General features: G+C 38.2%; 2 protein-coding genes across 6 annotated transcripts; both read right to left on the bottom strand.

Annotated features, from left to right (window-relative positions):
* Positions 1-6,264: 6,264 nt before the first annotated feature.
* On the bottom strand, positions 6,265-11,373 carry Tmem35b (transmembrane protein 35B). Its single transcript, XM_026393464.2, has 3 exons — positions 11,240-11,373; positions 9,687-9,867; positions 6,265-8,752 (listed from the first exon to the last, which is right to left on the bottom strand). Exons 1-3 carry the CDS (start codon positions 11,342-11,344, stop codon positions 8,577-8,579), a joined length of 462 nt encoding a protein of 153 aa, XP_026249249.1. The 5' UTR covers positions 11,345-11,373; the 3' UTR covers positions 6,265-8,576.
* Positions 11,374-12,967: 1,594 nt separating this feature from the next.
* Positions 12,968-50,625, bottom strand: Zmym6 (zinc finger MYM-type containing 6). 5 transcript variants are annotated; one of them, XM_026393460.2, is made up of 17 exons: positions 50,457-50,625; positions 49,947-49,998; positions 49,246-49,411; positions 43,075-43,159; positions 42,358-42,601; positions 36,750-36,924; positions 36,432-36,623; positions 34,239-34,389; positions 33,416-33,531; positions 31,942-32,223; positions 31,616-31,766; positions 30,670-30,842; positions 28,756-28,903; positions 27,112-27,252; positions 26,529-26,566; positions 17,478-17,631; positions 12,968-14,983 (listed from the first exon to the last, which is right to left on the bottom strand). In XM_026393460.2, the coding sequence occupies exons 3-17, from the start codon at positions 49,336-49,338 to the stop codon at positions 13,113-13,115; spliced, it is 4,014 nt and encodes a 1,337-aa protein (XP_026249245.2). In that variant the 5' UTR covers positions 49,339-49,411; positions 49,947-49,998; positions 50,457-50,625; the 3' UTR covers positions 12,968-13,112. The 5 variants fall into 5 exon arrangements, with proteins under 5 accessions (XP_026249245.2, XP_026249241.2, XP_026249242.2 ...); XM_026393456.2 differs by having other exon boundaries at positions 49,947-50,041; XM_026393457.2 differs by lacking the exon at positions 50,457-50,625 and adding an exon at positions 50,240-50,375 and having other exon boundaries at positions 49,947-50,041.
* Between the last annotated feature and the right edge of the window lie 21,464 nt (positions 50,626-72,089).

A 72,089-nucleotide genomic window follows, 5' to 3' on the forward strand; every position in this document is an offset into this window, starting at 1 on the left:
CTCAGCACCACATAAAAATAAGTAAACTAAATAAAGGTATTATGTCTAACTACAACTAAAAAAATAAATATTTAAAAGAATAATAACACAAAACTGATGAACATAGGCACCAACAGAAGTCCAGATTCAAGCTGGGGCTGGGGCTCAGTGGTAGCACACTTGCCTGGCATGTGTGAAGCACTAGGTTCAATTCTCAGCACCACATATAAATACATGAAATAAAGGTCTATCAACAACTAAAAAAAATATTTAAAAAAAAGTCCTGATTCAAGAAGGTGGGGGCGGGTAATAAGACCCGGTCCTGTTCAGGGAGGATCTTCACATGCTGTTGCTGGGTGTGTACTTGGCACAGCGTTTTTGGAGGCAATTTGGTGATTATCATTAAACAATTCTAGTGTACACACATATTCTTTGACACAGCAATTTCATTGCCAGGAATTTATTCTACAGATTTACAAGTTAATGCAAAGGTTTGTGAACAAGAACATTCATTGTAGCACTGTTTATAACAATAAAATAATGGAAACAAATGTCCATCAACAGGGGGCCAATTGAGTAAAATAAGTACCACACCTAATAAAGAGAATGAGATAGAATTACATTGCTGATGTGGAAAGATGGACAAGATGAATTAAATGAAGAAGCAAATTGGCAGAAGAACCTTGTAATACTATCCCATTGGTAGGTTTTTGATGAAAATTGACTATCCATGTATTTGTACTAGAATAAAAAACATCTGGAAAGATATATACACACACACGGAACTGTGAATAGCGGCTACCACTGGGGGACCTTTACTTTCTATTTCACATTTTCTCTACTGCTTTGAATTTACTTTCAGGAACATGTATTACTTTTAAAACATAAAAGAAAAAAGTTGAAGAAGGAATAAGGGACCAATGAGAAGTAATTTGTCAAGAAGAAAAGCAGGAATTTTCCAAATTTATCATTGGAAGGCAAACTCAGTGAGCAGGTCGGGAGGCAAGTAAGACATGGGGGCTGATTGATGGACTCCTTCTCTAAGGCAGACTTGGGAATGTGAACTTGCTGTTCTTACTGGCTAAGCTCCAACTCTCGGAGACTCAAGCAGTCTTGCTGGGGGGTGGGGTGCTAATAACTTAGCTGAGGAGAGAGAATGATTCCATTCCCTCACCAGAAGCAGATTGCTGAGTTATCCAGAAAGGGGGAGAGCACCCATAGTCAGAGCTATTGGCAGGGATTTGCACCCCGTGAAAGTCAAGAGTTGAAGCTGAAGGAGGCAAGTCAGGCTAATTCCTGACTGGGCTAATGGCAAGATGGATCTCCAGTTTGGTTACCACCAAGTCTTGGCACAGTGGGAGTGATAGTAGAGTTGCAGATATCCAGCAATGGCAGAAGAAGGCAGTTATTAGGACTACACTGGAGTTAAGACAAGCTCAGAAATTTCCAGAAATGTTTGAGGAAAATTTACTAGAGATCAGGATGTCAGAGAATTTGAGAGTGTTAATGATATAAAGGTTTCATTCACTCGATACTTTGATGTGCAAGGCACAGGTCTGAGCTCAGGAGATACTGTAGTGAGCAAGGTAAATGTAGAACTTATAAGGTTAAATTAAATGAAAATAGAATCGCCAATATTTAACATTTTGGGGCCTAGAATTTCTTATGGATCATCATAAATACATTCTGGCAAGAGATAAAGAAAAAAGAACATAATGCTCAATTAATGTCTTGATTACAATTGTGAAAAGAAATATGAATGAGCCATCAGATCTGATCCAGGGGTGTGTGTTTGTGTAAGTGTGTTATGAGTGACTTTTTTGTTCTTTTTATAAATACATGACAATAAGTGTATTTTGACATATTATACATATATGGAGTATAATTTATTTTAATTAGGATCCCATTCTTGTGATTGTACATAACGTAGAGTTATACTGGGCATGTATTCATATATGAGCATAGGGAAGTTATGTCCAATTCATTCTACTGTCTTTTCTATTCCCATTCCCCCTCCCTCCCTTTTATTCCCCTTTGTCTAATCCAGTGAACTTCTCCGCCCCCCTTATTGCATATTAGCATTCACATATCAGAGAAAACATTCAACCTTTGGTTTTTGGGACTGGCTTATTTCACTTAGCATAATATTCTCCAGTTCTATCCATTATTGGCAAATGCCATAATTTTATATTTATTTATGGCTGAGTAATATTCCATTGTGTATATATATTATATTTTCTTTATCCATTCATCTGTTGAAGGGCACCTAGGTTGGTTCCATAGCTTGGCTATTGTGAATTGAGCTGCTATAAACACTGATGTGATTGTATCAGTGTTGCATGCTGATTTTAAGTCCTTTGGGTATAAATGGAGGAGTGGAATGACAAATGATGGTTCCATTACAAGTTTTCTGAGGAATCTCCATTCTGCTTTCCAGAGTGGTTGCACAAATTTGTAGTCCCACCAGCAATGTATGAAACTTTCCCCCCACATCCTTGACAACATTTACTGTTGCTTGTATTCTTGATAATCACCATTCTGACTGGAATGAAATGAAATCTCAGTGTAGTTTTAATGTGCAATTCTCTTATTGCAAGAGATGTTGATCATTTTTTCATAAATTTGGGGTTGTGTGTGTATAAGTGTGTTGCTGGAGATTTGTGCATACGAGGCAACCGCTCTACCAACAGAGCTATATCCCCAGCCTTTCATATATTTGTTGACCATTCCTATTTCTTCTTCTGTTCCTTTGCCCATTTATTGATTGGGTTGTTTGTTTTTTTGGTGGTAAGTTTTTTGAGTTCTTTATATATCCTGGAGATTAATGCTGTATCTGAGGTACAGGTAGTAAAGATTTTTTCCCATTCAGCAGGCTCTCTGTTCACATTCTTGATTGTTTCCTTTGCTGTGAAGAAGATTTTTAGTTTGATACCAGCCTGTTTATTGATTCTTGATTTTACTTCTTGTGCTTTAGGAGTTTTATTGCGGAAGTCGGTTCCTAAGCTGACATGATGGAGAGTTGGGCCTACTTTTTCTTCTAGTAGCTGCAGGGTCTCTGGTGTAATATCTAGGTCCTTGATTCACTTCGAGTTTATTTTTTGTGCAGGGTGGGAGATAGGGGTTCAATTTCATTCTACTACATATGGATTTCCAGTTTTCCCAGCACCATTTGTTGAAGAGGTTATCTTTTTAAGAGGGACTTTTGGGGAAGGAGGAAGAGGAATTAACTTAGTGAAGGAGAGAGTGGAAAATCATTCCTGGCTAAGTCAGGTGCAAAGGCTGTCATATTCCAGGGACTGAGAAGGTAAGTAAGCCCACAGAGAGAGGCAGGGGTAGTAGAGGAGCTCTAGAGGGTAGCAAGATCCAGTTGCCCACATTAAGGCTCTTAAACCTCTCACGAGTTTTAAAAAAACAATAACATATTATTTGTGTTCAGAAGCTGGCAGAGTCCGGGGACACAGGTTACAAAGAATGTTCTCCCCTTGTCACAGACTGCCATTGGTCCACGGCTCCACGGCTAGTAAGGGACTGCCATAGGATGGGAATGCAGGTCATTCCAATGAACTTTCTCCACCCTGAACCCCTCTAGGCGGGTACCAGATGGGTACAGCACACACGAAGGCCAGGGGCCTCTCTAGCAAGATGCCAAGGAGTCCCTGTGAGCCTGGCCTCCCACCTGGGTCAGAAGCTCAGCTTCCTGAAGTCCTGGAGAATGTGGGGCACTAAGAAGAAATAGATGAGCGAACCCAAGCAACTGCTGAGGCTCCACAGCACCAGGCTAAGGGTGTGCAGGACATCCAGTGTGGAGGGGGCGGCACCCATCTCGGTCCCAGGGCTCCAGGAGGCTGTGAGGCACCAGGCAGAGCGCGAAGACGAGCAAGAGCCCCGAGATCATAGTCTTGGCCATGCACCAAGGCAGGCTGGCAGAGGCAGGGCCCAGCGTGTGGGTACCGAGAGTGCCTATGCCAGGCTCCTGTCTGCCGAAAGCGCCAGCAGAAAGGCTGTGGTATAGAAGGCCAACGCAGCGCAGGCCAGGCCTGGGTGCGCCCAGCAATGCTCCAGGCAGCCAACAGGGCAGCCAGGCCCCGGGCGCAGCTCGTGCAGCAGCCCAGCGACAGCACTGCACAGACCAGACTGGGCCTGCACACTGAGCCACACCGCCACAAGATGACCAGTGCCATCAAGGCCACAGCCACACAGGTGGACACAGAGTAGGCAGCCCCCGTGGAGCAGCAGGCAGCCTCGGGAAAGGGCCAGTAGGCCAGGCCCTGGTAGTAGGTGGCTGTAGCGGCCGTGTGAGCTTGAGGCGCACGTTGGCCAGGGCCAGGTGAAGTAGGCAGAGACAAAGGGCCAGGACAGGCACCCACCACCACAGACAAACACCTCCAGCGTGGCCACATTGGGAGGCAGCCCCAGGCTCAGGGCCAAGGCATAGGCCACAGGCACCATGAAGAAGCTAGCTGGGTGGACCCGGGGGCTGCAACCGCCAACACCCAGGTTCATCTTCGACCTTGAACTGGGGAGAGGAAGAGAGGTCCCTGTGGAGGCCAGATGACAAAAATAAGTCCCCAGCCCACCCCGTCCCACACTAATCCCCTCTTCTTCAGTCCTTGCTAGAAGGGAACAGTAGAGGCAAGGGGTTCCATGAGAGGAGCTGTGGACAGAGGGGAGGGGATGGACGCCAGAGTTCTCAGTGAGGAGCTAGAGGAAATGAGGAAAGAGAGGAGTCCAAAGAGGGCTTGGAAATTTCCCACCTTGGTGACTGGGACGGGGGAGGTGCCCTTCACAGATAATCAGAATCCTGGGGGTACACCTATGTGAAGTGAGTCCAAGCAGGGCTGGGGCAATAGGGAGTCCCAGAGAAATGAGGCTGGAATATTGAGTCCTTCCCTGGGAGTGGGGGTGGGGGTGGGGGGTGGGGGGACACTCCTCCATAAAGAAGTTTCCTATGACCATAAAGAAGTTCTGGGTCAGACTGAGAACTCTGGGCAGCAAAGCAAAAAAAGCACAGGAACCTTGCACTTCTAGATACACACATTTATTTGCCATGTGACCTTGGGCCAATTACTCAGCCTCACTGAGCCTGTCTTCCCTGCTGTAAAATGGAGATTAAAATACCTACCTCATAAGGTTGTTGGGAGGATTATGAGAAAGCATAAGTAAAACTCTGGGCCCTGTGGCTGACACTGGGGAGATACATCATAACCGCTCGCTCCCTTCCCTCTAGGCAGCGCGCAGATAAATGTGTGTACTCATACAGGCACACATGCAGCCAGCAAAACAACACAAAAACATCTGGTCATGTTCCTGCCCTCTCCAAGGAGGATGAGCGCATACAATGTCCATTTTTATCGTCCATACATTACCAAAACTACTAATTTTGACACTTAAGACAACCCTATCATATCCTCAAACTTGGTCCCTCCAGTGCTAACATCTGGATTTCCACCTTTGAGTCTCTCAGGCTCCAGTCCTTTTCCAGGACCCCAAATTAGTGTATTCCACCCCCACCCCACTCCCAGTTCTGTCCACCTCAGTTCTAGTTCTCAACTCCTCCCTGTCATCCCTTCAGATTATCCCTCTTTCCTCTGGTTGTGCTGGTTGCTGGAGCTTTCTCTGGGGTCCTGGGATCCTGATAAGGAGTTGAGACAGGGAAGAATCCCCTCCTACCCACATGTCCCAGAACTTTCTTATTAATCTCTGGATGAGACATGAAGAATGGGCCCCTACAGGGAGAAGCTGGGGCCCACCTATGGCAGCTGGGAGCTGGGTTTATGGGGTACAGCAATGGCACATAGAGGAAGATAGCAGGAGGCCAGGCAAGGGAATGTAAAGGTGCTGAGCTAACCTAGACTTAGGCTGCAGTATGGGGCACACATTTCCTGGGGCCTGGCTTCTCCTTGGGCTATTGAGGAGGCCCTCAAGATTCCTGCTGCAGTCAATCCTAACTGCCCCTCCACACAAGGTGTCCATACCATTTTTTCAGCACCATGCCTGACCTGCAGCTGCTGGGCCTGTCCTATAGCCAACTTTGAGAGTCAGTGGCTACTCATCAGCCTACAGGCTGGTAAACGGGAGGCCTCAGTCCATGCCAGCTTTGAGAGGTTGTTCTACTCACAGTTCTGACTGGAGACAGGTGGGCTAAGCAGCCAGGGCTTTCCAGGCTCTACTTCTATGGGTTTCAAAAAAATTTTTTTTTCATCTTTTACTTTTTTAAAATTTTTATTTATTTATTTATTTAATTTTATTTTTTTTATTGGTTGTTCACAACATTACAAAGCTCTTGACATATCATATGGGTTTCAAAATTTTCATGCAGAGGGGTAATTCTGGAAGGCAGGGCAGATTTGATCACAGTGGACAGGTCATCCCAGGTGTCATACCAGCCTATTTTCAGTTCTGGCAGTTGGTGCAAAACAAAGGGTAGGATTTGGAATCAGTCAGGCCTTGGTTCTAGTCTCAGGTCTGACATATAAATACCTAAAACTTTCTGATCCATAGTCTCATCAGAACAAATTGATATTTAATAACAGCATTTACTGGCCTGTTATATGCCAAATTTTGAAATAATTAAGTTTTTTTAATGTTTATTTAATCCTACATCTACAGGAGGGGTGGAGGTGTGGGAATTGTGGCAAAAGTGTTGGCGAAGATCTGAAAAAAAAAACAATACCTTTATTTTATTTATTGATTTTTAATATTTATTTTTTAGTTGTAGTTGGACACAATACCTTTATTTGTTTTTATGTGGTGCTGAGGAATCGAACCCAGGGCCTTGTGCTTGCTAGGCGAGCACGCCACCACTGAGCCACAACACCAGCCCTATTTTATTTATTTTTATGTGATGCTGAGGATGGAACCCAGGGCCTTGCACGTGCTAGGCAAGCGCTGTACCGCTAAGGCAAAACCCCAACCCTAATTAGTTATTTTTCGTATTTTATAAACAAACTAGCAAGTGGCAAATACTGTCATTCCCCACCCTTTCCTCATTGACCAAATGGGTAAAAATGGGTATGAAGTCCACCATAGGAATTCCATCTTTCTTGACAGAGATTGGTTTAGGAATGGAAAATGTGGCATAATTCTGGCCAGTGAGATGTGAGGGAAAATCTAGGGACTTCTAGAAGATCCTTTCTCTTTCTTTTCACTTTTAGAAATGTGCAACTGTGCAGTCTGTAGCTGCTGCAGCTATTCTGCAACTCTGAAGGCAGCAGCCAATAAACTGAAAGCAGCATAACAGAAAGTTGAAAGAACGCTGGTCCTTTGTGTCCTCATTAAGCACAGAATTAACCAACACTGAAAATGAAGTCAAATCATCTTGGACTGCTTAAGTGAGAGAAAATTTCCTTATTGTTTTGACACTGCCACAGGTATTTATGTACTGTTATCCACTTATCTATTTATCTGTGCTATAGGTAGATTACATCATTGTGCTTTTGGACACAAGATCTCCTACCAAGATTTTCCACTTGCCTGAGGTTCATGCTAGTCAGTGACAGAGCAGGAATTGCTTTTCTGACATGAACCTGAAATGGTGTAATATACATAGACTTCTGATTGTTCCTACCCCCAAAGCAATTTATAAGCTGATATAGAATATTGGTATAAATAGACTTTTTCCTATTTTCCTTCATGGGAGGTACAGTACTTTCCAAAAGGTGAAGTGGCTGGTGACATGACATGTTGCCCACCTTCCCTTCTGATCCCCGGGATTCCTCCCAGGCTTTGGGCCCTGCTGTATCATTCAGCATTCCAGGGAGTTGGCTGTCCCCAGATCTACATAGGAGTCAAGGAGCCCTGGACTGGGCCATACGTCACCATCAAAGGCCAGTGATTTCAGGTCCTATAAAATGACTCAATGCCCATTTTTGTAAGCTCTTTAAATCTAAAGTGTAAGAGAGAAAAAAAGAATGGGAAGGAATCTTTCATGTGGCTTAGAAGGGCATAGGCAGAAACAGATACTTAAACTCTGTAACATTCAACCTATAAATTTTAAAATGTGTATTTTAATATCTCAAAAATTGCATGCCTTTTGAACCAGCACCTTCACTTCTAGGGAAAGGAAATAAGTATATGCAAAGATGATTTATTGTGAGGTTTATAATCATAAAAAATTGGGAACGTTCCTCACGGAAGGTAGACTAAATCCTTACAATGGAATACTATGCAGCCATCAAGACTAACTGAGGTAAAAGAGACACAGAATGGTGTTATAGAATACTAGGTTTAAAAAGTAGGTAATAAAATAGGATATATGATCTAATTTTCATTTAAAAAATATATAAATCTATACAAAGGCATAGAAAAAGACAAGAGACATAGTACCAAGGCATTAAAAGTGGTAATTTTGGAATATTAGAATTTTCGTGTTTTAAATTTCTTTTCTGCTTATTTTCTATTTTCACATGACATGAAGAATGTCAGTGTGTGCAACATCTACCCCTCAAAAGAGAGCAGTATGGTTACAGAGAGTAATCAGGGCTAGGTAGACAAGATGTCTCCTTCAACACTGGACGACATGGAACGTACTGGTAATGAGGTGACAGACTATTCCAGCATGTTCCTGCTGTGACAGCTGCATGGTATGAAGGGACTCTCTACATCCAGGGTTCTTTGAATGCACTTGGAGTCTTCTTCCTAGAGTGTCTGACCATCTTCTTAGTTTGGGCTAAGAACTGGCAGACGTCCAGCAGCAGCAGGAGCCCCAAGCAGACAATGGCTGGGATGGAGGTGCTCAGTGACTCTTTCAGAGATACCAAAGTGAAGATAGCCACTGGAATGGAAAACAAAATCCCTGAGGCTCCCTGGAAGCAGCCAGAAGATCCTGAGAGCTCAGGGGTTCCAGCCTAGGCTGACCCACTCCAGCCCAAGCCCTCCGATTAAACAACCTCCACATGAATCCTTCTCCTCATCTTTGGCTTCCTGCAGAAAGCAGGACCAAGAGTTAGAAGCCTCTTGGACTAATAAAGGCTCACTCGGAGGTTAAGAAAGAAATGGCAACATTCTAATCGAAGGGGGCAGGGACTATGAGGTAGGTAGACAGGGATTTGGGAACAAATTTTTCCCGATCCTTCTTCTTTCTTAATCCTACATCTACAGGAGGGGAGGAGTTGTGGGAATTGTGGCAAAAGTGTTGGCAAAGATCTGAAAACGAGGAAAGGTCTAGAAATGGAAAGAATGCTTAGGAGACAGGGTGGTAACAGTACCAATAATGGTGACACAGGCCAAGGGGATAAAGAAGAGCCTGAAGATGTCTAGTCTTTGAGGCAGAGCTGTCTCCGTACATCAGCCGTTCCTGTGGACACAGCTTCTACAAGAGGCGCCTCACAGAAACCATCTGCCTTTCTGTTCAGGGGGCCTTAGCTTCCTAGCTCTCTACTCCCATCTGCTATACACATAAGCCAAGTGGCAGCTGCTGCTCCTCCCCTCATTCCAGGAGTGGGTGTGTGGAAGGAGTAGGGGTTCTGAGGTTATAATACATCCTCATAATGGAATACTACGCAGCCACGAGGTAAAAAGTATACTTGACATGGGTTAGTATTATGGTATATCAAGTTTCAAACTGTCCTCTTCTGAAGACTATGGAAACTGCAGCAGAGCAGAAAGTGTTCTTGGTCCCAGAGAGAAAAGGTGGCAACAGTAGTGGGGGAAAGAACAGGTCTTCTATCATTCCTCCCAGAAGATCCCATTTCCCCAGGCCCCCTTACCCATCATGAGGAGGGTCAAGAGGAAGTTACTGATATCTTGTAGCACCGGTGGGCCCACGACCAACAGCAACCCAGCCAGCAGCTCCAGCCAGCCCACAGCTGTTTGGTAGTTCACAGGATCTGGCTGGTAGCCGAACAACTTCAACGGGAACACCTCAGCAAACTGCACGAACAGGGCTTTCTACAAATGGCAGGGAATGCCTATCAGCCATGCTCACCTAGGAAATACTGTCCAGATGCCCCACAGGGGCATTCTATACCTTTGTTCTCAACCCCCTTAATAAAACCATTATTTACCCTAGGTCAGAGCCTGAGGTCAGCCTGGAAAAGCCACCTTGTGGTGCTGAGTTTTGAAATCAGGATACATACATGCTCTATGCCCAAGTGAGAAGAAGTTGATTTTCTCATCAGATTACACCCTGGCCCCAAGGCTTGGGCCTTCCCCTCTAGGAATAAGGCCTTGCTTGAGGATTCCAAGATCCTTTTTGTTTTGTTATTGTTTTGTACTGGGGATTAAACCAATGGGCACTTTACTACTGAGCTACATCCCCAGCCCTTTCTATTTTGAGACAGGATCTCAGTGGCTTAGGGACTTGCTAAATTGCTGAGGCTGGCATCAAACTTGAAATCCTCTGTCTCAGCCTCTCAAGCCACTGGGATTACAGGCAAGCCCACCATGCTAGGCCTGGTTCCTCTTCAGACTACTTTTCAGGGAATGTTTGGAGGTGATGAGGTGGTGGAAGCACTCATTAAACAGACCCCATCTTCAATATCCTCAGTTGGGTTCCGGATTCCAATGTGGCGGACTCAAGGAAGAAAAGGAAGGGCTCAATAAGACCCTCTTGCTGAATTGGGCCGTTCTCTAGGCCAAATGACAGCTCACCCACAGTTGCCTTTTCCTGCTCTCCCACTTCTCCTCTACCTCTCCTACTCGGCCCTGCAAGGAAACAGTTTAAGCTGAAGGCTCTGGTGAGATTCTTCCCCCAAATAATCCACCATCCTAAATCATAAAGGGAGTACCTAGGCTTGGGAGAGAGAGGCAACTGGGGCCTCCCTCAAAGCCTGGCCTCTTGGAGGGGCTGGGGGCACTGGTAAGCTGGAGATGAAAGCTTTCCTACACTCTGGAACTAGCCAGAGAGGTAGCAGGGGCTTTCTAGGCTTGTTGGAAAAAGAAGGGATTGAATTAGGAGAGTCTGGTTTGGGTCCTGCTTCCTGCACATTAGATTATACCTCACCTTCAGGGCAGGTTTCCTACCTGCAAAGTGGGGATTACTACAGCCTGCTTCGCGACTCACCAAAAAGTAGAGGGGAAGAAGGTGGAAGGACACTCATCCTCCGCCAAAAAGGTGCCCAAGCACTCCTCTCGGGCTCTTAATTCGCTCCGCGAAGCCAGTGCTCAGCCGGAAAGGGTGGTCCCACCCGCTCCCGCCCAAGGAGCCAGAAAACTCGAGGAACTCCGGGGAGGTCCCCGGCGCGGGGCCCAGCTCCTGCGCGGCCAGGCCGAGCACTCGCCACACTCCCGGCTCCCGGCCCCCGCCCACCCACTCGCTCACCATCTGCTGCGACACGGGAGCCGAGATCTGCGAGAGCTTGGCCGCCCCCGTGAGCGCAAAGAAACCGCCCAGCAGGACGCGCAGGGCGGCGAGCACGAGCGCCATGGCCGCGCCGCTCGGGACCCAGAGGCCGCCTCGCGGGCTCGCTTTCTCCCGCCTCCGCCGGAAGGCAGCGCCCACCCTCTGGGACGTGTCCGCCAGGCCCGCGGGCTCTCCGCCCGAATCCAGGGGCGGCCCCGCCTCCCGGCCAGCACAAAGTGGAGGCAAACGTGGGCATCTGGCCGTGGCCGCGCTGGAGCCGCGTTCTGCCCCAGGGCCCGGGCTTCGGCCCTGCGACTGCCACACTAGCAGGAGGAACTGGGCTTTCGCCCGACCCCAAACGACCTCAGTGTCTGCACCCACAGGGCAATAAGGCCTTGGCTCTCCCGAGTGGCTAACAGGCCTGCAGAAAATCATTTGTAAATGAGTAACCTAAACCACCTGATACATAACCAATAATTAACTAGTCGTGCAGCGCGGTGGCGCAAGCCTGTAATCCCTTAGGAGGATCTGAGTTCAAAGCCTACCTCAGCAACTCAGTGAGACCCTGTCTATTTAGTAAGAAACAGGGCTGGGGATGTGGCTCAGTGCCCCTGAGTTCAATCCCGGTATCCCTCCCCCACTCAAAAAAAAAGGTGTTCTTGTATATCTTGCTTGAAGTATCTGCCCTCTGACGTCTCAGCTGAATTTAAAATGTGAAAGGTGTTTGAAAATTCAGATACTTGTCAGGGGAAGAGAGGCTTTCATTGAACAAAGCGCTGTAGGCCATCCCTGGCCCATCTACTCTTACCAGGATGTCTGTTTAGAGCTGGCTGGGCAAAGTGTGGGCCAAATTCTGCTAGCTGTTTGGTTTTTCTGCTCTCCTCCACACAAGATAATAATGTTTGTTTACACTTTTTAATAATTAAAAAGTGCAAGAAGTTTTCGTGACACATAAAAATTATGCGAAATTGACATCTCAGTGTTCATAAAGTTTTACTGAAATACTCATTTGTCTATGGCTGCTTTTACACTGCAACTGTGTAGGAGTGGCCACACTATGGGTGCAAAACCTAATATTTACTATATGGCCCTTTGTGAAAAAAGTTTGCCAAGCCCTGGTCTAGCGTGCCAGAGAAAGCCCCAAACAGTCTCAAACTCCCCTCTGTCCTATTCCCTGTTAACCATTACTTATTATGATCTTTGTTTTCCACCTGCCTACAATCTGCTGGGGGCAGCTGGCTGCCTGAAGACAGAAATCTCCCATGTCCAACTTCAACATTCAGATTGTGCTATCATATTAGAAACTGGGCCTTTTAGCAGGGGGAAGTAGTGGACTCCTTGTAATCCCAGCAGCTCAGGAGGCTGAGGCTGGAGGGTAACAGATTCAAGGCCAGCCTCAGCAATTTATTGCGACCCTATCTCATAAAAACAAAAAATAACATGAACTGGGAATGAGGCTTAGTTGCTGAGCACCTCAGTTCAGTCCCCCATACAAAAAAAAAAAAGGTCTTTAATTAGATGCAATATTGGTCACTAACCCAAGTTTGTCAACCAAATTCTCTATGTTGGATTATTAAAAAACTAAACATAATTATGCACAAATGTGTAATTATCAAATCCTTCCAAAAGATTAGAAAATTATTAAAACAAACACTGAAAACACAAATCCACATTAGGAAATTATATTTTAGGATAGTTACACAAAATTTAACACAAAATTAGACTTCTTTATTTATATTTTTAGTGGTAGATGGACACAATACCTTTGTTTGTTTATTTAATGTGCTGAGGATTGAACCCAGTGCTTCATACATGCCAGGCAAGTGCTCTACCACTGAGCTGCAACCCCAGCTCAAAAATTAGACTTGGATGATAAACAACATGCACACTGCTTTTCTTTCTCCTTTACTAATTTTTCTATCCTTGGAATTAATGATGTGACTGCAAGTCTCAGAGCAGAGCCAGAAACCAACAGATTTCTTTGTCTTGACACAGTCAAAGCTGAAAAGGCAGCATCACATAAATAAACAGTTGAAAAAGGTAATAAAAATTTCATTGCCTTTTCATGCAGTTCTGGGTAACTTGTCTTTGCGTTTATCCAAAACTGCGTTACAGATACTGATTTAAATAGTGACTGTAATCCTAAATCTGAAAATAACTGTTTTAATTTTTCTTTTTCAGAATTAGTAAGATTATTATTTTGGTGATTCGTAAATGGGTTAATAATCCACAAATTTCCTGGACGCAAGTCATCTTCTGGTGGGTAGCAGTCATGGAACATTTGAGAAAGTCCTTCCAGGTGCTCAAGAATAATGCTTGTGATATTTCTCACATTTAAGTCTGATGAGTTTGAGAATTCAGAAAATGAAGGGAACATATCATAATCATTCTCTTGTGTCCGCTTCAACCACATTTTTAACTTTTTCTTATAAATATCCATTTTATTATACAAATTGAAGAAAGTAGTCATGGTTCCTTGAAGACTTGAATTTAACTCATTTATAAGTGAAAATATATCCGCTAAATAGGCTAGCTTTGCAACCCATTCCTCATCATGAAAATAGGTGGCGAAATCTGAATGCTTTTGATTTAAAAATATTTCAATTTCATGTCGTAATTCAAATAACCTTGTTAAAATTCTCCCTCTTGATATCCAACATATTTCAACATGAAGTGGTAAATTCACATGCTCGGGTCCCATCTCTTCACACAAAATTGTTAACATCCGTGAACTCGATGAATTACTCTTTACAAAACTTAAAATTTGTGCTGACTGCAAAAGAACTTCATGTAAACATGGAGACAACTTTTCAGCTGCTAAGAGTTCACGGTGAATAAAACAATGTGTAAATGCCACTGTACTCATGGCAACTTCTTGAATTTTTGCCCTTAAATCAGAATACCTGCCAGTAATGCTTGCAGCCCCATCAGTACAGAGACCAACACAATGTTTCCAATTCAGAGATTTACTATCAATATACTTATTTATTAGTTCAAATATTTCAAAACCAGTGATTTGAGAAGGCATTTCAAGGCAAAATAATAATTCTTCTTTTATATCACTATACTCATAATCAATGAAACGAATATAGCACAAGAGAAGGGTGGTATTTGAGATTTCTGATGACTCATCTATCTGAAGAGCAAACCACGCTGACTCTCTGACCTTTTGGATCAGCTGATCTTCGATGTCTGCAGATAATTCATCAATTCTGTATCCAACTATATTATTAGAGAGAGGAATGGTTTTCATTTTGTCTCCAGCACTTGAACCCAAAACTTCTGAACACATTTCTACTAAATATGGTTTGATTAATTCTTCAGCAATAGAGAATGGCTTCTTGCTGGCAGCAATTTGGAAAGCAATTAAATAAGAAGCTTTCACAAGTGACTTTTCAACTAGTAAACACTTTTTTAAAGAACTGTTTTGACATTCCATTTCAAGAGATTTTTGTACAAAGAAATCTACTGGCTTGTTTTCTAATTCTGAATGTTTTGTCTTCAAATGATGAGAAAGATTTGCCGGCTTCAAACTTTCACTGGGTAAGATCTCTCCACAAACGACACACTGTGGCCTTGGTAAACTCTCTTTTGATCCAGGACACATAATACAACCAACCTTTAAATATTCCAAATCATAAGTCTGGAAAAAACCTATTCTTTTTTTCTTTGCAGGTGGAGAATCAAGTTCTGCATCATTTTTCTCATTTGGCATAGCTAAATCTGAAGGAAATATTTGAATCACTGTTAAATGTGTAAACTGTTAAGTTCAAGAATAAATAAGCATTGTTCTTTGTTTTTTCCCCACACATTTAAAATTTTTTTGTTACTATTTATATTTATGAAAATAATATCCTGATTAAAGTTTTTAAAACAGACTATAATACCTTCATGATGCCATTAAAAACTCAATTTCTCCTTTGTCCAAAGTTTGGCCACTAGATTATAATAAAATTATAAGCTGTAAAATGTGAAATTAATCTCACGTATCTAATAGTTTACTGGAATTAGTTCTGAAGTCCATGACACACACAAATTAAGAATAAATTATTTTATTTTCAAAGAGCTCAGGAAAAGAACCAAAATGTTGGAAGAAGGAAGTACTTGGTGAATCTAGATAAAGGGTATGCTGACATTAATGATACTGTTTTTCAATCTGTCTGAATTTTGATATTTTTCAAAATTAAAGTTGAGGAAAAGAAAGAAACCTAGTTAGTTAAAGACACAGGGGCAATTGTTGATTGTGATATCCAGTGTCAGAGAGGGTGAAGAGAAATTAATCCTATCCAACACTGATTTTAGAACATAAATTGTAACTTTTCAAGAAGGCAATTTAGCAACAGGTTTTAAAAGCTTTAAAAACTGACTACAGCCTTTAAATGAGTAATCCTGCTTCTTAGGATCTGTCTTAAGAACATAACTAGACAAGTGGACAAAGATCCATTAATACACTTTAACTTGACATTGTTTATAAGTATTAAAAAATCTAGGAGCTGGGGGTAGAGCTCAGTGGTGGAGCACTTGCCTAGCATACGGCATGTTTTGGGGTCAATGCCCGTACTGGAGAAGAAAGGAAGGAAGGAGATAAATAAATCTGAAGTTCTAATCTTAGGGGGTTGGTTATGTTATATACTCTGAAATTTATGTATATTAAGAATTCTGATGTATATTTAAATTTATACTGACATGGAATATTTTCAATAGTATGAAATAACAAAGCAGTTAACAGTTTACAACAGTATACAGAAAATAATCTAATATTTAGTCTAGAAATTTAAAAAAATGTATAGGTACACATATACCCCCACATACAGATGCCCACAGAGCCTTTACTAACCTCCACATGTAATCATATAAATTCATGTACATAGTGTATCATTTTAACAGGGATATAAAATAATCAAATCTCCTGAAGAAGAAAAATAGCAATTTCTTTGACTCCTACCATAAGAAAGGTACCCTGAATAAAAAACAGCTGAGTACTTTTTGACAGGTTTTTGTTTGTTTGTTTTGCTATCGTTGTTATTGGTTTTTTTTTTTTTTTTTTTTTTTTTTTTTTTTTTGAGACAGGGTCTATCTAGCTAAATTGCTGAGGCCAGCCTCTAACTTATAATTCTGCTGCCTCATCCTCCTGAGTTGCTAGGATTAGGTGTACTGTGCCCACATAGACTAAGCTTTTTAAATACAGATAATTACATAAGGAAAAATCTTTATTAAAAATAAATCAGACTGGACATGGTATGCATGGCTAAAATCCCAGCTGTTCAGTCAGCTAAGATAGGAGGATCATAAATTTGAGGCCAGACTGGGCAACTAAGCAAGGCTGTAAGCAATCTAGCAAGACCCTGTCTCAAAATAAAAAATAAAAAGTGCTGGGGAATATGGCTCAGTGGTTAAGCACCCTTGGGTTCAATCCCTAGTATCTATCAACCAATAAAGACAAATAGATAAATAAATAAATAAAGGGCTGGAGATATAGCTCAATGGAAAAAGTACTTGCCAAACATGCCCCGGGTTCAATTCCAATATCATTAAAAATAATTTTAAAAATGCTTTGGGCATAGCTGGCTACTAAAGTAATTGTAAATACAAGCACAGTGGGCTTAAAAGTAGTTAACATGGACTGGAGCAATAATTTACAGCTTTTTCAAGTATAAAGTCCAACAATTTTTCTGATCACAAACATCTTAAGATATGTCTAACAATTGAAGTCAGTGTTTAAAAAAAAGAAAAAAGAACTAAGGTTAAACCAGTAACACTTTATTAAAAATAAAATCAGACTGGACATGGTATGCCATGTCACTTAACTCAGAGGCACTTAACCACATCTCCAGCCCTTTTTATTTTGAGTCAGGGTCTCAAAGTTGCTTAAGTCCTCACTAAGTTGCTGAGGCTGGCCTTGAATTTAGGATCCTCCTGCCTCAGCCTCTTGAGGGGCTGAGATTATACACATGCACCACAACACCCAGCTAAATCAGTAATAAATTTAATCAAATCTTTCTTAGTAATTAAAATAGTTGTTTGCATATTTGGAAAATAGCAATATACACATGTAGATGTCTGTGTATATACAAGTCTGTTCACATCCATGTGTGCATGTGGATTTAGAGAGGTGATCTAGAAATTAATGTTTTTCACATTAGAGAAACTGTCAATTCTTTCTTTCCTTTCTTATAAAAACCAGTAAACACATTGGGGAAAGCACAAAGTCACGTACCTGTCTGACATTCCTTCTGTTGTGTATGTGGTTTGCAAGAGGTGGCCTTGGTCTGTGTGACAGGCTTACATAATACAGCTTTATTTTTTAAAAGCTTGGAAGACTGAGAAGACTGGGAAGATATAAGTTTCATGGCATCTGATTGTGCACTTTCCTGGTTAAATACAAAAGAGAGTTTTTAGTTCCTTATCACTAATTACTATCATTTAAAAGTGATATATGGGGGGGGCTGGGATTGTGGCTCAGCAGTAGAGGGCTCGCCTAGCACGGGCGGGACCCAGGTTTGATCCTCAGCACCACATAAAAATAGAGGCATTGTGTTGTGTCCATCTACACCTAAAAAATAAATATTAAAAATTTTAAAAAAAGGTGATATTTCAAAAGAAATATAATTTGTCTGAAAGAGCAGTTGCAAAAAAGAAGGTACTTTGGGAAACATATGTTAATTCTCAATTCTCCTAATTGGTATCAGTTCAATTTACTGACTTTTTAAAAAAGATATTCTGAGGGCTGGAAGGGTACCTCAGAAGGACAGCCCTTGCCTAGCATGTGTAAGGCCCTGGGTTTGATCCAAGCACTACAAAAAATAAGTAATAATTCTGCCTGTAGCATGATCCAAATAATGAAAACAATTTTTGCTGATTAGGACAATTGGCTACTCAGAAAAATTAGAACCAACCTCAAAACATACAGGAAAAAAAATATTCTTTCCAAATGATCAAAGTGCACAGAAAATATTCTTAAATCAAACACAAAAGAAATAACAAAATAGAAAAGACTGATATACTTGACCACCTGGAAATTTAAAACAAAGGTCTTTATAAAATAAAGTTAAGGATAAACAACAAGAGTGAGAGAATGTATTTAAATGTTTATTCATTCAGTAAATATTTACTGAATGTTTACCACAAACCAGGGACTGTTCTAAGCTCTGGGGATAGAGCAGAAAACAAATGGAGTCCTGCTCTTATGAGCCTTACCTTCTAGAGGGAGACAGAAAACAAACAAGTAGAACAAACATATAATGTATAATTCCAGGTAGTGACAACAGCAGTAAAGAAAAATAAAGCAGGGTAAGGAATGAAAAGTGACAGTGTGAAGGATACTTCTGGAGAAAACATCTGAGCAAAGATCATCTGAATTATTCAAGAGTAATGAGCCAAACAAAAGTCTGAGGTCAGAGGAGTCCAGGCAGAGGAGCTGTAGGTGCAAAAACCCTCAAGATGGAAAAGGCCTAACGTGGCTTAGGAATATCAATAAGAATGAAGCTGAAATAGTAAGCAGGGGGAGAATGGGAATATTGGGGAGGTTGGCAGAAGTCAATCTGTGTAAAACCAGAAGGTCCTAATTAAAAACAGGAGCAACAACAACAAAAAAGGGACTGTATTTTAAATATGACGGAATGCCATTGAAGGTTATATTTAAATTCATTTATTTAAAATAAGTAATGAGTTGGGCACAGTAGTACATGCCTTGTAATCCCAGAGACTCGAGAGGCTGTGATGGGAGGATTTCAAATTACAGGCCAGTCTCAGCAAATTAGTGAGACCACCCCCCTCTCAAAAAAAAAACAAACAAAAAAAAACAGGAATGTTCAATGGTAAAGCAACCCTGGGTTCAATCCCCAGTACCAAATAAGTAAATAATAAATGTACTTAGTACAAAATTAAAAACGTATAAAAGTGTACATGTTAATGCCATCTATCTAGATTCAAATTTGCATACAATCACTATTACCAGTTTCTTCTAGAGATGGTCTATATAATTAAATAATTGTTTCTGACTACAAATGGTAGCATATTAGCAAGATTGAGCACTTTGTTCTTGTCACTTAACAACCTATCTTAGAGGTATATCTACATAATTTTGTATGAAGCTGTCTAGAACAGCTTGCATAGTTGGCCATTACAGAACATACAATAATATGAAGATTCCTTGCTGACGACCATTTAGGTAGTTATAAATCTTATGCTACAGTAACTATCTTATACATAAACTGGTTCTGCATGTGTTAGTATTTCTACAGAATAAAGTCTAAAGTTGTTGGTGGGTATTAAAGTACATGTACATGATTTTAATTCTGATGATATTGCCAAATTGCTCTTCATAGAAGTTATACCATATTATATGGCCATTAGCAATATATGCAAGCCTATTACCCAACAATCTATTCAGCTGAGTACTATCATAGTTTTTGCTATTTCTAATAAGTGAAAAATTATCTTATTCCAGTGTGATGAAGCATTTCTTCATGTGTGAGCATTACTTACATTTCCTTTCCTGTGAATTGTCTATCAAACCTTTGCCTTGTTTTCCTTTATTTTTTTAAAATCCTATGCATATGCAACATAAAATTTAAAGATTCAAACAGTAAACAATGTCAAAATAATTTTCCCTCTTAAAATTCTCTCCCATTCAGTTCTCCTCAGAGACAGTCACTATAATCTAGTTATTGTTGGCTTTCAGGTATATTCTATACGTGTATACAAAAATGCACAAAGGCACACCTGTGTTTAAAGCACAAATGGGAGGGTGCTTTTCCTCTATGTCTACACATACAGAGCTGCTGCATTCTTTTTAACAACAGCATAGTATTCTGTTGTATGGATAGTAAGTTTAACTACAACCAAGGCTACTATATATGCTTGTACAGGAGGTTCCACTTGCCAGGCCATGTAAACAGGTGTGGGACCAGAAAGGGGTGAACTTCAGACTTTGCCTGAATAGGGCTATTTTTTCCTAATTCACATGATAATTCAAGAATGAACTCACCATGACCCCAGTCACTGATGAAACAACCAGGTTGCTTTCACACTTCTGTTACTGTGAAAAATGCTGCAGTTTATATCCTAGTATATAATCAATTTCACAAATGTGCAAAATGTATTTGAAAGGTATATTACTAAAAATGGAATATCTAGGTAAATTATATTTACATTTTAAATTAAGGTCTCTATTAAATGACTCTGTAGCAGCTTTACCCATTTATGCTCCTATTAGCAATGTGTAAGAATGATTTAACAATGCTGTTCATCATTTCTGTCTTGGCCAATATGATTAAACTGGAATTCTAACATTATTTCTCTAATTCTGAAGTTGAATATCTTTTCCTATGTTTAAGAGCTATTTTTATGTTCAATCTGTAAACTGATGGATCATATTTTGGCCTGTTTTCTACTGGACATTGGGTCTTTTTATTGATTCACAAATTCTCTTTATACAGTTTTTTAAACTAGCTTTTTGTGAAAAGAGTTGCAACCTTTGCATTCTGTCATTTGTCTTTTGACTTTGAAATATAGTTGAATTTCCCTGTAGCTTCTTTCATGGAAAGTAGAATGCTTTCCCCACTTCTACATTATTAAATTTTTCTCCTGTTTATTTCTTAGTACCTTCATTGTTTCTTACATTTAAATATTTTCTCTATCTAAAACTTTATTTTGGTCTGAATTGTGAGGTAGAAATCCATATAGAAATCTTCTATATGTCTACTCTACTCTGCTGTCATATCATTATTGAATAATCCATATTTCTCCTACTGATCTGAAATGCCATCTTTATTGTTACTAAATTTGGAGACACACACACACACACACACACACACACACACACGGTCTATTTCTGGATTTCCTTTCTGTTGAGAGTCTACTCCTGTAGCTGTGTCTTAATTATGTATGTAGCTTTATGATATCTGTAGTTTTCCAATAATTCTAATGTGGGAACTAGTTCCTTCCTTTCTTTATTCCTCTGCTTTAGAATTTCAACAAAAAGGCTTTTGAGCATAGGAGTAACATGATTTGATTTGTTTTAGAAGGATCATTTTGGCAACCACAGGGAGAAAAAACAGGGTAAGAACGGATACAAGAAGACAGGCAGGAGGTCACTGAAATAATCCAGAAGAAAGGCGACAGTACAGATGTAGCCCAAGGGTGGTAAGAAGTAGCCAACGCTGGAGAGAAGCCTAAGGGAAATACAATGATTCTATTTTAGACATATTTGAGATAGTTATTCTAAATGGCTACGTCTAAATGTCAAATAGGCAGTTGGATACATAAATCTAGCTAGAGCTCAAAGGTCAGAGCAAGAGGAATGAATCTGAAAATCAGCCCCATCATCTAGGTAGTACTAAAAACGACCTAACGACAGACTAGAATAGTGTGAAATTTCATAATGCTACCCAAAATGGTGTGCAATATAAAATTTATGAATTACTTATTTCTGGAATTTTCCATTAATATTTTCAGACTATGGTTGGCCATGGGTGACAGAAACCATAGAAACAAAAATGACTGTACAAAGACCCAGAAATCAGTTAGAAAAAGGTAATTCAGTACAAAAATAGGGGGAGATTAAAAGAAAGAAATTCTAAGAAAAGAAAATCCAAAGGACCAAAAAACAGAAATATAAGCAAACCTACTAGTAATCAGAGACATAAAATAACAATAAAACCATCAAACAGATTGGCAAGAGGAAAAAAAATTAAATATGACATTTAATAAAAATGAATGGGGGAAAAAGGAACACTTTTACACCACTGATAGGTTTATAAATTAGTATAACCACTATGAAAATCACTATGGAAGTTCCTCAAAAGACTAGGGATGGAGTCACCATATGACCCAGTGACACCAGTCCTCAGTATTTATCCCAAAGACTTGAAGTCATTATACTACAGCAAACATGCATACTCATGTTTATAGCAGCACAATTCACAATGGCCAAATTATGGAACCAGCCTAGGTATTCATAAATAGATGAACAGATAAGGAATTGTATTATACACACAACTGAGTTTTATTTAGTTATAAAGAAGAATAAAGTTATGTCATTTGCAGGAAAATGGATGAAACTTGAAAGCATCATGTTAAGTAAAATAAGGCAAACTCAGAAAGTCAAGAGTCAAGTCATATGTTTTCTCTCTCATGTGGAAGCTAGAGAGAAAAAAGAAGAAAAAGGTAGGGGGATTTCATTAAAATAGAATGGTGACAGGTAGAATAAAGAAAGGGAAACAGAAGGAGGGAAGATGGGAGAAAAGGGAGTTGCTCAGGGAGTTGCTCTGAAATGAAACTGACCAAATTGCATTGTTATACTGTGTGCATGCAGAAATAATAACCAATCCCACTACTATGTATAATCGTTTGTGGTATTAAGAATTGAATAGGGGCTGGGGATACAGCTCAGTTGGTAGTGTTTGCCTCACATGCACAAGGCCCTGGGTTCAATCCCCAGAACCACACACACAAAAAAGAATTGAACAGGGGGAGCTGGGGTTGTGGGTCAGTGGTAAAAGCACTTGCCTAGCATGTGTGAGGCACTGGGTTTGATTCTCAGCACCGTAGAGAAATAAAGTCCACTGACAACTAAACAATTAAAATAAACAAATAAATAAAAAGAATTGAACAGAGGTGCTTTGCCACCAAGCTACATCCCCAGAACTTTTCATTTTTTATTTTGAGACAGGGTCTTGCTAAATTGCTGAAGCTGGACTTGAACATACAAACCTCGTGCCTCTGCCTCCTGAGTCTCTGGGATTACAGGTATACACCATTGTACTCAGCCAATTAAAAAACTTTTAAATAAATAAGTAAAAAGAAATGATGGTGAGGCTATGAGAAATGGATATAAAAAAAATAGCAGTCACTGTAGGGCAATTTAAAAACTAGAAATCCAAATACTCTTTGACTCAATAATTCTACTCTTTCATTTCTACACTAGAGAAATTCCTGCATATAGATGCACAAGAAGACATATACAAGGATATTCATTTTAGCAGAGATTTTTTTTTAATAGTAAAAAGCTAGAAACAACCTAATGTTTAACAATAACACTGTGGATAATTAAATATGGTACCTACAGAAAATACAATACTAAATAGTAATCAACAGAAATGTACAAAATGTATTGTATCAACACAGATAAATATTTCTAAAAATAATATTAAATATTTTCATACTACATATACAAAAGATTACAAAATGGTCTGAAAGGACACCCAAAACTCATGATATTGCTTCTGGAGATGTGAAAAGGGATTAGTGATAGTGAATAATTTTTAAAAAGAAAAAGGCAAGAGGGGAAAAACTATAGGCAAATAATGGTTAATTCTAGGTGATGGGAACAAAGTAGAGCAGGAGTTGACAAACTATAGACAGTGGGCAAAGTCCAATCTTCTATCCATTTTGTAAATAAATTTTTATTGGGACACAGCCACACTCACTAATTCATCTATTGTTTGTTCGTTTCTGCATGGCAATGGCAGAACAGAGACCAAATGATCTGCAAAGTATTTACTACCTAAAGTTTGCTGACTTTTTCAGATTTTCTTTGTACTTTTCATAATTTTTTTGCCATTCCACCAAATTTAAGTACATTTAAATAACTAAAGGGAGATTCACACTGCCATTCTTGGAGAAACAACAACAAAATGATTCTAAGATTATCAGGGACTTTTTTCACATCATAAGAACATTACATTATTTATTGTTAGCTTTTTATAGACTAAACTGAAAATCTTAATCAGAGGTACTTGGTAACACAATTTAAATGACTGGTGAATTTTAAAAATACTCCACATGAGGAAAGCATATATAGGGCAGACACATTAAATATGAGGCACAGAGTTCCTGAATAACCTGAATAATTCAAACCTAGCATAATTCAAGACTAACTGTCCCATTTAGACAAAGTGGCAGAGGGATGTATTCTCAGACTACATAAATCTACAATCAATATAGAACATTTGTATAAACATGTTAATAATACTTATTAATATATAACATTAAAACACTTCAATTATATAATTGTATAGTTAATAATTATATTGTATAGTTAATAACAATTATTAACGGTACAATAGTGATTTACTAATCATGTAATTTTAAAATAATTTAATGTACAACATATAATATACAAATAAATATCAAAGTAAGTTAATTTAATGACATTTCATTAATATGGTATATTGCCTGAAAATAACTAAGTAGGAATTATCATCTTCCAACAACACAAATAATGGGAGAGTTAAGAGCTACTAAATTAGGACAAGCTATCTTTCTACATTCCAGTGAAAGCTGGTTTGATTCCCTGCAAGACTTTTGCTAAAGAATGAATCTAATGTGGTTTTTTTCCTCTCTTTTCTTCCATTGAGGATTTCTTGACAGGCAGACTCATTTTTGATCTTTTTCCTTGCTACCTAGAACAGCAATCCATACTTGGATTATCTTGTTCAAAAATAAATGATTTCTACTAAAACATGGTTAAAAGCCCAAGCCAACAGTCTTACTGTTAGTTGTAAGGAAGACCAGGTTAATTGCTGTGGTCTTCTTCCTTCTGCCTTTGTTTTTCTAATTCTAAATCAAGCAAAATTTCATTTTTTAAATAAATTTTCCATGTTCATTTTATGTATATAATGTATAATATGTATACATACAATACATGTATATGTATTATAAGTATAACACATGCAATCTCTATATCCATATTAAGAGATAGAAAAATAGAACTAAGAATATTGTAAAATTAGCTTCTTCCAAGCAAATTTTTAATGGGACCTTCATTGACTGCGCAAATCTACCTTCTTCACCAATTTCACAGAATCATTTTTATCAAGTTACCATATATTGTCTTCCAAGTGATAGGTTCTTTAAGGTGTTAATAGTGTTAGAGGTAGTAGATATAGTCTGCCTGCTCAGTTTTATATTCTTAAAACCTCAATGGGGCCAGGCATGATGGCCCATGCCTGTAATCCCAGTGGCTCAGGAGGCTGTGGTAGGAGGATACTCTGGGTTCCATCCCCAGTATCAAAAAAGAAAATGAAAAAATCTCAATGGACTTTAAAATTAGAAGGGCAGTGACTTTCAGTAAAACATTTTGTTTCACTGTCATCTCCTTTCAAATCATGTCCATACTGCCAGGATATTTTCCACTTATTTCATTATCCTTGCCTGGCTATAATTTTTGTGAACTAAGGAAGTGCACCTACTTTAAGGCTGCTTTAGGTTTCTTGACCATCACCTCCACCACTGTGCAGGGTAAGTACACTTGGCTGAATTAGCAGTATGAGGTATCATCTTCATAGATTTTCATCACATCTAACTTCTATTCCAAAGCTACTGAATTTGGGGCACACTTTTTAGCACCAGTACTACCACTTAACCCTTGAATAATACCATCATATAAGATTTTTAATTATATCAAGAGCAAATGTTAAGATAGCAGCACAACAGTCACCAAAAACATTAACCCAAGAACTAACACACTAACATGATCCTGACAAAGGACAAAGGAAATTTTATTCTTCCATTAAGGTGATACATAGTTTGTAATCCTTTTAGCCTACCAGATCTGAAATGATGCATTTCCCAAATTTTTAAAAATGTTTTGGGAAGTTTCACTCTATTTCAAATGAGACATAAAATGAGAGTTTACATATACTTTCACCTTGCACATTTTCTCACAAAATTTACTTACAATGACTCCACACTAAACTTTCAAAAAACTTTCTAGTCTAAAAAATAAATACTTGAAAATAGTAAGAAAAATAAGCAACCAGATGAAATAGCAATCTTTTTTAAAAAATTAAAGTTAACACAAACAGTAAAATAAATCAGGAATATATTCTTATTAATGATCTAGAGGCAAACTATAACGTTCAAGACAAAAAGTTAGTGCATGATATATTACCCTGCCTTTTAAAAAATATATGTATATATTTTGTTGTAGATGGACACAACACCTTTATTTCACTTATTTAAATCTATGTGGTGCTGAGGATCAAACCCAGTGCCTCACACATGCTAGGTGAGCACTCAACCACTGAGCCACAACCCCAGCCCCTATTTTACTTATTTTTATGTGGTAATGAGGATCAAACCCAGTGCTTTACATGTGCTAGGTGAGCGCTCATCTTCCACTGAGCCATAACCCCAGCCCTACTTTGCCTTTTGTAAATACACTATAAATAGAAAATTATTCAGATATATTAGAATGTTATGTCCAAAATGAAAATAAACCCTAATGGTATTATCAGGAAAAATAAAAAAAAATAAAACTTACATCTTCAATGATCTTTGCTGCCTCCTTAGTAGCTGCACCTGTTATAAATTAAGATTTTTTTTTAAAAAAAAAGGTTTTTTTTACAGTGATGGGATCAAACCCAGGACCTTGTGCATGCTAAGCAAGCACTTTACAACTAAGCTATACTCCAAGACATACACTACTATTCCCAAAACAAACATAATAACACTGAGATCAAGGAGTTAATTTCCTCCCTCCAAAGTAGGCTACAGTCTAGACTAGAATTTTCAAAAAATGGACTAAGGTAACCACATCAATATCACCTGTAGTATATGGTAAAGGTACGGATCCCCAGGCCCCAGGCCCAAGGCCCATCTTATTGCACTAGAATCTCTGATGGTAAAGAAGCAGGTATGTTAAAATCATCCGGGTTCTTGAAAAAAAAAAAATCAACAATCTATATGGCTTGCTTTTACACCAAGATCACCTTGCTTGCTACCTACTTTCCCCAGAGACAGAGGAGAGGGTTTTCTTATATAAAGAAAAATATTACCAAGAAACAATTAGGCTATGCAATGCTTACCTCTACCTTCTAGCCAAATGCCTTTTTATCAAGTCATACCTTTTAAAACACTGTTAGTGTTTCCTGTAGATTGGGCAACAGGTATTTTTGCCAATGACACCACATTGGTTATAACTGGTGTTGTAACTGTCTTTGCAGAAGGGAGCTCCATCAAAGCAGTTCGTGCCTTACAAATATTTACTGATTAAAATAAATAAAAAGACCAGGTATAAACAAAATAATCATACAATACAACACACAAAGCTATTGAACAACAAGGTTCTCAAGAGGCAATGAAAATATCTAACTCTATATAACACTGGGTTGAGGGATTCTGGTCAGATTAGTGTTTACTGGGGCTTAAAAAGAACTTGATTCTGGGGCTGGAGATGTGGCTCAAGCGGTAGCACACTCACCTGGCATATGCGGGGCCCTGGGTTCGATCCTCAGTACCACATAAAAATAAAGATGTTGTGTCCACCGAAAATTGAAAAATAAATATTAAAAAATTCTCTCTCCCTGGGTTCAATCCTCAGTACCACATTAAAAAAAAAAAAAAAGGAGCTTGATTCTATAAAATAAGCTTCAAATGAAATTTTCTGGGTAAAAATATAGGTATTAGCTTCAGGAGTGACTAGGCTGTTCTATTAGTGAATGTTAAAACTCTTACACTTGAATTTGCTTCAAATAAAAATTTAACATGTCAATTTATCTAAGTAAGTTGATGAGGGACCTGAGTTATCTATCCACCACTTAACATTGGTTTTCTGAAGCTACATTACAAAATGAATATTCTTCCAAACATGACTGGTCCGGGATAACAAATAGCTAACACAAAAGATCAGCATATGTGATAAGACTGCAAAGGTAGACAAGAGCCAGACTGCAAGGGGCCAAAGGACATAAATTCTGTTAATTAGGTAGCACTTCAGGCTCTGATCAGAGAACATTATATCAAGTGTTTTTTTGGGGGGGATTTTTTTTTATTTGTTCTAATCAGTTATACATGACAGAATAAATTTTGATCCACTGTACACAAATGGAGCATAACTTCTCATTCTTCTTGATGTACATGGTGTTGAGTCACACCAATATGTAATCATACATGTATATAGGGTAATAATGCCAAGCGTTTTGATCTAACATTCAGAAAGTGCTACTTAGGAAAGCTACTTTAAGGACATGCCACATATCTATTCTTCTGACAGTCTGACCACATTAGCTGTCCTACTTACAAAATTATTTTATTCTTAGCCAAGAAAAACTTTGCTACCCATGAAGAAGTGGTCTATTTATTTTTTCTGAGATAATTACTGTGTTGTTCTTTTCTCCTTTGCTATAAACAGGCTCTGGATCAAATCTTACATCAGCCACAGAAACTATATTAATCTACTTATATTCTCTCCCTTTGTTTGTGCTGATTTTTTAAGTTTCAGACTAGTCAGTTAATAACTGAAAATAAACTATGTAAGTTATGTATGTACACGTAAGTTCAATCAAAAGCAATCAAATAAATATTTCCTATAAATTAGTACAGATTTATTAATTTCTTGGTATGTTTGATTATGAGACCAAAATTAATTTTCCCATCAGATTATTTGAATCCAGTAAAATTTTGTTTTTATTATATTATTTTCAACTTTGTATGCTGATAATATAACCTAGAACTGATATAAAGGTCTCATTAGCTAAGTTTAATCTTACCTTTATTTTGTGGAGGAGGATCATTCATGCTTTGCTGATGGCAGAACTTCAAGACACAGAACAGATTACAGAAATGTTTGATGATGCCTCTCCATTTTATGGACTCACTTAGCTTACCCTGTCGTTTACAACCATCACACTTGGCCATCTGAGAAAGAAATTTAAGACAATATAGGCTCAAAACTATAAAATAATGAAAAGACAACATTCATCATAAACTAGAGGCACTATGAAAACATGGTATATAGGTCAGCTGAGTCTACAAAATGTAAGGTTCCTATTCTAAAATACTGAAATTAAAGTGTGAATATATATAAAATGTGAAAAAAAATATATATAGATATAGATATTCACACACACATAATTATTATTTTTTTTCACGTAGATGTCCTAGGTTAAGAATATACAAACAGGGAGCTGGGGTTGTGGCTCAGCACTAGAGTGCTCACCTAGCATGAGCACTTACATGTGTGAGGCGCTGGGTTCGATCCTCAGTACCACATAAAAATAAAGATATCGTGTCCACCTATAACTTAAAAAAAAAAAAGAATATACAAATTGCTCTTCTGTTTTCAAAATTAGTGATGAAAAAATCTAAAGGCAGATTCTATTTTCAAAACATTAAGAAGCCATATAGGCATGGTGGTCCATGCCTGTTATTACAGCTGCTGGAGAGGCTCAGGTGGAAAGATCAAAAATTCAAGGTCAAGGCCAGCTGAGCACAGTGATGCACGCCTGTAATCCCAGCAGCTTGGGAGGCTGAGGCAGGAGGATCATAAGTTCAAAGTCAGACTCAGCAAAAGTGAGGCACTAAGCAACTCAGTGAGACTGTCTCTAAAATACAAAATAGGGCTGAGGATGTGGCTCGGTGGCCAAGTGCCCCCGAGTTCAATTCCTGGTACCCCCACCCCGATGATGCATCAAAAAAAAAAAAAAAAAGTTCAAGGCCAGCCTGGGCAACTTAGCCAGTTTCCAAGTAAAATAAAAAGGGCTGGGAATATAGCTCAGTGGTACAGCACTTCTGGGTTCAATCCCCAGTAACACCCCCCACATACACATACAAAAGGCAGCAGCATATGACAGTAGAAGGAATATAGGCTTTGAGGTCATTAAGACTTTTATTTACTCAACAAACATCTAATTAGATATCCACTGTCTTAAGCACTGATTGGTCCTAAACATAGAAAGAATGATGAAAAAGTTATTATCTGCCACCACAAGAATATTATATTTTGGGAGTGAGGTAGATAAGAAAATAGAGACTTCAATAAAGTGTTACAGGTGCTACCTAGGTGTCACCTACCAGCTTCCTCAAAGGCACATTACTTAACCTCCCTAGTCTTCACTTTTCTTTTCTTTATTTTTAATTGTAACTATCATTGATAGTCTTTCAAAAAGGTAACCTTTTCTAAAAGAAAGTGGGTAAGGTTGCTAGTCATTGTCATTTGACCTAAGTAAGAACAAGGTCTGACTTCAAATTCTTCAGAGTAACCTAAATGAGAGCCACTTCAGGCAATATTATGTAAAGTTATAACTGAAAAGAACTCAAAGTTACAAACAAGGTCAATGTGCCTTGAAATAAATTAAAGAAAGCAAAAATAAATGGTACATGTCTTCAATCAACAACAAAGTCTCTAGAAATCCTAACTCTGTTCTCCAAAGATGGTTATATTCAACCAAATTTTGTTACAGTAGCCCATAATTTATTCTATACAGCTCTAAACACCACACTTTTATTCACATAATTTGAACATATTTTAAATAGCAAATAATTTGCACTAACTTAAAAAAAACACACAAAAGCCTACTTGGGAGCCAGAGACAGGATTGTAAGTTCAAGGCCAACTCAACACCACAGTAAGATCCTGTCCCAGTGGGAAAACAAAGAAAAGTTAAAAAGTATATCACACTTACCTGATAAAACAAAACTGTAAATTTGGTCATGCAGTCTTCACAACAAAACTCTTCTAACTTTCCCTCCAATCGATTTTCTACCAAATTAGGGGACGTCTGTGAACAATAACTACACATCTTACAGTAGTTTCCCCATCGCTCTCCAAAGTCTCGAGCAGAGAGAAGTTTGCAGACTGAGCACACACAGGGATGCAAGAAGAAACATCAAATTTACATTAACTTCTAGGAGGTAAAGTGAGTTTCTATAGTCACAGATACAAATCCTAAGCTAATTCCTAAACGTTTGACACACTATTTGCCTCTAGGTTAAAGAAGTCTTTTTATATTCACAAAACAAACCCACATCCCCTTTTAAATGTAAATATAAGACCATCTATTTTCAGAAACATCAGAACTATAAGTTTCTTAAACCAAGAAGCAGTAACTACTAAAGTTCCCTATTTACAAGACTTTCTATATGAATACCATTATTTAATTATATTTTGATAATTTTTCCTTACTGAGGTTACTGTAACATTTATAAAAAGAAAGACTTCAGGGCTGAGGCTGTGGCTCAGCGGTAGCGCACTTGCCTGGAATGTGTGAGGCACTGGGTTCGATCCTCAGCACCACATAGAAGTAAATAAAAAAAAAATAAAGGTCCATTAACCAACTAAAAAAATATTTAAAAAAAAAAAAAAAAGAAAGAAAGAAAGACTTCAGGGCTGGGGTGTAGCTCAGTAATAGAGCACTTTCCTACAACAAAAAGGCCATAAATTCAATCCCAGCACAGCAAAAAAATAAACTTGAAAAGACTTTAAGTAAACCTCAACATAAAAAATGTTCAACTTATACCTCATAAGAGAAAAATTACTTGAAAATTAATCATGATTAATTGCCCAACTCATCATAAATTATTTCATAACAACCACATGCTGTGTATATAATATGAAGCCATTTTCTTTACCTTCACTACAGAATGGCTTATCAACCCCTGAGAATCTCACAGTTTCCTTTATAATTTTCTGCAGTTTACAGTAGTCACACATTGCCATAACTTTATTTTTTCTTTTGTATTCATCAGAGCAAGTCTTGCCACAAAACAGAAACATTTTACCCTGCAGAGAAATAATAGTCATTAAGATCTAACTAAACAGCTGCTTTATTGTTAATAAATCCTTTCCCTTCTTATTTCAAAGCAAACTCAGTGACTGTCAAAGACGAAAAAAGTACTTCTAAAAGTGCTTCTATTGCATAAGTTCCTATGCAATTCCTTTTATCATCTCTCCTTACCTTGTAGAAAAGAAGTTCTGGCTTTGTGGCAAACAGATGATAACAGTGCTGACACTTGAGTTTCACAACTGTCTGCATTACCGCAACCTGCTGGGATTGTTCACCAAGAGTCTGGTGACTGGCTGCTATGGCAGTGCCAGTGACAGAGCTGGAGGAAATGGCAGAGGCAAGGCCACCACCTCCTGGTGGCCTTACTGATTGGCAAGGTGAACTCGCAACCACTTGGCCCTGAGACGGAGGCACGGCAGAAGACTGTGTTCCATTTGGTTTGTTAAATACATTCTGAATGAACACAGGCAAAAATTTTAATCAACTGAGAAATAACTTAACTTGATATTTTTACTTTCTCAATTTAATTAATCCCACAACAGTTTTTAAAAATCGTATTTCTCATAGGAAGAGTTTCAATGACATACTTTCAAAATATAAGGACTGACAAATGCAACATTAAAAGATTGAGACTTGACTAGAGTTGTAGCTCAGTGGTAGAGGCACTGGGTTAGATTCTCAGCATTGCATATAAATAAGTAAAAAATAAAGGTCCACGGACAACTAAAATTATATATATATATATTTTTTTTTTTTTTTTTTAAGGTTGAGGACTGGAATCCAGACTGCCCAGATAACAAACTCTCAGATATTTCTCCAGTAAATTATGGCAGGCCTCGCCTTCCCTCAGGGTACTTCTTCCTGCATGCTTGTCACCAACCAAATCTTTTCTTGTTTTTGGTAGTATTGGGGAATTACACCCTGGGCCTGACACATGCTAGGCAGGCACTCTACAACTGAACCCATCCCCAGCACCGCTGCCCCCACACTTAAAAAAAAAAAAACTTTGAGACACGGGTCTCACCTACATTGCACAAACTGACCTTGAACTTGCTATCCTTCTACTTCAACTTCTGGAATAGCTGGGTTTGCAGGTGTGTGTGCCACTACACTCAGTTACCAACTCCTAATAGCTATTATAACACTGTGGCTACCAGCAGTCTCTTTTCTCCTTGGGGCCAGAGATACCACATCAGGCCTCCTTCCACCCAGGATATCACAAAACTCTCATTCTTTTTGTGTGTATTGCAGAAAATAGAAGAAAATGGGACAAGTGGATGCTTATAACTACATGCGAGGAGTTCTTAAGTTTCTGGCCCAGGATGAGAGTAAGGGGCACATGAGCTCCCAAAGGCTACTACTATACTTCACCATACTATAGCCTAGTCTCCATCCTTCAGAAACGGAGAGAACCAAGGGAGAAAGTAGAAGGGAAGAATAGTTCACCTAAGTACCCTGAATAACGAAGCCCTATGTCCAGGCTTAGATAATTCGTACAAATAACCTCTGGAACCCAGGCTGAACAGAATGTTTTTCTTTTTAAATATGAACTTTTTAAAGTATAGACCTCAGCAGTTAACATTTTGCCATGGAATAAAACCTAACAAAACTACAAGGATAAAACACTACCTTAGATTGATCATACCTGGAAAGCTACCACACAGTTGGAGCTACAGAAGCTGTATATAGTTCCATTTGACATGGCTAGGTGATACTGAGGGATTGCAGAGGTTTTACAACTGTGACATGAAACCTGGACGCCTTGATGACAAAAAAATAAAAAGTAATGAATACATCATAAAAATGAACAAATAAAAACCTATAAGTAGAAGAAAAAATAATCAAATATTCAGTACAACGGCACAACGGAGTAACCTGGGGAAATTAGTTCCAAAACTCCATGAGGATTCCAAAATCCATAAATGCTCCATTTCCTTACGTAAAATGTCACAGTATTTGTATGTAATCTATGCATACCTTTCCAAATATCTTTTCATATACTTTAAAGCATCTCTGGATTACCTATAATACTTGACAAGGAAAAAAATGTCTGTATATGTTTAGTACAGAGGCAATTTTTTTTCTGGAATATTTTTGATCCAGTTGTTTGAATCCATGAATAGGGAAGCTACAGATATGGAATACCAACTATAATAAACAACAACAACAACAACAAAAATAAAGAACAAAAAAAATCAAGGAATTCTATAATAATTTGTAAATCTAACCACATCTAACTTTTATTAACTCCTACTTAAATAACTAACCAGAACTTACAATTATTTTTTCTTCTCATATACAAAGCCTATAAAATATATATACAATTATTTGCATTTAAAAATCAATTTTTTAAATCAAACTTGAGTATTTAACCCTACAGATAAATTTAGGTTAGAAAATGAAAGAAAAGCAGTTACAGGCTTCTTCAACAGTTACTAATCTATAAATTTATCAAATTTAAACATTACCTGAAGAAGTAACAGTTTTAACTCTGTAAGCAGATAAGCAATTAATAGAACAGAAAAGTTCTGTTTTTCCTGAGTCATTTGTAGTCTCAATCATTTCAGCAGAGCGCCTCAATGACTTCCCCAGAGCATAGGGAGGAGTTTGGGCCGAATTCTATGAAAAAACAAAATAATGCTTAGATATTTAGTGCAAGCATACATAACTACATATTGTTCTAAAAAGAAGAAAAGCTACCTTTAACAACTGCCTTTGACTGAAATATTTGAGCATGACAAGTAGACTTTTATGAAAGTTGGAAAACAGGTTTTTTCAGACAATAATAAGATTGAAGAAAAGTAGTAGCTACTCAGATTTTATCGAGAACAAAACACAAGTAATAAACAAGGAATTAACATACTTTTCTCATCATAAATAACCAGAGAGGACCAGGTGGTCCCTGAGCCAAATAGCCATCCTCAGTATGGACCTAAACCTCAATCTAGTAAAATCCACCACCATCTTTAAAGCTACTTAACTTATGAGACTCTTTAGTGAGAGACTGAAATGCTATTTTATGCATATCATGAGATCTTACAGTACTACTTTTTTTTTTAGTTTTTTTATAGTTGGACACAATGCTTTTATTTTATTTCTTTATTTTTATGTGGTGCTGAGGATTGAACCCAGCGCCCTGCACATGCTAGGCGAGAGCTCTACCTCTGAGCCACAACCGCAGCCCCAGAACTACTAATTTTTTTAAACTGAATTTCATAATAAAGTCTGCCTGTAAGTTTGTTGCAAGAAATAATTGTAGTATTAAATGGGGGCTATTATTTATATAACCAATCTTATTAACTTTCTGAATGCTTAATTTAAGTCAAATCCCATGCTAAGCAATTAACATACACTATATCATATCATTCTTAAACAACAGTGATGTGCTTTCAAAAATTACATTAACCAAAGTTTAAAAAGCAACTTTAGTTAAATTCACAGATAAATAGAAACAGGAAATTAAACTTATTCCATCACACTCCAAAGTTTAGGCTCCTAACTGCTATATTATGGTCTCAGTAAGAAAGTAAACAGCAGGAAAATGTAAATTGTGAAGTTTCATATAATCTTCCTAGCAAAAGAGGAACATCCTTTATGCAATGGACTGAGTACAACACCAGTAACAAAATTAAACATGGAACTGATTTTTGGATCATTTACAAAATATCAGATTCTATTCCTGTGAAAGTAGTAAATAGACTGCCTAAGTGGCAACTCCTAGAAAAGATATACTTTTTAATCACGAATGTACATTCCTAACAGCACAACAGAATTACCAAATCAAAACCTGGTCAAAAAAAGAAAAAACTATCATTCAAATTCTTTTTGTTTTTAAATATTTATTTTTTAGTTGTAGGTGGACACACAATATCTTTTTTTCATTTTTATGTGGTGCTGAGGATCAAGCCCAGTTCACATTCTTTAAAAAAAAAAAAACAACTAAAAACCCAAATCATTAGAAATAATCAAATTTACAAAGTGATATTTTTAATAACCAGATTAATCTACCACTCACTACAATAAATAAAATCAGCTAAAGTATTTTAATACTTAAGCCAAAATAACAATTAAAAATAAAAAACAAAATGACAATTAAGTTCAAAATACTCTTCAGAATAAAAAAGATGCTGGGAGTGGTGGCACACGCCTATAATCCCAAAGGCTCAGGAGGCTAAGGCAGGAAGATTGCGAGTTAAAAGCCAGCCTTAGGAACTTAGCAAGACCCTGTCTCTAACATATAAAAAATGGCTGGCAATGTGGCTCAGTGGTCAAGCAACCCTGGGTTCCATCCCTGGTGCCAAAAACAAAACAAACAAAAAAAAGGTAGTTTCCCAAGATTCACTGATTATCACCTTTTAACTTTTGCTCATAGTTTATTAACAATAAGGAGTTTTCTTCACAATTTCACAAAATAGTTCACACAGCAAATCATGTAATTACCTAAGAATTCTTAGGCATGAAGAGAACCTTAAAGTAACCTACTCCACCTATATCATCTCACATCACAGTCACCCCCACAATATCAGAATCACATTTTCCTGGAGAGGAAATCACATTAGGTTGAATGGATGGCAGGAGCTTGCTCTTTTATTCTGCAGTTCATCCCTACTCAGCCAGCTCAAGAGTAAGCCTGACTATGCATGACAAACTGATATTCATACCTGCTTGTATGCTGTAACACTTGTTGAACTAAAAACCTTCTGGGATTGGCAAGGTCCAGAGCTACTATAGCAATAGCTTCCACAGTTCTCACAACAGTTCATGGTGAGGTTGTTGGTGGAGTGAAATTTGGAAAAACAGGCATCACTACAAAGACCATGTACCACATTTTGATATTTAACTTCAAATCGAACCTAGGAAATAAACACACACACACACACACACACACACACACACACATATACATAAAGTAAGTGCAGCCAGTTAAAAAAATCTCTGATCTTTAAGAAGAATCCCAATAAAAGTAAAACGTAACTTACATCAGCATTTTTCTGACACATACTGCACTTTGTCGAAATGCTATTGGTATATATGGTAACAACAGGTTTTTTCTTTAGCTCATAAGAAGACAGGCATGATTGGCTGCAGAAATCTTTGCTAAGAGAAGAATTTTCAAACCGGGTTGTGATCACATCCTTTGTATTTAAAATTTCTCTAAAAATAAATAACAAAGGCAAAACAAAATGTAACTTTCTCCTCTTTGTAACTAGTATTTACCCCTGATATTTACCAGGGGCAGCTAGAAAAAGAACTTGAATAAAGCATATGAAAACCTGGAGTTGTGGCTCAGTGGCAGGGCGCTTGCCTAGCATACATGAGGCACCAAGTTCGATCCCCAGCACCACATAAAATAAACAAATAAAATGAAGTACTGGGTCTATCGACAAATTAAAAAAAAAATAATAATCTGGGTTGGATGATTATGTTCTGTCACTTATCAGCTGAGTAACAATGAGTTAGGCAATTACTATTTCAATTTCCTCGTGTAAATGGGGTTTATAATATCTAATTCACAGATGTGTGGAGGGAGAACTTCATTTAAAATATAAGCAGTCAGTGGGGCATGGCTGCACATGCTTGTAATCCCAGCTACTCAAGAGGCTGAGGCAGGGGCATCACAAATTAGAGGCCAGACTGTTCAACTTAATAAGACCCTGTCTCAAAACAATATAAAAAGAGGCTAGGAATATTGCTCAGTGGTACAGCATTTGCATAGCATACGGGGGCTCTGGATTCAAAAAAGGAGTTCTTAATTAAAAATAAAACAAAAAAATATAACTGGCCAGTAGCTCATGACAATAAACAGTGAAGCTTCCAGCTCCAACCAAATTTCATCTGCTAGAGTCAATAAGACTAAATTCAGTGGCCATCCCGTAACTCCAGACCTCCTACTCTCCAGCAACTGCCAAGAATAGAAATATGAATGAGACAAGATTTGAGGAAATGGAAACTACCAATGACTAACATAAAAAATAAGCATGACATAAATGAGACAGGATGAACACAAATAACTGAATAATTGTGTGCGATTTCTTTTTTTTTTTTAATTGTATGAGATTTCTAGAGCCATTTTATAAGAGCTAATTATTGCAATAAGCACTGATGGAAATACCCTGGTAAAAGAGAACCGAAATATTACTATTCCTCCCACAAGTATAAAAATCAAAGGAACAGTTATTAACTAGAAACAGTAGTCCAGGTCACAATAATAATAATGGCAGTAATATTATATATAAGTAAACTGAGTAACTAATATGTGCCAGGCATTATTCACTGTACTCAATTACCCTATTTATTTATTATTTATTTATTTGGTACCAAGGATTGAACCCAGGGCCCTCAACCACCAAATGAAATCCACAGCCCTTTTTGAGACAGGGTCTCACTATGTTGCTGAGGCTGGCTTTAAACTTGCAGTCCTCCTGCCTCAGCCTCCTGAGGCGTTGAGATTACAGGTATGTATCACCACCCCTGGCTCAATTACCAATTTAAATATCATAAAAACACAAGGAGGGAAATATAATTGCCACTTCACAGATAAGAAAAGCAAATCAGAGGTGAAATCACTTGTCAAAGTTGTACTGTTGGTCAGCAGTGATGGCAGAGTACAAATGCAGGCAGCCTGGAATTAAATTGTTCCACTAACTCGGCTCCCATCCTGTATCTTTATTACGCAGAATAAAAAAGTAAATAGATATGCTTATATGTAAGTGAAGTATTAATTTTAAAAAGTATCGCTCTGTCTTACTAAAAACAGCAATAAAGAATTTTACTTAATAAGGCATATCTGCCAGTGTCATAGTGTATGCATAAGTTACTCAATAAGAATGACTTTTTAAAAAAACTTGTGCACACAAATACAAATGCATTCCAAACCTTATGTATTCAAATGAGTGTTAAACCTTAACTTTTATCCCCTTATATATTCAAATGAATGTTAAACCTTAACATTTATCCTGGGGAAAAAAATTATACCTGTTGCCATAATAACATGGCTCAAAACATTTTCTTCTATTTTCTCTTCTTTCCCTTAATTTCTCTTAATTTATAAGAACCTAAAACCATTGTTTAATTGTATGACTGAATACCATGCTTGACAGGGTAACTCAGTTTAATCACTCAGTATACTGACCTGATAAGACATCAAGTAACTTTTTTTTTTTTTTAAATCCATGCTGAAAAGACAGATTTGTACCCTAAATTAATCTAAAAGAATGTTCCATACACTCTGAAGGCAATATCCAGAGATCAAAAACTTTTTGGGGGGGGGCTGCTCAGTGGCAGAGCATTTGCCTAGCATGTGTGAGGCTTTGGGTTTAATCCCTGGCACAATAAATAAATAAATAAACACATGAATAAATAAGTCTAAACAAGGGCAGCACTGTGGTAAAAAGTCACCAACCAGGGTGCTACTTTAAAAACTATAATATACACTCAGATGTGTAAGTCATGCCAAGTTGTTTAAAACTTAATTCATTTTATATTGATATTCAATATGTTGAAACAAAATATCTGAAAACAAAACTTGATTTACTCTCTCATTTCAGTTTCATTAAAATGACATTAACAGGGCTGGGGTTGTGGCTCAGTAGTACAGTGCTTGTCTAGCATGCCCCAGGCACTGGGTCTGATACCCAGCACTACGTAAAAAAAGAAACTAAATAAAGAAAATAAAGGTATTGTGTCCATCTACAACTAAAAATATATATTTAAAAAAAGACATTATCATATTAAAGTATAAAAAGGGCATTTTAAAACAAATTACATTTGAATATACAAATAAAACCCTGAACAACACCTCTCCCTTTTGGAGATTTTTCTTTTAGCAGAATTTACTTTTAGATACCTTAAGCCAACATGTTGGGAGTTGCCTCGCTCCAAAGACTAACTTCCTCATCCCCTGAGAAGAGCGGTCCAGTGGTGAGCCCTGTTGGCTCACATGATTCTTACCCACCAATCAGACTAGCCTTGCTGGCTCAATGATCCTTACCCACCAATCAGAAAGCACCCTATGCCAACTGTCAAACCATTCAACCATTAAACTGTCATAACTGTCAAACCACCCCCGGCTCTATAAATATGCAGAAGTGTTCCTCCTCAATAAATGGGCATTTTCTCCATCGACGAGCCTCGTTCGTTCTTTCAAACACACCAACTAGATAAAGAAACTGTCACCTATCTTCAAAGATGAAAGAGCCTATAAAGTATACACAATAATAATGCAAAGTAATAATTATAAATAGTAGCACATAAATATTTAAAATTTATTATTAACAGTAAGATTCCCCCTATCAAATATGTGCTAGGTAATGTGCTAACACTGTCTTATTAAAATCCTAGGGAACCAGGCACAGTGGTACATGCCTATAATTCCAGTGGCTTAGGAAGCTGAGGCAGGAGGATAGTTCAAAGCCAGCTGCAATAATTTAGTGAGGCCCTAAACAACACAGGGAGACTCCATCTCTAAATAAAATATAAAAAAGTGCTGGAGGCTGGGGATATAGCTCAGTTAGTAGAGGGCTTGCCTCACATGCACAAGGCCCTGGGTTTAATCACCAGCACCTCAAAAAAAAGGGGGGGTAGACTGGAAATGTGGCTCATTGGGTAAGCACCTTTGGGTTTAATACCTAGAACAACAACAACAAAAATCCTAGGGGGTAGGGAGATCAATAAATGCAAGGGACTAGGGGACAGCAGAAGTGGAAGGAGGCAGGAAGCATTGGGGAGTGATAGTGACCAAATTTCAGTGTTGTTCTATGTGCCTGTGCATGTATAAATATGTAACAAATCCTATCATTATGTAAAACTATGATGTACCAATAAAAAAAAGTGGAAAGAAAAAAACTCTTGGGGCTGAGGCTGTGGTTCAGTGGTAGAGCAGTTGCCTGGCATGTGAGGCCCTGGGTTCGATAATCAGCCAACATAAAAATAAATTAATAAAGGTCTACTGACAAATAATTTAAAATAAATATTTTTTTAAAAGATGTAGATATTGGGCTGGGGCAGGGGCTCAGTGGTAGAGCGCTTGCCTAGTATGTGTGAGGCACTGGGTTCGATTCTCAGCACCACATAAAAATAAACAAAAAAATAAATAAATAGTTTAAGGCATTCTGTCCATCTACAACTACAAAAAAATCTAAAAAAAAAAAAGTAGTAGATATTCTTTACCAGTGAAAAACTGAGATTCAGAAAAGTTAACGTATCTCTCCCAAGTCACTTAGCTAATAAGAAGTGATGGAATCATAATCTAAAACACCAAGCTCTTTTTTTTTTTCTCCCCCTTTAGTTCTGAGGATTGAACCCAGGGCTTCACTCATGCCAGACAACTGCTCTACCAATGAACTACCACCACTGATCTACAACCAGGCTTTTAACTTTTCTTCCTCTACGTAATCACTACTGACAACACAAACTTGCAACAATTTCATTTGCTGTCTCATTCATGTGTGATCTTGGCAGCTGCTAGCCAGTAAGAAGACATTTACCTTAGGATCTAGAGTTGTGTGATGGCCACTAAATCTAGTCCTATTGGCTCCAGCAAATGAAACTTGAAGCTAGAAGTTTCACACTTTCTTACCGGAATCAACTATCATGAAAATAGGCAAATCATGGCAAATTCTTCAAAAGTAAGATAAAGGAAAGTTTATATAACTTTCTGTTTCTTCTTCTCTCTGCATTTAAGCAGTGTTATAAAGCAAGGACCCAAATAAAGGCTCACAAGGATATTAGAAGTAAACACCTATTTCTGTGACCACTTAGCAGTTTTTGCCTTCTAAAAAATTAAATAACTTTCATATATTATTAAGAATGAGTCTAAGCTGGATGCAGTGGCATGTGCCTGTAAACCCAGCCACTCAGGAGGCTGAGGCCAGAGAATGGCAAGTTTGAGGCCAGCCTTAGCAACTAGCAAGACTCTGTCTCAAAATAAAATAGAAAAAGAACTAGGGATGTAGCTCAGTGGTAAAGCACTCCTGGGTTAAATCTCGAACGCGCGCGCGCGCACACACACACACACACACACACACACACACACACAAAGTGATACTAATGTATCTATACTTTTGTGGAGGTACTGGGGATTGAACTCAAGGGCACTTGACCACTAAACCTCATCCCCAGCCCTATTTTTTTGAATTTTATTTTAAAAAAAGGATCTCACTGAGTTGCTTAGTGCCTTGTTTTTGCTGAGGCTGGCTTTGAACTCTTGATCCTCCTACCTTAGCCTCCTGAGCCACTGGGATTATAGGCATGCACCACCATGCCCAGCTGTATCTATACTTTAAGATAGCTTTTAAACAATTCTAAATGGTTGTTGTCCACATTTACAGAAATATGAGTGGTCTTACAATTCCAAAAATGGTTCATTTCTTTCCATGGTAAAATTTAAACTGAAAGAGGCAGAAAACAGGTTTAGGCAATACTTCTAACACCAAGTTACTTATATAATGTTGTAAAACTTTATATAGTTAAAAAACAATTTCCATAGAAATGTGTCAAAGAGACATGAGGTAACAACATGTTTAAACTAAAATATATACACATTTTAAAAATTAAAGTAAAAAAGAGATATCATTAAGAATTTTATACCTTGAGCAATTTGTGCAGGTTTTCTTGGGAGGAAGTGGTAGGCAGACAAGTGAAGAATATCCGATAATACATCGTGTGGAACAGAAGAGCTGAGTAGATCCTGTCTTGTGATATGCAGTTTGACCCTTGTAAAGCATCTTTTTACAACCAGAACAAAAAACCTGAATAGCTACAGGTGGAACTGAAGGAACCAATATTTTTGTGCCAGGTGGTACAAGAGAAAAGCCTGAAGTCAACTGCTGGGCTAGCAAAATAAGAAAAAAAACACCAGTTTTAGTATTTTTTATATATGCAAAATATTAAATGTATGTATAATTCTTTTTTAGGACATATAATCTGTTTTGAAATTCAATGAAACAATGTTCTAAAACAGGGGTTTCAAACTTTTTAAATTATGACCTATAAAAATTAAATTTTACATTATAACTCAGTTCTCACACACACACACGTGTGTGTATGTGTGTGTGTGTGTGTGTGTGTATAATTTAATAACTGAAACAGAAGTTTCAAGAAATAGCACATTTCCCTGCTATACACATCACATTCTGATATATTCTCATTCTATTTCCTTTTTTTAAATGATGGTGAATAACAGCTCCCAATTTGAAAAACATGCTCTAAAGGAGAAGACTTAGATGAAGAGGTGCTTTCCCTCAATTGTATTAGACAGAGTAAACAAATATTAACAGTATTAACTCACACAGTTCTATTTCTTACCAAGAGAATTATCACTAACTGAAAATACAGCACTGATTTTCAATTCACTTTCTTGAGTTTTTGGCTGTTGGGCATGTCCATACTCCTTTTAAATACAAAGAAAAAGAGAAAAATGAATAAAATATATGTAAGTAATTCTATCACATTCATATCTTTTATATTTTACTCACAATCACCTTCACAAATATCTCAAAAGTCAAAATTTGAAAGTTATTAGACTAATCTTCATAAAGACAATCTTTAGAATTGGAGAATATTTTATAAAGCTATATCCACTTTCCAAATATAATCTTGATGTATGAGAATAATATACAGTTATTCCAACCCAGACTACTACTCATTTTCTAGGATGTATTTACAAGGGAGCAGTAAATGAAATGAAATCTGGATGATTTAGAGATTAGATCTAAATCAGTAATTTTAGCCAAAAGACTTATAAGCTGTCATATCTGTAACGGCAGAAAAGAGAAGAATTTCAATGCAATCAACTCATTATGCACAAAGCATCACAGCCTAAATCAGATTTACCTTAATATACTCTTTAAAATGTAGAATAAAATAATCATTAAACAAATTTTTAAAAATATATACACCTATCTTGAAAAGGACTACCATTTATTTGGAAATCACGACCATCTTTTGTGTTAAAATGGCCTTACATATTTCTGAATAAACAATTTTTTAAAAACTGTCTTTTCTAAAACAATGGACATAATAAATGGCAATTAGCAAAAACCTACCTATACTTATCAAAATAAACAACTATGTCAGTTCCAAAACTAAAAATTTTGAAATTGCTTTAAAGTGCCAAAAACTAGGAACCACTGCATTAATTCACCACTTTCCGTGAAAGGTACTTGGACACCAAAAGAGGTGCTCCCTATAAGACAGAACTATCCCCCATCTCTCACTCCTCATAAAACTCAGCTCAAAGTGGATCAAGGACCTAGACATTAGACCAGAGACCCTGCGCCTATTAGAAGAAAAAGTAGGCACAAATCTTCATCATGTCAGCTTAGGAACAAGCCTCAACCAAACACCTAAAGTGCAAAAAGTAAAATCAAGAATCAATAAATGGGATGGTATCAAACTAAAAAGCTTCTTCACAGCAAAGAAAACAAGTAAGAATGTGAAGGGAGAGCCTACAGAATGTGAGAAACTCTTTGCCACCAGCACCTCAGATAAAGCATTATCTCCAGGATATATAAAGAACTCAAAAAACTTGACACCAACAAAACAACCCAATCAATAAATGGACAAAGGAAACAAATAGACACTTCACAGAAAAAGAAATACAATCAGTCAACAAATATATGAAAAAAATGTTACAAAAATGTTATTTTTTAATTAGAGAAATTCAAATTAAAACTACACTAGATTTCATCTCACTCCAGGCAGAATGGCAATTATCAAGAATACAAGTAACAGGCTGGGGTTGTGTCTCAGAGGTAGAGCACTTGCCTACCATGTGTTCAGTCCATGGTAGGCACTGGGTTCAATCCTCAGAACCATATTAAAAAAAATTTTTAAAAATGAAGATATTGTGGGCTGGAGATGTGGCTCAGCGGTAGCGCGCTCGCCTGGCATGCGTGCGGCCCGGGTTCGATCCTCAGCACCACATACCAACAAAGATGTTGTGTCCGCCGAGAACTAAAAAATAAATATTAAAAAAAATTCTCTCTCTCTCTCTCTCTCTCTCTTTAAAAAAAAAATGAAGATATTGTGTCCACCTATAACTAAAAAAAATATTTAAAAAGAATACAAAAAACAATAAATATTAGTGAGGATGTGGGGAAAAAAAACACTCTCATACATTGCTGGTGGGACTACAAATTGGTGCAATCCCTGGAAAACGGTAAGGAGCTTCCTCAGAAAACCTGAAATGGAATCACCATTTGATCCAGTTATCCCACTCCTCAGTTTATACCCAAAGGACTTAAAATCAGCATACTACAGCAACATACCCATAACAATGTTTATAGCAGCTCAATTCACAATAGCAAAGCTATGGGACCAACCTAGGTGTCCTTCAACTGATGAATGGATAAAGAAAATGTGGTACATATAAACAAGAAAATATTACTAAGCCAAAAAGAACTAAATTATGGCATTTGCCAGTAAATGGACGGAACTGGAGACTATCATGCTAAGTGAAATAAGTCAATCCCAAAAACCCAAGGCCAATGTTCTCTCTGATAATGTGGACACTACTCACAACAAGGGGGAATGGGAGTGGGCAGAAGTTCACTAGATTTGGGGCAGGGGGGGGCAGGTAAAAGGAAGGGAAGGGATAGGGCATGGGAATAGGAAAGACAGTAGAATGAATCAGACATAACTTTCCTATGTCTTATATGTATACCCAACCAGTGTAACTCCACATCCTGTACAACCACAAAAAATGGGATATTATACTCTAAATATGTATGATATATCAAAATACATTCTATTGTCATATATAACTAAAAAGAACAAATAAAAAAATTTTTAAAAAGATAACTATCAGACAATCTTTATAGAAAAGGAAAGTAAAGTTTAGAGATGTTCCGTAACTTGTCCAAGGTAACAAAAATACTAAGTATGAAAATCAAACCCAGGTCTCTCTTCCAAAATTCATGCTCTCTCTCACAGATGTACAAATACAATATAACTGATAGGATGAATTCAAACACTGGTCGCCAACTGAAATTAAGTTTTCTTCAGTTCTCTTTCATCTCCTTTCTCTCATATCACTTATCATAACATTATTTCATATTTTGAGGAATGGTAATGTGATTAATGGCTAACACACTAGACTGAAAGGACTATGTCCATTATGGACAAGAACCGTATCTGTCTTTTCATCTCTGTATATCCGATACCAGGCATAGTAAACAACAGAGAAAACTATGGTTTCTGACAGCAGACAGAAACATTATCTTGGCTCTTATACAAGTTATTTAAACATTCTTCATTTCAATTTCCTTAACTGTAAAATAAAAATATTACCTATAGACCATTAGCAGAAAACAAATGATTTAACATAAAGTGTGTAGCATAATGATGTATACCCCAAAATACCAGCTCTTATACTTAGTGGCCATAATAAATATTTTATGAATGAATAAATCCAAATCCATTCCATCCAAAGTGAATGGTCTTAAACATTACTTGATATTTATTTACTGGCACTCAGAGGTAGAAGTTAAAAGTACTAATATATACCTTCCTCAGTTTTGCCTTATTAACTACTCAATCTCTAATATTTTTCTTATATTCTTATTATATTTCCCTGGTCAGTTTCTTTTATTTTGCAAAATAACTGTCCTAAACCTTCATTACCCTCAAAACCATACCTCACATATTTCCTGCTCACTAATGTTTCAATTTAATCAATTAAAAACAAGCAACTAAGCAATAAGTTCCTCAACATCCTGATTCCTGCTATCTCTAAACTGATCAGCAAATTTTTCTTACCTCACAGGAAAAAGCAACCTTCTTAAAACATTGCTTGTGTTCAAGATTTTTCTCTTCCTTCTTCTAGCACTTTATCCTACCTCCCTTTATCTACCACCTCTCTCCATCTCCATATTGGTTTCTTCCCCTCTAATTATAAATGAATATACTCCCCTCCCTCTTCCCTCTCTAGTCCACCAAACTTCAATAAATGTACTTCATTCTTTCTCTACTTCCTCACTTTAATTTCTTCCCAAACCAGAAACAATCAGGCTACTAGTTTATCAAAAATTATTTAAGATAACCAATCATCTCAAATTACCTAGTTCAATAAACACTTTTAGGTTTCTATCTTACTTGGCCTTAGTTAAATCTGACACTGTCAATGATTCCACTGTCTTTGGTTATGTTATTTCATTACTACTAAGATATCTGCAATACACTGGATGTCTATGTCCCCGCCTCCCGAATTTATAAGTTGAAATCCTTATAATCTCTCAAGTGACATCTGGAGGTGAGCCCTCTGTGAGGTAATTAGGTCATGAGGGTAGAGACCTCATAATCAGCATTGGTGCCCTTATAAAAAAGAGGCTAGAGGGGCTGGGATTGTGGCTCGGCGGTAGAGCGCTCGCCAAGCACAGGCAGGACCCAGGTTCGATCCTCAACACCACATAAAAATAAAGGCATTGTGTTATGTCCATCTACATCTAAAAAAATAAATTTAAAAAAAAAAGAGGCTAGAGAACTAGCTAGCTTTTTCACCACCTAAGGCTACAAGAAATCGGCTCTTCCCAAAACCCAATCATGTGGCATCCTGATTTCAAACTGCTAGCCTCCAGAACCATAGGGAAATTCATCTGTCATTTATAGACCTTACAGTCTATGGTATTTTGTTATAGCAATATGAAATGACTTAGTGCTACAGTTTGAATATGATCCATCCCCTCTGAAACTTACGTTGAAATTTGATTTTCACTGAAAAAGTGTTGAGAGGTGATGACATCATTAAATGGTGATCAGACCACTAAGAGGGATTGATGACTTTCTTATAGGACTGAATTAGTTATTGAATGTGTTGTTATAAAGCAGGGTTTAAATTTTGTAACTTCCAAGCTGGTATGCTTGCCCTTCCACTTTTCCACTATGAGATAAGACAATACTATGCACTCACCAGAAGTCAAGCAGATATGAATAACATGTTCTTAGACTCACAGCCTCCAGATGTGAGCCAAAATAAACTTATTTATAAATCACCCAGTTTCAGGTATTCTGTTATAGCAACAGAAAACATATAAGAAAGATGGTATCCTTAATTGTGTGACCTTTTAACAAACTACTGTCTATTTCTTATGTATGTCTGCTCCTATTTAACCCAAAAGTTGCAATCACCAAGAGGATTCATGTATGTAAACTGCTTGCAACAGTGTTCAAGCTCTAAGTACATATAATAAGTTATTAATAATTATATCATATTATTATGACATAACATATACTGCATAATACTAATACCATCTGGTTTTTTTAAATTTTTTTTTAGTTGTCAATGGATCTTTTTATTTTAATTATTTATATGTGGTGCTGAAGATTGAACCCAGGGCCTCACAAATGCCAGGCAAATGTTCTACCACTGAGCCACAACTCCAGCCCCATACCATCTGTTATTGTGGTTGTTCACCATCATTATCATTTTAATACTTTTCTGTTCCAGATACACTGGTCTTGCAGTTCACCAAAAGAACCAAGTATCTTTCCAACTCAGGACTGTTTTGAACACTCTTCTTCATGCCAGTTGCCTAGTCAATTTGTTCTTCACAATTTAGCTTACAAATCCTTCCCTCTGGGAGGTCTTCTGTAATTACTCCTATCCCCTGACCAAAAGTAGGTCAGAGTGCCCATTTTCAGGCTTTTCTTCCAAAGCACTTGTTATAGTTTGTAACCATACATATATAAATTTTTTTTTAGTTGGCCAATACTTGTATAATCTGTCTTCTTTACTAATTAGTAAATTCTACGAGTTAGGAGACTAAGGTAACTACTCATTTCTGGGGCCACAGAGCATACAATAGACAACAAATACCTAACAGAACAAGAAAGTGATATCAGATGTAAGAGACTTTTTTTTAAAATGCCAAATATGAAAAAAAATGATTATTCATATCACTTTCTTTTTACAAAACAAAATAGTGCAGGGTTACCAAGATATTTCATCATTCAAAGCACAGAAATCTAATTAACCCATTGTCTTACTCCATTTTGTGTTGCTATAAGTGAACACCACAGACTAGATAATTCATAAGGAAAAGAAATTTATTACAGTTCTGGGGCCTGTGAAATCCAAGATATAAGGGTTATACCTAGTCAGGGTCTTATGTGCTACATCACAAGAAAAGGCAACAGAGGATCCAAGAAAGAGCAAGAAGCAAAAGAGGGCTGAACTAGCTTTTATAACAAGGCCTCTCTTGCAATAACTAACCCACTCCATGGCATTAATCCATCCTTGAGGACAGAAGTCCTCATGACCTAATTATCTGGATTAGGCCTCAACCCCCAACAACATTGCATTGGTTAATTATGCATCCAACACATGAACTTTGAGAGTACAAAATCAAACCAAAGCACCCACCTAAGGGGGAAAGAATATTTGTTTTAGTTTATAAGTCTTAAACTGGCTACATAAATTTTTCAATTCAAAAGTAGACAAGAAGGGAGGGGGACACTTTTTCAAAAGGAAAAGTTTACTTGAGCATTGTCAGGTTCTTCTTTAATTTTGTCCAGAAGCCCCTGTTGAGGTATCATTGCTTTGACACATCCACCATCCAAAGGTTCTTTCATTCTACTTTTTTATGTAGAGGCGTTCTAGTTTTATAACCAATAGACTTCTTCTTGACAATAGATAGTTAGACTCCTAAAACAAAAATACACAATCAGTACACAGCTATTTAGTGTTTTTTTGTTTTGTTGGTTGTTGTTTTTATGGGGAGGGGGAATCCTCCCCTTTATCAATGTTAAAAGTGTCAGGATTGAACATTTGAAAAACAACCCTCTGGAACCATGACTGTTCTTTTTTCTTCCTGCTTTCTCTCCTTTAGTAACTACCTTAACATAAAAAAACAGAATTCTATCAACAGCTTGAACTTCCCTGTTAAAGACAAGCACTAATTTCTCCAATGTTTAAGGTTGCAAAGGAAATCAGAATAGCAGACCGAGCTGTGAGAGGAAGTTACCAAGCTTTCAGAAGAATGGATTCAAGAAATACAGTTCCTAATTCCAGGAGTACTGACCTAGAGGTCTTATTTCTTAAAGAGGGACACAGCAACCTCCCCATATCTCTAACTCACCCTTCACTTGAATCCTTCAAGGGTGCCAATTCTTAGTCTAACGCTGGTTCAGAGGTCCAGACCCCATCACAACAATATGCCCTTAAAGTGGGTCACCTGTACCTTTCAGCGTCTCCATTGGGGTCAGGCCCCTCTGAATGCAGGTAACGCCATCCTGTAAACAAGAAACTTGGCCATTCAAGTCAGCTTCCCTTCCTCTAAAAAAAAATGCATATTAAAGTTGAGCCAAATGGGAACCTCTCCAAACATGACAAACAAGGAAACTGACAACTGCTCTTAAAGTCCGTGCCAAAGAAGACTTAAGAACTTTTGACCACTTGCCACAGTTTTAACCACCTAAGGGCGCTCATCCCTCCTCCGAGTTATTGCATGAGTTCCCAAGTTCCCATTCCCACCAAGAAGTCTCGTGCCCCTCAGTAAGAAGCGACGCCGCAACCCAGTCTTGGAGGAAGAGCATTGGACCCGCTAGCCTGTCAGCACGTCCCCAGGAGACCTCTGCTGTAGGAGCACGCCACCGCTGCCGCGCAGCCCGCCCAGCGCCTCCTCGTCACGTGGCGCGGCTGCGCTCCGCCCCCCGCCCCCCGCCCGCCTGCCCTCCCCGCGGCGCCCCACCTTCAGTTGCCTCCCGGTTCCCAGAGGAGTCCCGAGCGGAGAACGCAGAACAGGAGCTAAGGCCTCCCGCTGGCAGGAACAGTATTTTCTCCCACTGGAATTCTGCGGGATCCAGCTTAACGCAATATTCGGCCAAGGGCGCGTGTGCAACCCTGGTCTCCGCCCTTCTTTCCCGTCATGCCCGAGACTTGAGCCCAGTGGACCTGTCCAACCCTGGTCTCCGCCCTTCTTTCCCGTCATGCCATAAACTGAGCTGAGTGGACCTTGCCAGCCCTGGTCTCCACCCTTCTCTCCCATCATGCCCCGGACCTGAGCTCAGGGAGCCTTTAGAGCCCTGTCTCCGCCCTTATTTCCCGTCATGCCTCAGACCTGAATTCAGTGGACCCTGCCAGCACTAGTCTCCGCCCCCTTTTCCCATCATGCCCCAGGACCAAGAAGAGAGGACATTCACTCCCAGCATCCCCTTTACTCCAGTTATGGTTGACTTCTTAAAGAAACAGATCCTTGTTAAAGAGTGAAAAAGGAGTTTGGGGTAGGCTGTCAGGGACGTTAGATGGTACTACAAGTGATCTGCTCTATTCTTTAATGGCTGTTTGCAGAAAGGTGGCCTGTTAAGACAACATAATAAATAATACAAATAATACCTATCATTTCATGTATTATTCCAATTAATCCTTTCTTCTTTTTTTTTTTTTTGGACTAGGGAAACTCAGGGGCACTCAACCACTGAGCCAGATCCCCAGCCTTATTTTGTATTTTATTTAGAGACAGGGTCTCACTTAGTTTCTTAGCGCCTCCCTTTTGCTGAGGCTGGCTTTGAACTCATGATCCTCCTGCTTCAACCCGCATTCCCACCCCAGCAGATGGGGATGCCATCCTACTCAGCTCCATTAATCTTGAACGCACATCTAAGAAATACATTATATCTTTGAGATATAAATAATGAGATTAACTTGCCAAAGTCAAGTTTGAGTATTTTTTCATTCAACATTGTTTTGAAGATGTATCCATGATTTGTGTGGTTGTTTATTCCTTTTGCCTGCTCCGTAGTACTATGTTTAATGAGCATACTACAATTTGATCATCTATGATTGATGGTCCTAAATCATTTCCAATTTGGGACTGTAAGGAGCATGTGCCATAGACATGCTGGGACTCACTAAGTTGCTAGCCATAAGGAATGGCAGCCACAGGCATGCTTAATCATGTCTGGTTGCAATTGACAGGAAGCATAGCTCCATGGACATGCGCAAAGAACATGCCCAGTCACAATTACATCATCTCACTGGACATAAATCAATGGACATTGACTCTCACTGGGTGTAACTAATCACCAACATACACCACCAACTTGGAACTGTATTTAAACCGCCTGTCCTGCAACATTGAAGAGCTTCACTCTGAGAACGTCAGTGAGACTAGCAGCTTTGCTGTCCGTCCCCAGATGGACTCCACCATTCCCTGACATCCAACCATTGGCTGGAGAGAACCAGTGTAAAATGACAAGGTCTGCTCTTTGGCTAAGAGAAGTCTGGTGGCATCAGAGGGACTTTGGGGCTTGTGGTTGCCCTAGGATTGTGTGACTTGCTTGTAGTGCTTAATTAGTGTGTATTGAATGCAAATTGAGGTGCTCCAGCACACCCCACACTTTTTGCATTAATTGTTTGATGATTGGTGTAATCTAATATACACTTGTATTTAAAGACAATCTGCCTCTGAGTAATTATTAATAGTGACGCTTGCAACAGGGGCTATTAGGAATAAGACTACTGTGAATATTCTTATTTTTGTAACATATGCACACATGTAATTGCTTGCATATATACATAAAACTTAAGTAGATAATGTCAAACAATTTTAGAAGGTGGTTATTTCAGTTTATACTTCCACCAGCAATGTGTGAGCATTTTAGTTGCCCGACATCTTAACCAATAATTACTAGTAAAAATTTTTATAATTTTAGCCAACTCTTGGGGTACAGCCATATCTGGCTGTGGCTCTATTTATTTAATTTTTATTTAATTAATTTATTTAATACCAGGGATTGAAACCAGGGCACTTGATCATTGAGCCACATAACCAGCCCTTTTTTATATTTTATTTAGAGACAGGGTCACCAGTAGTTGCTGAAGCTGGTTTTGCCTCCTGCCTCAGCCTCCAGAGCTGCTGGGATTACAGGCATGTGCCATCGCTCCTGGCTCACTGAAATTTTAATTAGCATTTCCTGCCAAGTGAGGAAGCACATGCCTATAATTATAGGGCTTGGGAGGCTATCTGAGTCCAAAGTCAGCCTCAGCAAAAGCAAGGCACTAATCAATTCAGTGAGACCCTGTCTCTAAATAAAATACAATATAGAGCTGGAGATGTGGCTCAAGGACCATGTGCCCATGAGTTCAATCTCAGGCATCCCCTCAAAAAAAAAATTAATTAGTGCCACAGTCTGGCTGGGCACAATTCATGAGCCACTTGTTAAGCAGAAACGAACTTTATTTTTAGAACACACACGCCGCACCACATGAGCTCTTCAGGAATTCTCTCAGAGCCCAACTGCCACCACTAGCTTCCAGCGAGCCTCTCAACCCCCACTCCTCCCGTTCTTGAGGCCGATTGGCTGGGTCACATGGGCGGAGCCAAAATAGTTCCCCAATGAACAGCTCCGTGGTCTGAAACGGCGGGGAAACAGCCCAATGAGCATCACCACAGAGTAGCCAATCAGCTGGAAGTTTGCTGGGGCCACTTCGGCTGTGGCTCTCAACATCTCCCCCTCTCTGTTTAATTAAACAACAAGCATGTGGCTTAGGGACCGTGCCTGCCTTTGTCCAATACTACATATGGTCCTTACCCGTCATCAGATGAGCTGACCTCAAGGCGTCAGCCTCCTGTCTTAACTTCTCCCCTGATGGCTTTTCCTCCTTTAAATTTTCTTCCTCTGTCTGACTAGCTCGAGAGACCTTCTCTTTTACTTTATCTAACATTTCTTCTACCATAGTCTGAACTGAAGGCTTTGGACTAGGCAAACAAAATCGTATCATCATCCATAATGGCAATGTGCCAACTGGCAGAGTTCCTGGGTTTTTCTTTTCCCTCTCCCTTAAATCTTCACCATGATTGTCCCATTGTGATATATTCAACAACTCCTCCTTAAAAAGCCATGGGCTACATTTTTGTATTGTATCGACCTATGCCCTAACTGTTCTTGGTTTTACTGGGATGCCTCCTTCCTCTAATAATTTACTTAACACTCTTTCGGTTTGTTTTTTACTAATTTCTGATCCTATATTTCTATTATAAAGATAACACAACCCAACAAGATAACACCAAACAAAACCGAAACAGAATGGAACAAAAATTCATTATATCAGCCTTTCTATCCTCCTGAAATGTCCACCCGTCCTTTCTCCCTATCTGTTCCTCAGACGCAAATAGTTTTTTCCTCAGATGTGAGCAGTTTTTCTTCCGTCTCACCCATCTCCAGGGACAGGCAACTTAAAACAAAAGTGAAACAAAACGAAAGAAGAATCTTAAAATGGCTACCCATCCTCTCGCCCTGCCCTCAGGGACGAGCAGTTTACCTTATCACTTACCCTCAGTCGTTCCCCGTGTAGGCCACCAAATGCCGCAGTCTGGCTGGGAACAATTCAGAAGCCACTTGTCAAGCAGAAACGAACTTTATTTTTAGAAACACACCGCACCACAGGAGCTCTTCAGGAATTCCCTCAGAGCCCAACTGCCACCACCGGCTTCCAGCAAGCCTCTCAACCCCCACTCCTCCCGCTCTTGAGGCCAATTGGCTGGGTCGTGTGGGGGGAGCCAAAAGAGTCCCCCAATGAGCAGCTCCATGGCCTGAAAGGGCGGGGAAACAGCCCAATGAGCATCACCGCAAAGGAGCCAATCAGCTGGAAGTTTGCTGGGGCCAGTTTGACTGCGGCTCTCAACAAATTAGCATTTCCCAGGTTATTGAGGTTGAACTCATTTTCATGTTTTTGGATATCTAGATATCCTCTCTCAAAGTGCCTGTTCAAGACTCTTACTTGGCTTTTGGTGTTTTTGTTTTGTTGGATTGTCTGTCATTTTCTTGTGGACATATTTTCTGGACATGAATTCTCCTCTCTTAGATATTGAAACTAAAATTCCAAAGTGATGCTCTTAAGAGGTAATGATTAGACTGTAGAATGGAATTAATACCTTTATAAATGAGGCTTAACACCAAGTTTGCCTGACCCTCCTTCTCTTTTACCCTTCACCTATGTGGAGACAATGTTACTCCCTTCCAGGGGATCCAGCAACAAGGTTCCATGTAAAATCAGAGAGTGAGCACTTATTGGACACCAGATTGATTGGCACAGTGATCTTGGGCTACCCAGTCTCCAGAACCATGAGAAATAACTTTCTAGGGCTGGGGATGTGGCTCAAGTGGTAGCGTGCTTGACTGGCATGCGCAGGGCGCTAGGTTTGATCCTCGGCACCACATAAAAATAAAATAAAGATGTTGTGTCCACCAAAAACTAAAAAATAAATATTGAAAGAAATAAGTTTCTATTATTTACAAATCACCCAGTTTTTGTTGTAACAATAGAAATGGACTATGTCAAGTCCTTTTTGAATACAAGTATTCCAAATATCTTCCCCCATTTATTTGCTTGCCTTTTCACTTTATTTTGGTGCCATTTGATGAATGTAGAAGACTTTTACACTAAGTGCCTTTTGCATACTGTTAAGAAATATTTTCCTACCATAGGTTGGAAATCTCTGAAAGTTTTATTACTTTGTCATTCCCTTTTAGAGCTATTATCCTTCTGAAGTTGGGTTTTGCATATAGTATGTGGTAAATCAGGTGTTTTTTTTCTATGTGAATATTAAATTGACAAAACCCTATTTTTGAAGAGGCTGTCCTTTATTTCTCTGCACTGTCACCTTTGTCATATATCTTGTCTATATATGCATAGGTTTGTTTCAGAACCATGCAGTTTGTTCCTTTGTCTCTCCTTATGGAAATACCACACTGTCTTAATTTCTGTTACAGATCTATAATAAATCTTGATATCTGATAGAAAAAAATCCTCCTTCCCATTATGTTCTTCAATTGTGTTTGTGGGGCTGGGGTTGTAGCTCAGTGGTGGACAGCTGGCCTAGCACATGTGAGGCACTGGGTTCGATCCTCAGCACCACATAAAAGTAATTAAATAAAATAAAGGTATTGTGTCCATTTACAACTAAAAAATGTAATTTTTAAATTTTTAGTTGTAGATGGACACAATACCTTTATTGAATTTATTTTTATGTGGTGCTGAGGATCGAATCCAGTGCCTCAGACATGCTAGGCAAGCACTCTACCACTGAGTCAAAACCCCAGCCCTAAAAAAATGTTTTTTAAAAAAAGATTGTCTGGGCTTTCCTTGCTCCTTTGCATATTTGTATAAATTTTAGAATCAGATCAATTATAAGAAAAATTGTAAATTTTAAAATTAGCTGGGTTTGTATTCAGTATATACTGAAGCTGTATACTTATTTTGTAAAATAAGTATTTGTTACTTAGTGTGTAGGATTTTGTCTTCCCCAAAAGATATGTTGAAGTCCTAACTCTTAAAATGTGACCTTATTTAGAAATAGGGTTATTGCAGATGTAATTAGTAAAGGCAAGGCCATACTGGAGTAAGACAGGCCCTAAATCCAGTTTGACTAACATCTTCATAAGAAAAGAGACATAGAGATGGACACATAGAAGAACACCATGTGACAAGAGAGACAGGGATTAAAGTACTATTAAAATACTAGGAAACTAATACCAGCATATAAAGGGTCTACTCATCTAATCTATGAAGATAGAATGTCTTTCCATTTATTTTGGTGTCTCTAATTTATCTTAATGTTCTATAGTTTTAAGCATAAAGATTGCTTATGTCTTTGTTAGATTAATTCTAGGTGATTTAATATTTTTAATTATTTTAAATTATAAGATTTTTATTTTATAATTATTTGTTTTCAGTATGAATACAAAAATATAACTTACTTTTGTATGTTGGTTTGGAACATAGCACCCTTGCTAAATTAACTTATTAATTCTTTTTTTTTTTTTTTTAAATATTTATTTATTTATTTATTTTAGTTCTCGGCAGACACAACATCTTTGTTTGTATGTGGTGCTGAGGATCGAACCCAGGCCGCACGCATGCCAGGCGAGCGCGCTACCGCTTGAGCCACATCCCCAGCCCTCACTTATTAATTCTAATGTTTTTCTTCCTTTCAAATCTTATAACTTTTATTTCTTTTTCTTGCTTTATTGTATTGGCTAAAACCTCTAATAATATGTTGAATGAAAATCATGCAATTGGACATCTTTATCTTGTTTCTGCTATTATATTTTCAACTTAAAATGATTAAATATTATATTTATTCTAGAAACAAGGAAAATTGAGCGACACTATCTTGGATATTCCAGTCAAATTTCTAGCAGAACACAGACACAGAAATGACCCCGTCAACATTATGTGGAATGGAAGTACTCTGACCAGTCATTAGAAATACCAAATTATTGTTTTAAGTCATTAAGTTTTGGAATATTTTGCTACATAACAATAAATAACACAATACAATAGCAAATTTTAGTATGATATTACTAGGAATTTCCTTTAAGAAATTCTTTTTTCCTTTTCAAGTTTAGTTTGGGTTTTGTTTTTGTCTTTTAAAAGAAGGAAGTCACACTGTGTTGCCTAGGCTGGCCTTGAATTCCTGAGCTCAAATGATTCTCCTGCCTCTAACTCCCAAGAAGCTGGGACTACTGCATATTATCATGTCTGATTAGAATTTCCTTTACATATGCATTTTCTGTTTCAAGAATTTTTATTTTATACTTTGATGATATATTCTCAGTTAAAATGTTCTGTTCTATGTAGATTTAACTATAGTGTACAGATTTATTGTTTTTCACACTTTTTTTCATTTTCCAATACCTTGAAAACTAGATTACCCTTCAAATTATTTTCTTCAGATAAGGTTATGTATTAAAGACTAAATTTCTATGACAAATAAACCCCAAAAATCAATGGCTCAAATAAAATTGATGTTTATCCTTCTCTTGTATAACACTTCAGGGCATTAGTAGGTCATTGCCCTTCTACGCAATTATTTTGAGACAGAGTATTTTCACATCTTGTTTCTCTGTCATTGTAACTGGATCAAGGCTAATCTTCTGCGAGTATAGAGGAGGTGAACAAGGTCTTAAGTTGCTGGGTTCAGAAATGGCACATAACCCTTCTGATTGCATTCATTTAGATGAAACTCAGTCCACATGGCTACACGTTAATCTTACTAGGGATCAAGATAGAGGGACACATTCCAGACTACAATTACAATCTCACAGAAAGGAGGAAGGGTGGATTTTAGTGGAACATTAGCAACCTCTACCATATATTTTATGGTATTTCCAAAATTGTCTGCAGTTTGCCCAAGAGTGATGTATTGTAGAAGAGAAAGCCAAAGTCTAATCCTTTGTTTTGTAAGCAAAATGTTCTTTTTCACGCCTATAGTCATATAAACATTTTTATCTTTATTTTTAGTTGTAGATGGACACAACTTGTTCCCGCCAGTGAATGTGCTAATCAATGTTAAGAGTTATTGTTTGACTTTCCCGAGGTATGGAATGATTTGCTGTGTGATGTTGTGACACATAGAGTATCCCCCCAAAACCAATAAAATCTCATTGAACAAAGGACTGGGACTCACTCTCTGGGACCGCTGCGTCGAGAACGCTTGTGAGTCCAGGCTCGAGCTTGCAATAAAGACTCTTGTGTGATTGCATCGGATTCGGCTCCTGGAGTTCTATTGGGATCCCACGAATCTGGCATCACACTTCATCTGTGGATTACAAAGATAGATCTCATTAATAGTATTTCAATGGGAGGGATATAGCTCAGGGGTAGAGCACTTACCTAGCATGCACAAGGCCATGGGTTCCATTATAAATAAACAAGACTAGTGGTGCAAGGGAATACTCAGCAAGTTACTATGTTACTAATACACAGAAGTTACTATGAAGGTCATGCCAGCAAGGTCAACACCAGAGGCAGCCCCTCCACCTTGGACCAGAAATATGGGCCAAAATAAATTTATTTTCTTTTTTTAAAAAATTATTTTTGTAATTGTATATGGACAGAATGCCTTTATTTTATTTGTTTATTTTTATGTGGTGCTGAGGATAGAACCCAGTGCCTCTGATGCTAGGCAAGCGCTCTGCCACTGAGCTACAGCCCCAGCCCTAATTTATTTTCTTTATAACTTGCCCATTTATGATAGTGTGCTATTGGTGACAGAAAATGGATTAAGACAACTTCCACTGTGAGACTGGCAGTAGAAGGCAGGCAGAGAATCATCTTCACCCACAATAAAGGAGAATTTCCCTAAAAGGGAGATCAGAATATTCTGAGTCAGAGGGAGTGTTGGATGCTTAGACTACCAAAAATTTTAAAATCCAGTACATCTACAATCTGCATGGATTTAAAAAGAAAGTTTCTAAGGACTTTTTCAATTTTGATAGTTTGGGATTCAAATGCAAGAATTTTTAAAATACATATGTGACCAGAGACTTCTACCAAGGGCTAACAGCCCTCTCTGAGTTCTAAAGGATTCTCTTTTTTTCTTTTTTTCTAAAGGATTCTCTCAGAAGAGCAAATAACTAATAGGACAAGATAATATTTATCAATATTGGGAAAGTGTTAGTGGTCAATGAAACTTGTAAGAAAAGTATGATTCATCTTGGCCAGGTGGCACATGCCTATAATCTCAGCAACTTGGGAGGCTGAGTCAGGAGGTCACAAGTTCAAAGCCAACTGGGCAACTTAGTGAGACCTTGACCCAAAACTATTTTTAAAGGGGTTAGTGATAATGCTCAGTGATAGAGTGACCTTGGATTCAATCTCCAGTACCACCGGGGAAAAATTATGATTCAGTAAGAAAACATGTTAAAATAGAAAACAAAATTTCAAGATCATGACCTTAAAATATTTTTTTCTAAATTTGTCACTACTATAAAAGGCCCGATAGCTGCTCAAAAAATTTTGCCCAGCATTTAGTCTGAAGAACACCACTAAAATCTAAATTTGGGGCTGGGAGTGTAGTTCAGTGATAGAGAGCTTGCCCCTGCACCCAAGGCCCTGGGCACCAAATAAAGAAAAAATAATAATCTTTAGTGCTTTTATCTACCAAAAGAATCTGGAATGCTTTGGCAGAGTAGTTGATTCCATGCAGCATGCACACACACACACACACAAAAAAAAAAAAAAAAAAATCAGTATGTCTTTGGACTATTATGTTGAAACAAGAAAGAAAAAAATATTTCAAAAATATAAGGGGAAGAGCCAAACAGACAAAGTTTCAAGATACATCCACTGGTCAAGTTATAGCAATTTTATTTAAAAATATTATAATTGGGTCCATTAGAATAAGTCAAATCTATAAAAATATGCATTTTCTAATACTCAAAAGAGAAAAGTAAACTAGCTTTAACACAAGGGTGAATGCGATGTGATACATTTAATAATGAGTTATAAGTGTGTCTTTGCATAGGTATGTGATTATTTTTTCAGTATTTTTATTCTGTAAAGAGTATGTTGATTTAAATATGTATTTACACATATAATTTATATTTGTTATATATGTATTTGGCCAAGCAGGCAAGTAAAAAATAAACAAAAAATTATAACTGAAATGTGTAAAGACAAATCCCATCATTATGTAAAACATATAATACATCAATAATAAAATACCCAATCAGAATGACTGTTACCACTTACTGGAAATAGAGGGCCTAACATGTAAAGGGAAAACTAATAGAGGATATATTAGGCATTGCGCAGCTGAGCTGAGGGCTCAGCCTTTGGATTCTGTAAGGTTAACTAGGATTCTGTAAGGTTAACTATTGAGAAAAGACCACACTGCATAAAAGGTTTTATTGGTGCAGACTACTGGGTAGACACCCAGAGAGAGGAGTGCTGCACTTTCAGAAAATCTGCAAAGGATTTTTAAACAAGGGTTTTTTTGTTTGTTTTGGAAGATTTTTTTTTTCTGTTGTAGATGGACACACTACCTTTATTTAATTAATTTATTTTTTTAATGTGGAGCTGAGGATCGAACCCAGTGCCTCACACATGCTAGCCAAGTGCTCTATCACTGAGCCACAACCCCAGACCTAAACAAGGGTTTTTTGGTTTTTTTTTTAAGGGGGGACAGCCTCTAGTTGGAACAGCCATTGCGACTTCTTCAAAGGGCGGGGTTAATATTCTTGGTTGGCTGTAAGGGCCAGGTGATTTCGGGGGAAGGGTAAGTTTCTATTTTTTTATGTTCAAGGCCAGTTCTTGCTACAAGCTAAGATTTGGTGATCTAGCAAGAGGAGGGCAGTTATTGTTTAAAGTTAGGTTTCGGTTACCTAGCAAGAGGCAGAGGGCACTTTCCTAATAAATGCCAATTCACTCCGAAGGTGCTAGCACTAACAAAGTTGCTTCCTGGCTGAAAGCCTCCGTGTCCCGTCTCTCTGCGAGAATCCCTTATCAATCCTAACTATAGCCTCCTATCTTTTTAAATTTATTGTAATAGTAGTAGTCGTCGTGGTCATACTGGTGATTGAAGCCAGGGGTACATTACCACTGCACTACATTCCCATCTCTTTTTATTTTTTCTTTTGAGACAGGGCCTCACTGAGTTTCTGAGGCTGCACTTAAACTTGTAATCCTCCTGCCTCAACCTCCTGAGTTGCTGGGATTACAGGTATACACCATCATGCCTCTCCAGTCTTTTTAAAATTTTCTCTAAAGTTGCCCCTGTGTTTTTTTTTTTTACTGTGCTTTTTATACATTTATTTTACATTTATTTTATCTATTTTATGTAGTGCTGAGGATCAAACCCACTGCCTCACACATGCTAGGCAAGCGCTCTTCCACTGAGCTACCACAGCCCTGCCCCTGTGTTTTATAAAGACTCCTAGTTCCTTGACCACTCTACTTTTATTCTATTTATTAACATTCCATTGTGTTTTTTCTTTTTATAATCAGGTTATAGTTCATGCTGCATCATTTCTCCTAATCACTTGCCAATATTCTCAGCTATCTTCTGGGGACCTTCTGTTGTATCTGTCAGGAAAACAGTCTCTCCTGCCCACACTTTGTCTGCTTACCCCTACAGACTACCGAGCTGGTACAAATATTCAGTTTTCAATCTCAACTGGGATAATGGCATTGGTCAGAAATCCCCCCATGACTTTTGTCAGATCTCTCTTCCACTCTTTGTAATGACTATTCGGAGTTTCTTTTTGTTTTTCACATTTTTTATTGATGCATTATACTTGTACACAAGGTGAAATTTGTTGTTACATATTCAATATAATTTGGCAATTATTTCTCCCCAGCACTTCACACCTCTCTCCCCACCTCCCACCTCCTAATCCCTTTCCTTTATTCAACTGATCGCCTTTTGATTTTCCCCACCCCAACTATGGGAGGCCGCCCATAAGCTAAGCATCCTCTCCCAGCCTTGAGTAAGGGGGTGTTGGTCTGGCATTACTCGTCTTACACTGTGCAATACAAGTGGCCTCCAACTTTGCTTGGCAAAAAAAATTTGCTCTAGCCCTGGACTTGGGTGTTACCCAATGGGATTGGACAACGCCCTTTGAAACCTAATCCCCTGCCTTATTTGGTGAAGAACATTCTATCAAAACTCCTTTGTGTGTCCCCCTATAAAAAATAGATTCTGGGTGCACGCGCTCTTTCCAAACAGAAGCTGACCCCTAAGGTCACAGAGCTGTCCCACCCTCGATATGAAAATTACTTCTGTGTCCTGTGCTTTTTCACCCTTTTTCTTAGCTTAATGTAGCAGCCAGCTCTTTTAAACCCGGTTCATCTCATTTGCACTAGTCGCTGGCGAGACCTAACACCTTTCTTTTCCTTTTTCCTCTCTAGCTTCCACATGTGAGAGAAAATGTACAATGCCTGACCTTCTGAGTTTGGCTTATTTCACTTAACATAATAGTCCATCCATTTTCCCAAGAATGACATAATTTCATTTTTCTTTATAGCTGAACAAAACCCCATTGGATACACATATCCCATTTTCTTTATCCATTCATCTATTGCTGGACACTTAGGCTGGTTCCATAGTTGGGCCACTGTGAACTGTGCTGCTATAGATATGGATAAGCATGCATCACTATAGCTGGGTCATGTGGTAGTTCCACTCCCAGTCTTTTGAGGAAACTTCATACTGATTTCCATAGTGGTTGTACTAATTTACAATCCCACAGCAGTGTAAAAGTGTCCCCTTTTCTTTACATCCTCTCCAACATTTATTGTTGTTTGTATTCTTGATGAACTCTATTATTCTGACTGGTAAGAGATAAAATCTCATCATAGTTTTGATTTGTATTTCCCTAATTGCTAAGGGATGTTGAACATTTTTTCATATATTTATGGCCATTTATATTTCTTGTTTTGAGACATGTCTGTTTAATTCATTTGCCCATTTATTAATTGGGTTTTTTGGTTTTTGAGTTCCTTTATAGTTCTGGATGTTAGTCCTCTAACTATTCAGAGTTGCCTTCTCTTTAAATCTGTAACCCTTCCCTGGAACACACAGCAGATGGCCCAATTTCTTATTCTTATAGAAAATACTAGATGTCATTAAATAAGAATTCCCTCAGTTCTCTTATCAAACTCAGTTTTCTACAGTTTATGTGCCATTTTTTTTTTCTTCTCCTGTTTCAAAGGAGAGAGAGCATCTCTCTAGTTACCACCTTATTTCCTTTGTCACAGCCACACACTCTTGGAAGAGCTGGCTACATTCATGGTTTCTACTTCTTCATGTCACCTGCTCCTCAATTCATAGCTATCTGGCTTCTGCCTCCTACAGGAACCACCTTCAGTAAATTCACTAATGACTTTGTTGCTAGGTCCCCTGGCTATTTCCTAGTCCTTTCTTCAACAATCAATAAACTTAATATTGCCCACAACATCCTCTTTTTTTTTTTTTTCTGGTACTGAGGATCAATCCTAGTGGTGCACTTTACCACTGAGCTATATCCCCAGCCCTTTTTATTTTTATTTACTTGTGTATTTTTGAGACAGGGTCTCTCTAGTTGCCCTGGCCTCAAACTTGCAAATAGCTTTGAACTCCCAAAATAGCTGAATTGATAGGCATATGCCACTGAGCCTAGCTCAACGGCATCCTCTTTTAAACTCTCTTCACTTGGTTTTTGACATAATCTCCAAGTTTTCCTCATATTGCTCTGGCCTTTTCTTTTCTGCCTCTTTTTTTGTGTTCCCCTATCTATATTAACTCTTGTCAGTGTTTCTTTGGTCCTCTTTCAGCTCACTTTACCCACAACAGGGTACACTTGTCACTAACTTCCATGGTTGTAGACAACTCTATATGACAACTCAAAAGCTATAACTCCTTCCCAGATACTTTTTCTGAACTGGTTATCCAACTGCCTATTAAATATTTCCCCAGCACCTCAAACTCAACAAAACTCAATATAGCTAACATTGAACTTATTATTTGCCCAGGAGCTCCACCCCAACAACTACTTCCGATATTCCCTACCTCATGCAATAATACTACTGTGAAAGTTGTCATAATCAAAATTAAGTTGTGTTATGCCAAATCCTAACAAAAGGGAGTTAGGAGAGCGTAAAGGAGAGTCTCTTAGCACATGCCCTTGATAAGAACTATCACAAAGCCCTTTTGAAGGTCCCTATGCACGTATGCCTATGATGAAAATTATTACAAGAACTCTCTAATACACAAAGCATTCCAGATAAATTGCTCTGCAAAGACATCTCCCCGGCAACAGTCAGTGTTAACAATGAGTAATCTCCAGCTTCTGCCATGAGCCTCTGTGATTAATAAACTTTGTTTCAGAACATTGTGTGTGAACTTCTCCTTTTAGCCCTTAAAATCTTTCCCTTGCCCTTACCTCCTCAGATATGCCTATGATCCATCACAACAGGCATAGTTTGAATTATAATCCCCAGGTCATTCCCAAATAAACTCATTTATTTTGAAATCTACTCTTTCTGCTCTTATTTTAGGTCAACATTACCATCCACCAGGCTTTCTGATCATCATGCTTAGCTCAACTCTCACATCCATCCATGATGAAAGAATCTTAACTCTTAAATGTGTTCTGATCAGTTTGTTTCTCTCCATCCCAGTCCACCCTCCAGGGTCAGGCCATCATCATCTCTGATCTGGATTATGACAAGAGTCTCTGAATTTGCCTGGTGGTCTCTGTACTTGGAGACATGCTGCTCCCAATAACAACAGCTGGTAGGGCAGTCTTTGTACACTGCAAATCGGATCAAGTGAATTCCTAGATTAAAATTCTTTTATGTCCTCCCACTACCCTTCCCACTTCCTAAACTGATTTATGAGGTTCGGTATGATGTGGCTGTACCTACCTCCAGCCTTAGTTCTTGTTATTACTTTCAACTTGAAGGATTGCCTCTCAGCTTCAATAATGCTGAATTTATTTCAATTCTTCAACTGATTCAAGCTGTTTCTTGACTCTCAGCCTCTGAAGATGCTATTCCTAGAATACTCTTCCTCCTTTTCTTTATTTGGTACAGTCCTACTCAGCTTTCTTATATCAATTTTTACATAACATTATTCTGGAAGCCTTCCTTGACCTCAATCCCAGGATAAGTGTCCCTTTTATGAGGCTCCCGACACACCATATTGTCACTCTGAAGATCTCATGCTGGCAATTTTATTTACACATCCAAACCTCATCCTCCAGGTGAGCTCCAAGAAGGCAGGAACTACATCTATTTTAATGTGTGTGTGTGTGTGTGTGTGTGTGTGTGTTCTTCACAACTTAATAATTAACAATTATTCAGCTCTCATTTTAGAGCAGATGTGCTTTCCATACATTATTCCATTTGATTTGCTCAGCAATCCCATTAAGAATGTAGCATTAGAGCTGGGGCTATAGCTCAGTGGCAGAGCACTTGCCTAGCATGCATGAAGCACCACATAAAAATAATGAATAAAATAGTATTGGCCAGGCATTGTGGCACATGCCTGTTATCCTAGCCACTCTGAAGGCTAAAGCAGGAGGATTCACAAGTTGAAAGCCAGCTTCAGCAATTTGGCAACACCCTGAACAACTTAGTGAGATCCTGCCTCAAAATAACAAAAAGGACTGGGGGTGATAGAGTTGGGGTTCAGTAGTAGAGTACTTGCCTCACATGTGTGAGGCACTGGGTTCAATTCTCAGCACCACATATAAATAAATCCATCAACAACTAAAAAAAATATTTTTTAAAAAAGGACTGGGGATGTGGCTCAGTGGTTAAGCATCCCTGAGTTCAATACTATTTTATAGTATTGCTATCACCATTTTACATATGAAGAAACTTCGTGCCCAAGATTTCAGTGAATGATAGAGTCAGATTTACACACAGGATGACTCCAAAGATCATACTGCTCTATGAATGTCTTTAAAATTGGGAAATGAACTAGCAGGAAAAGAACTCCAAAATGAGCCTGACCCCTAAAAAGTGAGAGGATTCTTACTTCATATGCTACCAAGTGGTTTACCCCAGATTAAGTGACTCCAAGCCTTCCTTTGGAGATCACTATGGAAAGATTATGGAACAGTGCCAAATACTGAAGTAGAAAAAAAATCCTAAAATTCATTTGGCATAACAGAAGACCCAGAATACCTGAAGCAATTCTAAACCAAAAAAGCAATACTGGACGCATCACAATTCCAGACTTCAAATCATGCTGCAGAGCTATGGTGACAAAAACTGCATGGTAAGGGCACAAAATCAGACACGTAGACCAATCACACAGAATACAGGAAAGATACAAACCTACACAGATAGTCATCTGATCCTTGACAAAGGCACCAAGAACATATGTTGGAGAAAAGACTGCTTTTTTAACAATGTTTCTGGGGAAACTGATTATCTATCTCTCACCCTGCACAAAAGCCAACTCAAAATGGATTGAAGACCTAGGAATTAAACTAGAAAACATGCAACTCCTAGAAGAAAACCTAGGATCGACACTACAACATATAGGCACAGGCAATGACTTTCTCAGTAGACTTCCCAAAGCTCATGAAATAATACTGAGAATTAATAAATGGAACGACATAAAATTAAAAAGCTTTTGCTTTTTATTAAATCTATTTTATTAAATAGAGAATCCCTATCCCAACTGAATATATATTTAACAGGTTTGAAGGGGCCCTGAGTTACCATCAGCTTCACAGAAGTAAGTGCTAATGTGTCTTATTCTAAGAAGGAGTGTGGGTCAGTCGATCTCCATAGTCCCTGGAATCTGCTAAATAAATATTGCTTTGTGGAAAAAAAACTTTTGCAGAGAAAAAAAGGAGTGTTTGGGGGGGGGTGTCTCATGAATACTGAAGGGAGATCAGTAGAGTTGGGGAAAGGGACCAGGAGAGGGATGGAGGGAGGAAAAGGGGAAATACTAGGGAATGATATTAACGAAATTATATTGTTATATTGTGTGCATGTCCCACTATGTCACAACAAATCCCACCATTGGGTACAACAATAATGCACCAATTAAAATATGGAAAGAAAAAATAAAATATAAAAAGCTTTACACAGCAAAGGAAACAATTAGGGATGTGAAGAGAGAACCTATAAAATGGGAGAAAATCTCTGCTAGCTACTCTTCTGACAGAAGATTAACATCTAGAATATATAAAGAACTCAAAAAACTGACTGCCAAAAACAACAATAAACCCAATTAATAAATGGGCAAATGAACTAAACAGACACTTCTCCAAAGAAGAATACAAATGGCCAACAAATACATGAAAAAATGTTCATTATCTTTAATAATTGGGAAATGTGAATCAAAAATACACTTGAGATTTCACCTCACTCCAGTTAGAATGGCAGTCAAGAATACAAACAATAAATGCTGGAGAGGATGTAGAGGGAAAGGAACACTTTTACACTTTGGTGAGAATGTAAATTAGTACAATCACAGTGAAAAGCAATATGGAGGTTCCTCAAAAGACTAAGAATGGAACCACCATATAAGCCAACTGAGCCAGCTGTACCATTCCTCAGTACTTGCCCTAAAGAGTTAAAGTTATATTACAGTAATACATGCATACCCCTGTTTATAGCAGCACAATTCACAATAGCCAAATTACAAAACATTATTGTCATTGGATAATAAATAAAGAAAATGTGGTATATATACAAAAGGAGTTTTATTCAGCTATAGATAAGAATGATCCAGGCACAGTGGTGCACACCTGTAATCCCGGAAACTCAGGAGGCTGAGGCAGGTGGTTCCCAAATTCAAGGTCAGCCTTTGAAATTTAGTGAGGCTCTAAGCAACATAACAAGGCCCTGTCTCAAAAAAGATTTTTTTTTTAATTTAAAAATGGGAGCTGGGAACATGGCTCAGTGGTAAAGCACCTCTGGAATCAACCCCCAGTACCAAAAAAAAAAAGAAAAAATATAAGAATGAAATTATGTCATTTGCAGGAAAATGGCTGGAACTTGAGAGCATTGTGTTAATTGAATAAGACAAACTCAAAAAGTCAAGGGTTGTATGTTTTCTCTCATATGGGGAAGCTAGAGGAAAGAAAAAAGGAGAAAAAAGCTTGAGACTCATGAAAATCAATGAGAATAGAGGAAAGGGACCAGGGGGTAGGAGGAGGAAGGAAAAGGGGAAAAACTGGGGAATGATATTGACCAAATTATATTATTATATCGTGTGCATGTACAAATATATAACAAAAAAATCCCACACTAATATGTATAATTATAATATACCAATAAATGTATGAAAAAAAACAGTGCTGTATCCAAATGCTATGTCCCTGAAAGGTTTATATCAGCTGGAAAAAGCCAGACAGTTTCAAGGTTAATTTATTCCACACTTGGTCATTTAGATTCATGGCTCAGAGACAGTCACAATGAAAGATGAACACAAAGACACCCTGAGACAGAAAGGTTACGTTTACCCATCCATTCATTAAGCAAACATTTATTGAGTGAAAACTCCATGCCCACTGGTCTCCTGGGTACTAGAAGACAGGGCTATAAGAGACAGGACACACAGTTTCAGGAACAGATAGAAAGTGATTGTCAAACAGGAAGACAAAGCAAGACCTATACAAGCCAGCAAATAGAACCCAAAATATATTTCTAATAGCTGTCTTGAGACATGGTGTTATGCATTAAAGAGTTTTCAATTTTTCTTCCGTTTGGTATAAAGAGCCTTGAGAAAGTAAAAGTCTCTTCAAGGAGACAAAGAGAATCATGACTCATTCTTACTTTTCCTGTTACAGATTCTTCTACTTACTAGCAATTAGACTGTGTACTAATTGTCTGGTGTAATCTTACATTGGTATTTTGCTACTTTCATGGTGTTTTATTTCTATTGTAAAAGTGATACATGGTTATATGGTCAGGGGGATATGTGTAGATATAGGTATTAGATACACACATTTAACTCAAAATGTAAGGGAAAAGGAAATTCACCCTGAGTCTCATAGTCTCAAAGACACTTTGCATTTAATATATTTTATCCTATCTCCTTTCTGTGAATCATTTTTTTAGATGTACTTGAAACTGTGCCACTTATGCAATCCTCCATCCCAGCCCTCCCCACTCTGTGGCAGCCAGGTACTTAGGAACTGACACTACCTCTAAGTCTGGTAGTAACAGTGTTCCAGCCTCCTTGCCACACTAAGTGGTTCAGAAACAACACAAGACCCCCAAACAGGTCAGTAGTCCAATATGTATAGAAAGAAATACCCTCCCTCTTCCTGGTTCTGAATGAGGAAGGATGTTTCATAGTAACCTCATGTTATGGTTTGGATGTGAGGTGTCCCCCAAAAGCTCATGTGTGAGACAATGCAAGAAAGTTTGGAAAAGAAATGATGGGGCCATATCCTTAATCCAATCAGTGGATTAATTCCTGATGGGATTAACTGAGTGGTGATTGGAGGCTGATGGGGTGTGGTTGGAGGAAGTAGCTCATTGGAGGCATGGCTATGGGGTATACATTTTGTATCTGGAGAGTAGTCTCTCTCTCTCTCTCTCTCTCTCTCTCTCTCTCTCTCTCTCTATCTCCTTTCTGATCACCATATGGACTGCTTCTCTCTGCTACACTCTTCCACCATAATTTCTGCCTTACCTTGAGCCCTGAGAAATGGAGCCAGCCTTCTATGGAGTAAGCCCTCTGAAACCAAGAAACCAAGAGCCCTCAGATAAACTTTTCTTCCTCTACAATTGTTCTGGTTGGGTCCTTTAGTCACAGCAATTAAAAAGATGACTAAAACCCCCTCTATCCCCATGAAGAGGGAAAAAAGGGAATAAAGCCCATCTAAAAGGTAGAGCTGAGAGTCAGTTGCCCCAACTAAGGCAAGTTTGAAACTCTCCTCTTTTTATACATTTTACTGCTAGGGGTCAATGCATTTTCTTTATTTTTAAAAACCATTTAAGTTGGATTATATATTACTTGCAACCATGAGCACTAAATGTGTACATCATCCATATGGGACAATCAAATGAAGAAATTTTAGTACTAGTCTCTTAAAAAATAAATGCAGCCTATTTGGAGGGATATAGAATACAAAGAATAAAGTAGTTGTATTAATTTCTATTCTTTATGAATTTCTACTCCTGGACTCAAACCAGTATATTTTCAACATCTATGCCTTCTACAGGTAAGAATGTCACTGATTATGCATGCAACCCTCGGGACCCTTCTTGGATAGTACTTGACTCCCACAGGGTCTCTCTCTCCAGACACTTTTCAAAAGAGATAAATCAAGGGACAAGGTGGATTCCAATGCTTCATCCAAAAGTAACAATTTTGAATTTTAGGGCACACTCAGGTATGAAAAAAAAACGTACATTTGTTTATTTTCTTTTTAATTAAATTAAATCCAAATATGAGACCTCATGCTGTCACACTGACAGAAAATTTAACCTCCATCATTATTGAGATTTCCAAGAGAATGCCACCAGGGTTATAGATAGATGCCACTGTCAGTCTTGCCTGCCACCAAAGCATCACAGAAGCTTTGTGGTCATTAGTTCAATGGTCTGTTTACCTTGGAGATGGCCATTCCTCCAGTCTTCATGTCCTCATGGGGGCCTGTGGCCAGGGTGTGATCATTTTCATCAAGACATGACTCCCAGTGGTAGTCTCCAGACCTTTCAACAAAGTGCTGCAAAGAGCACTGGGCTGGGCACCCTAAAATCTCATAGCCCCCAGAACTTCACCCTCTTCCTGCCCTTCTGAAACATTTTCTTCCTTGGTTTTGTCAAAGACATTGGCTGCCTCCTAAGCCAACATACAAATGCACACACTCTTCTTGTTTCTTCACTGGATACTTTCATAATTTTTGCAGTCAGCTTGAATTTTTAACAAAACATAGGATCAACTCTCCCAACAGCTTCTACATTGGGCACCAGTAACATCTTTGAGACAAAAATCAAGAATGGAAAAGTACCCACCAAATAACACAAATGAACAAGCCCAATGTAAGTCCTCACTTGAGACAGGGATTCAATTTTTTTTCTTTCTTTTTCTCTTTCTTTCTTTTTCCATTTTGAAGTACTAAGGACCAAACTCAGGGCCTTGCATATACCAAGCAAGCAATCTGACCCTGATCTAAATCCTCACTTCTCAATCTTTTTTATAGTATTTTTTTCTTAGTCCTACTACCAAAATCGGGGATGTGCAGTCACTGTTCCAGTTCTTCTAAAGGTGGTTATTTGCCTAGCATGCTGGAGGCCCAGAGTTCAATCCCCACACTGCACATAAAAGAGGAAAAAATGATAAATTTTTCTTTTTTTATACTTTCTTTTTAAAATTTATTTTTAGTTGTAGTTGGACACAATACCTTCATTTTATTTATTTATGTTTATATGATGCTGAGGATCAAACCCAGGGCCTTGCACATGCTAGGTGAGTGCTCTGCCGCTGAGCCACAGCCCCAGCAAGATAAATTATTCTTTAAATAGACACAGGATCCTATGTGTCTTGTAAATTCAACTGCTTTATCTTGCTTAGTGAGAAAAATTTTATTCACCTAGAAACTAAAGCATATTTGTTGAATTACTCACAAATACATATAATAGGATGTTTGGTGACAAATGACCACTGACTCACAGAATTTAGAAGTAGCTGGATCAGGGAAAGGGGACATTAGAAGTCTATGTGACCTAGACCAGTGAATCTGAGTACTCCATGTCCCAGGCATTTGGAATAGGTAAAGAAATCCTGGAAATGAAGGAAATAAAAAACCAAATTAAAAACTCAAATGAGAGTATCACCAGCAGAGTAGAAGACTTAGAAGTCAGAACATCAGACAACTAAGACAAAATATATCATCTCGAAAAAAATGTAGACAGCTCAGAAAGGCTGATAAGAAACCACGAGCAGAACATCCAAGAAATACGGGATAGCATAAAGAGACCAAATCAAAGAGTTATTGGAATAGAGGAAGGTATAGAGGTCCAAACCAAAGGAATGAGCAACCTCTTCAATGAAATAATTTTAGAAAACTTTCCAGACATGGAGAATGAAACGGAAATCCAAATCCTAAAAGCCTACAGGACACCGAATGTACAAAAC

Source organism: Urocitellus parryii, chromosome 11 (assembly GCF_045843805.1).
Source record: "Urocitellus parryii isolate mUroPar1 chromosome 11, mUroPar1.hap1, whole genome shotgun sequence".
NCBI lineage: Eukaryota > Metazoa > Chordata > Mammalia > Rodentia > Sciuridae > Urocitellus > Urocitellus parryii.

Excerpts from the sequence above, each read along its gene's own strand:
- Zmym6 (XM_026393460.2), bottom strand. The coding sequence starts at position 49,338 with ATGAAAGAACCTTTGGATGGTGGATGTGTCAAAGCAATGATACCTCAA. Across the intron at positions 36,925-42,357 it reads ACCTGCACAAATTGCTCAAG|AGAAATTTTAAATACAAAGG; the intron begins GTATAAAATTCT and ends ATTTATTTTTAG. Across the intron at positions 33,532-34,238 it reads TAAAACTGTTACTTCTTCAG|GCGTCCAGGTTTCATGTCAC; the intron begins GTAATGTTTAAA and ends TTTGTCATCAAG.
- Tmem35b (XM_026393464.2), bottom strand. The coding sequence starts at position 11,344 with ATGGCGCTCGTGCTCGCCGCCCTGCGCGTCCTGCTGGGCGGTTTCTTT. Across the intron at positions 9,868-11,239 it reads CTCCCGTGTCGCAGCAGATG|AAAGCCCTGTTCGTGCAGTT; the intron begins GTGAGCGAGTGG and ends TGCCATTTGTAG. Across the intron at positions 8,753-9,686 it reads CTTGACCCTCCTCATGATGG|TGGCTATCTTCACTTTGGTA; the intron begins GTAAGGGGGCCT and ends TTTCCATTCCAG.